Genomic DNA, 72,089 nt, shown 5'->3' with positions numbered 1-72,089 from the left:
CCAGACTGCGGCGGGAGGAGTGAGTGGGGTGTCCACCGGGGGTGTACCACGCTAGAAGGTGTGAGACTCGAGACGCGCTGACCCCTGCAGCAGGCACCAGCGGCGGGAACACCTTCACCAACATGGCGGCGTGACCCGGACTGGCAATACCCGGCAGTGAGCCCGCAAAAGGTACAGAGACGCCGCCGCAGGGGGGGAAACGTCGGCGCTACCCTCCCTGGCATCAGCGGAGACATACGTCCATCCCTACGGCAGGTGTGGGGGAATCCCGCCGATCGCACCCGCCACACGACCTACAGCGGGGGCGGGGCTCCGCGGCGGAGCGGATGCTTGTGAAGGGAGGGCTGGCCAGCCTGTCCAGAGCGCACCACAGGGAGCAATAACCTGCCGAGGCCAGAGTGGAGGCAACGCACCGCCGGCTCATACCCCCCCCTCGACCATCACAGCGGCCTGTCGGCTGGGCGGAACACGGCGAGACACAGAGGCAATGGGCTGGTGACATCCACGTCCTTGTCTGAGACGGTGGAGGAGCAGAGGGTCCTGCTAGGGGCGTGAGAAGGTGGGGGAGCCCCGCAGGTGAAGGAGGCAGGTGCAGCTTGTGCACACGCAGCAGGAGACACCTGGGTGAGACACGGACAGGGCAGTGTAACTGAGTAAAGACACCCCCCTCCCCCCCTAACGACATAGGCGGCTGGAATTGTGGTAACAACGGGCGGGCACACGAGCAGGCTGCAGCCACGGTGGTGAGGTGGAAGATACCGGCAGCGGAGTATCAACGGCGGGGGAGAGCACATGGATAGCATAGGAGGAATCGGAGCCCAAATGAACTAGATCCCTGACAATAAAACGCACGAGGTGCTCCCCCCCCCGAGGAAGACCGCACACGACTAGCGGCGGTAGTACTCCGCCGACGACCGGAGACACGGGGAAGTGGAGCCCGGCACACCAGTGGCAGACGGAGCGGAGGCACTACAGCGCCAGCCCCATACAACACGACCCGCAATTTTAATAGGGCAAGGGAGGGGTGAACGTGGGAGCAGGAACCTGGTGGACAAGCGGGACAGCACCAGAGATCAGTGTGACCGGGCAGAGGACCTTCGAGACTGCTCTGCTAGGGCGGGATACACACGGCCAAGGTCGGACACAGACCCACGCTGACCACCATGGGGAAAAAGGACCCGCCGCCCAAACCATTGCCAAAAGGCCCCATGGATAGCTTTGCTGCACCTCGACAGGCCAAGGGAAACCAAGACACAGCGGCGGATGGGCACATAGACACCGGGGCACTGCTCGCGGCAATCCAGGCCTCGAGAGCGGATATCCAAGAATCACAGGCGGCACTGGAAGTGAAAATCGGAGAGGTGGGATCTGAAGTCACCCTCCTGCGCCAGGATTTCAGGAACCTCTCGGCCAGAGTGACGGAGACGGAATCGCGAATCGGGGAGGCAGAGGATTCGATTACAACGATTCGGAGAGACATGGCAGAACTCCAAGCGTCCCACAGGCAGCTGCTGTGGAAGGTCGATGATGCCGAAAATAGGGCGCGTCGCAACAACCTGCGTTTTGTAGGATTTCGGGAAGGAATTGAAGGAAACAACATGGCGACATTCCTGCACACGTGGCTCAAAGAGACTTTCCCGGAGGCACAATTCTCGACATGCTTTGTCATTGAGAGAGCCCACCGAGCACTGCTGGCGAAACCCCCGGAGGGTGCGAGACCTAGGCCTGTGATAGCTCGTTTCCTCAACTTCGCAGATAGGGACCTGATTCTACGCGAGGCACGGAGGCTTGGTGTCATAAGGCTAGAGAACACACACATAATGATTTTCCCGGACTATAGCCAGGAGGTGCAGAAGCAGAGACGGTCCTTCGATTCAGTGAAAACCAAGCTCAGATCTATGAACATTACCTACATGCTTCTCTTCCCGGCTAAACTTAAAGTTATATACAAGGAAAAGTCTATCTTCTTCAACCACCCGGAGGAGGCTTGGCAATGGCTCGAAGAGAGACCGATACTCAACAGCAGGGAAGGGGCGGGGCGAGAGGCAATGGACAGAACTGTGCGGGAAAAGACACAATGGAATCTCCCAAAACCACAACGGCAAAAATCCAGGAGGGTGCACTCGCGTGCCACAGGAACTCCCTATCGAACACGCACAGCGACGGGAAGTAGGAGGGGGAGGTCGGAGTCGCCAGGAACCTCCGGCGCGGCAGACCTACTTGGGCAGGGGTCACACACACATGCCTGTTCGGAAGGGGATGGTGAGGATGAGGCTGAAACTAGAGACTCGGAACCGGAGGTCGATGTAAGAGACACGCATCAGAGCTCCATCCACCCCTTAGTAAATGTGATACGTGACATGGAACAAGACCACTCAGACAGATGCAGTGGGTCAGACACGGCGACACAAGACTCACACTCTTGAACACGGCTGAAGTGGACTAGATCAGAGGTCGGCCGGAACGCACAATAGCACGCAAGTTGTCACTACCCCCAGTTTTTGTTTTCCTTTATCACTGTCTTCCTATTCTTTTTTTTTTTTTTGGGAAGTTGTTCGCAGTTTGAAATTCTCTTTAAGTTTCAAAATACCTAAATAAAGGGCGGTTGTGGGTGGGCGACAGACCGACTCCTACTGAAAGCTCGGTCCTTGGCGGGGATGAGTCTGGATGGGGAAGGAGGTGGGGAGGGGGCGGGACCGCTGGGGGGAAACAGTTTCACAAGTTGGGGTTGGGGAGGGAGGCGGGGGGGACGACAGCCACAATCGGAGGGGTTGCAGTACAGCCATTGGTGTCCAGCACAGACTCAAACAGAACATGAACTCCACCCCACACCATGGCAGGTACACTGACGACACCGCAACAAGACAGCAGGGGGGTTTCGATCCTTACGTGGAATGTGAATGGCCTGGGTTCTAGGATAAAGAGGGGTCTAGTTAATGCATATATTAGGAGGGTGGCGCCGGACTTTGCCCTCTTGCAGGAGACGCACCTCAGGGGCGAAAAATGTGACTTCATAGCCAGAGGCAGGTATGCGGTCCTAGCCCATGCGGGGTACACACAAGATTCTAGGGGAGTTGCTATACTGGTAAACAAAGCATTCCCGTTTACAACAACACGTACTTGGAGCGACCCTCAAGGGACATATGCAGGAGTACAGGGAGTATGGAGGGGGCAAAGATACACAATACTCTCAGTCTACGCCCCACCGAAACTACAGGCACGCACATACAAGGCGATAGCTACGATCCTCATGAACACTGCCGACACCATACAAATAGTGGGAGGTGACTTCAATGACGTTATGTCGGAGGAGCTAGACCGCACGGGGCCAACACGTAGGGGAGGGGCGGAGACGACGCTATCACAACACATGGCCAACCTGGGTCTTACGGATGTATGGCGCTGGCGCCACCCCACACATAGGGAGTATTCCTTTTACTCCGGGGCACATAGAGTGTTCTCGAGACTGGACTATATCTTCATGGCCAGGCAATATCTCACCACTGGGGACAAGGCGGAGTATAAGGCACGGGGGATCTCGGACCACTCCCCATTGTACGCTAAGGTGGGGGCTGACAGAGGAAGGACAGGCTCAGACTGGCGACTGGCAGCGTGGGATCTCCAGAAGCCAGACGTGATACGAGGTCTCAGGGCGGACGTCAAAGTATACATAGCAGAAAATGAAGGCACGGTTGCTTCTGGAGTGACCTTTTGGGAGGCCATGAAAGCGGTTCTGAGAGACAGGGCACAGAGTAGGCTGCGGGAGGATCGTAGGGCACAACAGGCAGTAATAGTGGAACTGGAGGCCGAAATACTACGTTTAGAGGGAGAATACCAGACACACAAGGAGGACAGCACACTACGACTCTTGATAGACAAGCAGAGGGAATACAAAGAGATTGTCTCGAACGAGGCGCGGACGCAATCACTAGCCACCCTGCACCGGCTCTATGACGTGGGCGACAAATCGGGCAAGCTACTAGCGTGGCTGAGTAGGAAGGAGAGGGCAGCCAGATGGGTGGAACGGGTTAGGCGGACAGATGACGTCATGGTGTGCACCGAACAGGAGATAGCCGATACCTTTGCGGCGCACTATGAAAGCTTCTATGCGGCAAGGGACCTCGGGACGGTAGAGGACGCACTACAATACATGGAGGGAGTAGATCTGCCGGCTCTAGACACTGAATCCAGTTCGGCTCTGGAGACAGATATCTCGCTAGACGAGATCTCCGAGGCCATCAATAAGCTCAAAACAGGGAAAACGCCGGGGCCCAATGGATTCCCTGCGGAATTTTTTAAACGTACAGCGGATTTGCTGACGCGCCACCTGAAAGCCCTCTACACTGACTCCTATCGGGTAGGACGCCTCCCACCCGACCTTTCGTTGGCCACCATTGTACCGATTCACAAAAAGGGCAAACCCGCTGACGACTGTGCTTCGTATCGCCCCATTTCACTCCTTAACATGGAAGTGAAGATCTTGGCTACGGTACTGGCGACGCGCCTGAGGTCGGTGATTCCAGATCTCATCCACACAGATCAGTCAGGTTTCCTGCCAGACAGAGCGACTAAACTAAACCTGAGACGCACACATAATTGGTTGCAGGAAGTCAAGGACAGAACGGAACCCCACTGGTTTCTTTCCCTAGATGCAGAGAAAGCGTTCGACGCTGTGCACTGGCCATTCCTCTTGGCAACACTACAGCGGTTTGGCCTTGGCCCAAAATTTCAGGGGTGGATAGAGTTACTGTATACAGCTCCGACAGCGCGTGTGCGAGTCAATGGCAGAATGTCCAGAGAATTTAGGGTATTCAGAGGCACGAGACAGGGGTGCCCACTGTCCCCCTTACTATTCACGCTCACAATCGAGGTCCTGGCCTCCAGGATTAGACAAAACCCCGGTATCCACGGCTTCTCTGGGGAGACATCCTGGGAAACACAGGAAAAAATCTCGCTGTATGCAGACGACGTGCTGCTCTACATAACGGAACCGCAGGTTTCGGTCCCGGAGTTATTCAGGGTATTGGAGGGCTTTGGCGCAAGAGCGGGTCATACCATCAATTGGAACAAATCAATACTCTATGACCCGCAAGGAGCGGATAGGTGGGGGGCCCTACCTGACCAACTGCTCACCACTACAGAGGGGTTTCAATATCTGGGGGTCTATGTTACATTGGACAGGGCGCTCTCGTTCAACAGAAATGTGGAGCGAGTCATGGCCGAGGCGGTAGTGGACATGAATAGATGGAGACAACTGCCGCTCACCCTGTTAGGAAGGGCTGCGATGTACAAAATGATTACCCTCCCCAAGTTCCTTTATGCCCTCCAAAACGAATACTACCCGCTCCCGGCCGCCACGCTACCCAAGGTACACGCGGACCTGCGCTCCTTTCTGTGGCTGGGGAAACAACCGCGTATTGCACTTCAGACGCTCCAGCGACACCAATACAGTGGGGGGATTTCCCTGCCTAACCTAGAGGCGTACTATTGGGCGGAACACCTAACGCCAATAAACGAGTGGATCCATGCCCCGGCTGACCACCCGACGTACGCACTGGAACGGCTAAAGCTGTCGCCTCACAATGTATACCACTATCTCTACGGGGGTAGGATAAGGAGGTCGCTCCTACCGGCGACACAGCTCACACTATGGGCGTGGACGCGAGCGACAAAACGGATGGGGTGGAAGGGGAGACCAACTAGACAGACGCCGTTGTGGCACTGCCATTGGCTCACAGAACTCAAAAAGCTGAAAGGTTTCCAAAGATGGGACGACATAGGTATTTCACATATTGGCGATGTCATATATAGGGGGGAACTGAAGTCGTTCGACAGGCTACAAATGGACTATGGACTACACCGCTCTCAACTTTTCAAGCACACACAATTGGCGCATGCGTGGAGAGCCCAAAACATCTCTCTCACGGATTTGCCAGAATACGCCCCGCTAGAAGGTAGGCTTCTGCAGGAACAGATAACGCATCAGGCGGTCTCGCTCACATACAAGACACTGACTAACACTATGCTGGGGGACTTAACGAAACTTAGGAGACTATGGGAGGCGGACGTAGGCGAGATGGAGGATTTGGACTGGGAGATAGTCTTGATGCACCCACGCGAGGTGGCGATTAAGTCACGGTTGAGGCTCATTCAGCTACACGTGCTACACAGGACTTACTTTGATAGGGTACGTCTCCTCAAAACGGGAAAAATAACGGACCCCCGGTGTCTCAGATGTCAACAACACCCAGGTGACTTCTACCACACAATATGGTCGTGCGATAAAATACGCATATACTGGACACACATTTTTACGGAACTGGGGGAAGTCCTGGGGATAGAGTTAGAGCAGGACCCAAAACTGGCGTTGTTGGGCATGACGAACGAAGTAGACTTACCACGCTACCAACTCATATTTTTAGTACTGGCGCTAGTAGTGGCCAAGAGGGACATCGCAAAATATTGGGGGGCCGCGGAGACACCAGACATGGAGGAATGGAGAAGGGGCCTAGATCTCTACATGGCTGCAGAAAGGGTGACGTATAAGGCGAGGGGATGCCCTAAAAAGTTTCGGAGGGTCTGGGCGAAATGGAGACACTACCATGGTTTGGAGGGAGGACAGTGAGGTACGCCAGGTCAAACACGGGGGACCTACAAATGGGAGTGGGGATCTAATTTGGAACTGCAGAGCCATGAGCGGGGTGGTATGTACTACCGAGGAGAAATTTTTGAAAGAAAAGACTGGAAAGGTACTGTTCTGGGGGGAAGTGCTGGGATGGGGGAGGAGGTCGAGGGCGAATCTGTGACCATAGGGAAGTTGCACCGAATGTTGGGGGATACGAGGAACTGATGTGGCAATGAGCTTGTTGGGGTTTGTTATTCAGTCACAATGACTATAGTTGGGGGTTGGGGGGGAGGGTGTTTTTGTATGAAAAATGCAGGATATCGACTTGACATGGATGACCCGCACTGCTGCTGACTATTTAAGGTTCGGTTGATTGACTGCAGCTGCGCCGCCCGGCCTCCGGGATGTGGGCTGATGGGCCGTGTCTACAACTGTATTCTAGATTAGTACACGATTAATAGTGTGGGAATGCAGCCCACTGACGGAGAAAATATGTGTCTCGTACCTGCAACAAAAATAAAGTTTAAAAAAAAAAAAACCATGGGTCATTTAGAATCAAACAATGGAAATGTTTTACAATGAGGAACATGCATTGTTTTTGCTCCAAGGAAGCAGACTAAATTCAGCGTATAATTCCATAATCTAAAGGTGATGCTGGAACTTATTCTCAAATAAGAGGAAGTCTCACAGGTAGACATACCTTGGTGTATGATTTTCATACTTTTGCAGGTATATTTCTTTTCAGCAACTAGTTATTCAACCAAGCACAACAATTTATATCAGAGAGACACTTTAAAGGATTTGTTTAAAGGAAATTAGCATTCCCCCTTTTTGATTTTCCTCTTTTTGTTCTCACTTAAAGCATCCTTTTTACGTGTAGAGAAATATCTTCCCCTACATGATCTGAAAAAAATGGTGTTTGGGGCTCATTCTTCCTACACACATTAAGGGGCCGATTATGATCGCGGACAGACTTGCGTCCGTCCGCGATCACTGAGGAGGAGGGGACGTCTGCATGGACTGCTGAGTCCCCTCCTGTGAGATTAGGATGTGACCGCCACCCTGGCGGTCACATCCTCTATTTTTAACATTGCCGCGGGTGCAGCTTCAAGCTTCACCCGAGGCAATGTTAAAAATGCAGAGATTGCATTTGCATGCAGAAAGAGGCAGGCACCTCGCCGTGCCTGCCGCTTTCTGCATACAAATGCAGGGGGGTACCATAGGTACCCCCCATGTGCACCCCCCACCCCCCTTCACCTAGGGGGCCGCAACGGCCCCCGCAGTGAAGTTACACATGCTTTTCCACGGCGGAAAGGCCGCAGCGGAAAAGCATGTTTTACATCCCATCCTTATCTGCATGACGGTGTCTCTCAGACACCGTCACCAGATTAGAGCTTTTCCGCCGCGGTTGTAAACCAGCTGCGGCGGAAAAGCTGCGGACGGAAACCAGGACCCACCAGCCATCCTAATGTGGCGGTGGGTCTTTGGTCAGTCCGCTGCGGTTTTTCTGCATCCTCTGGGCCTGCGGTGGCTTCCGCCGGCCCCGAGGAGGCGGAAAAACCGCAATCCTAATGAGCCCCTAAGTGTTCTTTAGTAGATGTAAGTTTGGAAATGAGATCAGTGTTGAAATCTTGCAATTCTTTTTTTTTTTTGGGGGACCCCTGTGGTTATGGCATTTTAAGACTACAGCATCTGCATTTCCCTCTTGTATGATTCTCGTGATTGCACGTCAACCCCGGCGACTTTTACAACTTTGAATAAAGCTCCTGAAATAAATATAATTCTCTTAGCTACAGTTGACCAATGATGGACAGCTCACACTTATGGCTACATCTGTATGAGTTGCTGTCCTTCGCTGCAATAGACATAATAAAATCTCCACTTCCATATTGTATAACAATATCGTGAAAGTTTGCTTGAATTCATAAAAGCTAAAAGGTTTGGATAGCCTAAATATATAGTTATGCTTAGATCTTGGGTGAAAATGCATCATAAATCATCATGAGTATGAGGGACTATATTAAAGATGTGGGGTGTGTTGAATATAATATTAATTAGACTTTGTGACTTTGTGTATTTCACTTTATTTTTTCATTGCTAATTTCCATAATCCTAAGAAAACTTATTGTTCATACAAATGTATTAAAAGAACTCCACACCATACCGTTCTCTGGCAAGTCCGTCATCTAAAGAAAACAGAAGTAGACATTGCATGATTGGTGAATGTAAGTTAAGGAGGAGCAAACAACATTTGAATCTTGTAAAAATCATTATATGGTAGGCATGAAAAGGAATGTAGGTGTCCGGTTATCTATTTTCATACCCATATGATGGGCTGTTGAACAAGCAAAATTAATTATTATACAACAGACAAATGTATTTGTCAAAGATGATTTACAGAGTGCAAAGATGGCATATATAGTGTATAATTTGTGGGAAAAATGCAGATGCCTAGATATTCTCCTAGGAGCCTTCCCTACCAGACTCCTTGGTTGCCACATACCAAGGTTGCGTGGTACGGATTCCACCTCATGCCTCTTTCCTTCCCCACCCAGCATTTGCTATCTCTTTACTTCACTTTCCAAGTTCTTTTTATTCCTGTTTTCTTGTGTTGTCACAGTTGTCCTGTCATTCGCTTGTCATTCGCAAAAGCGATTATTTTTTTCCTTCCTCGAACCCTTGTTCTGGCTTTGATGATGGAAACAATTCCCCAAAATGAGTCATGGTGCATACCACCTGCAACCACTGGAACTTCATTTACTTTTTTCATCCTGAATCTCATTTCCTGCTGATAAGCTAGTTGATGCTAACATCCCGTCTCGGTATAGAGATTATCGAACTTTCTAGAACTGATTTGCACCAACCAAGGTGATACACTTTGAACTTTACGGTTCCTTATGCTACTCGCACTACTACTTCCAAAATGCTAAGGGGCGATCCGGTGGAGAGGCCAGCAGTTCGCGCCCATCTTTGCTTTCTACTTAAGGGCTTTTGCGAGCCTCCAAAGTCGACGGGCTTTTTGGGAAACGCATCTGCGTGCCGAGTAGGCAACGAAGCCCTTGACGGATCTACGGCGGCTTTCTTCACCACCCCTGAACTTTATCTCTACTGATGAGGGATATAAATCCCGAAACCCGGGCCATGTCTCGGGTCTATAGATTATCAAACTTTCTAGAACTGATTTTCACCAACCAAGGTGATACACTTTGAACTTTCCGGTTCCTTATGCTACTCGCACTACTACTTCCAGAATGCTGAGGGGCGATCCGGTGGAGAGGCCAGCAGTGTCACGCCCATCTTTGCTTTCGACTTAAGGATTTTGCGAGCCTCCAAAGCCGATGGGCTTTTTGGGAAACGCACCTGCTTGCTGAGCAGGCAACGAAGCCCTTGACGGATCTACGGCGGCTTTCTTCACCACCCCTGAACTTTATCTCTACTGATGAGGGATATAAATCCAGAAACCCGGGCCATGTCTCGGGTCTAGAGATTATCGAACTTTCTAGAACTGATTTGCACCAACCAAGGTGATACACTTTGAACTTTCTGGTTCCTTATGCTACTCGCACTACTACTTCCAGAATGCTGAGGGGCGATCCGGTGGAGAGGCCAGCAGTGTCGCGCCCATCAATGCATCCCGTGTATCACTCTCCGAACTGAAGACTTTGCCCTGTCTGAAAGCCTCAAATATTTCACATGCAGCGAAATGCTAGTTTAACCACACAAAGGTGGCATTCAGACTCGAACATAGAACAGGAGATATGCTTTGCACCGACAAATGGGGAAGGATATGGGAATGCTTTGCCTATTTTGAAAGATGAATGCCAACACGATTACCAACACTGACATGCAGTGATGCATAATTTCAAATACTATGTGAATAAACTCTGCCAGGCACCTCCCCAGTGTTTTTACAGCCCCCTTAAACATGTTTTGGATATATTTGGAACAACTATGAAGGTTTATAAGTAGTGATCATTGAAAGAGTAACTGTAACATTAGCAACAAATTGCGAGGATGTGATGGAAGGAGGCCAATAGCCCATGATATACATGTTTGTGTATCAAACCTCATACTGTTTGTTCCTGCTCAGTATATTTAGGTACATGTGGAATGCCCTTCTGGTTTAGTGCTGCTTTTAGTGCTGAGGACCTCTTTGTTCTTGCATACTTTGTATTCTATTTAAACCAGTGGTTTTTAGAGCCCTTGTCTTCCTATTCTGCACCTGTAAATTGTTCTCCAGAGGCTTGAGATCTGTCTACCCGTCTGTCTGTCTTCCCTTGCTGCATGCCGGAATATCATAGTAGGAAATATTAACTCCAATGGGACAATAATTTTGGAAACAATATTTATAACATGATGTTTATGCCAAACAACATTCCAACTATGACGTCGAGGTGCCACACGCCCCTCTTCTGCTCACTCATCTGAATTTTCCTTCTCCCATATTGGGATAATTCCCCTCCTCTGTGTTTATACCAAGGCTGAGCTCCATCTCTAGGGTTTCTGAGCGTAAACTGCCTACCCTCAAATCCCACATGAAGGATATGGGAAAGGCACAGGAGGACTTTCTAATTCTAAGAGGTTGGAGCAGAACAGAAAGACACAAACCAGCTGCTCAAGCAGCCCAGATGAGACAGGATGGCGAGAAAGCAAGGGAGTCTAAGAGAATTTAACAGAGGATCATCATTCCCATTGTTAAAATATTAAATAACCAACAAGCTGAAGAAATTAAGCTTTGATAAAATCATCTAAAAAAATTAGCTAAAAAGACCACAAAACATTAGGGGATATTCACAGCTGAGCATGAGAAAAAAAATAACATAAAACCCAGCAAATGCAATGAAAACCGTATTCAGAATGAAAAACGGATAATAAATCTGCTAGTTGGAAGACACCCTTTGTGGGAGAGAATGTCAACCATCACTGACTTGCAAGGGCAGAATGGGAGGAAGACATGTTCTCCTTTGCACACTTCTACTGAGTACACTAAATTAAATGCTTGGTGCTGGCACAGCATGAACACCGTTAAAAAGTATCCCAACCTTTAATTGGCTGACATTTGGGTGGTGGTACCAATGTAACTTGTCTATGTATGTCCTTTTTCTAGTAGGGGCTGCACATGACATGCAATTCATAGGACCATCAGCTGGAATAAGCTAGGTGGGAGGGACCGCTCGGATGATATTTCAGAACCCCTGGGGTAAAGCGGTGAGGGATTCCACTCTGTATTAGGAATTTCATCTATGCTTTGCCTTCCTTGTTCTCCTGCCTACAGAAATACCTCAACCACTGATCAAACACAAACATAGCCCCACAAAATAATATGTAAGAAGAACCGATGAAGAAAGCATAGAGAAAAGACTTACATTTTTCCTCAGCAAACTGTATCTTGGCCTTCTGAAACAAAACAGACACCAGCATTGTCATGTTTATTAATAGTATTGTTTACTTTCCAAACAGAATAAAAATTAAACATTTGTTTGAAAACGTTATTTATTTAGTATGCATTGTTTTCTTAATTTCCCTCATACCAATATTAGTTGTGTGCACAGGCTATAAAAATAAATAATAAATATAGATATGTGCTTTACAGCAAATACATTTATAAAAGTTCTTAGATACAAGTTCGATACAGAGGATATATGCATTATAGGAAAGACAACAAGATTTAAATTGTCATACAGCAAGAAATAAAAGTCAATGTTTGAGGTTAGGCTCAAAATTCTGCCACTTGCCACCTTTTTACCAGGAGAATATCCTTCCTTATTAATAGCTGAATCTGTGTGGATATATTAACATCAACAATAGCTCTGGGTGGCATACATGCCTCGCTCAATTTTCATCCTTGTGGTAGCCTTGAAATACCCAACATTAATGGACATAGCTTGCAAAAGGAATTGATGAAAACATGTATGAATATTTCCAAAACTAGGTTATCAAAACTGGATTGTTAAAACATCTCTTTTCTAGCCTCCTGTGGATGAGGTGCTGGATAACTGAGTATTGAACTTATTGAAGCATGCACCATGGACCTAACCAGATTGAGTTACTTCTTAGATCTAATTACCACCTTACCATCTAATCACCTCTACAAGATTAGCCACTAAGCACAGGCAAATCCAATGTATGCTTGTAATAGACAAAAGTAAGCATAAGGTGGCATAATTGTAACAGGCATGTGAGATTGTGAAATTGGAAATGACTAAAGGAACTAATTGTGACATGTGTATGTAGGAAATTGGTTTAGCCGTTGAGGGTGGAGAATTCCTACTCAAACTTCAACCACAATCCTTGTCAGAATGGAGTCACAAGCAAACTCCAAATTAACATGTGCTCAACTCTCTGGTAGCTTGGGAGAGAGCAGTCAGACATTGTTGGCTCAGATTGGACTGGTCACTGCTGCTCCCTTAAGAATTATTTTGGGGGCATTTTAGGACTCCTTGTTTGCATTTTTCTCCCCCATTTTCCTCTGGAGGGACCCCTGACCACCCTTACGGGAGTTCCCCTATGTCTTTTTTGGCACACTTGTACTGGCTCAGAGATATTCCCCCTCACCAAGCTTCCTGGGGTCAGTCAGCTTGCTGTCCAGTAAGTGCAGGCGCAACTCTGTAAAACTAAAATTGAGCAGGCGCTCCCTCAGAATCAAGTTGTATAGCCCCTTATAATTATTAACTTTGCTGACCCTCACCCAGTTCTTCCATGTCTTGCTGGTACGATTGAAGAAGTGCACCCATGATTGATTTTGGAGCTTGTGACTGTCCCCGAAATTCCGATGATATTTCTCAGAGGTCAGCCCAAAGTTGGCGACAAGCATGGCTTGGTCCTTATCTCCTAGTGTAAGGTGTGTCCCTTCCCACTGTAGGCATATGTTCCACAAATCAACCCCCACAGTGCTCCTCAGGTATCTTGTGTACCCTAAGGATCACCTCATAAGCAGAAAACAATTTATCTGTGCCAACTCCCACCAGATAATTGAACACCTGGTCTTTAGTGATGTGAACCTTGTTGTCTCCTTCAGACACTGTGCTTGTGCTGCCACCATTGCTGCTGGAATCTTGTTGCTTTGCCTTAAATTCCAGCTTTCTGAGACTACGCTCATAGGTCATTCTCCTTTCCTCCATGGCCAGTTTACTTTTCTCATGCACTAGTTCTTTCTCCATTTTTGGCTTGGCCATCAGCAGCCAAAATTTCCTCTTTGACTTCCTGTCTGCCAGTTCCTCTGGGGACAGGCCATGCAACGAAACACTGCTTTCTGCTCAGGCAGGGAGTTCCAATTCAGGAGATGAGTCTCCCCTGAAAGCTGCATCTCAGGGCTGGTATCCAGGCTCTGCTCCGTATCCTCCACATCATCCTGCTCATTTCCATCTTCTGCGCTGCCAGTAACTGAAGGACCTCCATCCAGACCGTCAGAGCTTTCTGAAGCTCCAACTTCTTGATGCCCTTCTTCATTTGCAGTTCCCTTTTCCTACAGAACTGTTTGAGCTCAACTACAATGCAACTTCCCGGCTTGCCAACTCGCACTCCATAACTGCAGGTATGGTCACATGTTCAGGCCCACTGCAATGAAACATGGGTCGGCTACAGGGACCCAGTTCAACCCACTGAGCAAAGGTACCGTAAATCCTGGTTGAGGAGCATTGCAAGGTCCTGCATCGAGGATGCATTGAGCAGCCAAGGAGATGACTTGTGCAGTGTTAGTTATGAGGAGCACAGAGGCTGTGATACAAGGTCCTGCCTCATGTTTGAGGGGGCCGTCGTCAAGGAGGCTTGCAATGTGAAGTCCTGAATCAAGATTGCGTTGTACACAAGCTGGTTCTGAAGAAGTTATGGGAATGGCGAAGCGGAGCTCTGAATCATCATTAAGGGTGCCGTCAATGAGGGATTTCGTATAAGAGGGCCTGTGCTGAGGATGTGTCATGCAACAGCAGTTCTGATGAGGCTGCAGGGGTCAGTGGCGTAACAAAACACATAGAGGGTATGCAAAGTACAGGGGGGCCACCCTCCGGACTCACATACAAGCTCTCAGGACAGAGTACAGTGCTGAGGGGACCCAGTGGAGATCGGGGACCAGCCGTACTGCGAGGGCCTTTGTTATGTCAATGCATCCACACCATTCATATGTCATATCACCCCAAACTGCTAATTTTCTCTATGGTTCCCATCAACTTCCACCCAGATCTCAGCTTGTTCAAGCCACCTTGCATGTCCCATCATCTCCCCAACCTATGCCCCATCGCCCCCAAGGGCCTAAAGTTTCACATCCCTCCCCTAAACCCCCAGCCATGACACATCAGTGCCCAAAGCCCTCCTGTCACTCTCAAAGCCATATCGTCCATCAGCTCATATACCCATGCATAACCTGCTGTCTCTAGAAAATTCTTCACCAAAAGTCTCCTGTATCCTATTGTCCCTCTAGAGTCACAGTACTAGAAAATAAATATTCCAGAAAATTACTCTAAACCCAAATGTCCACCATTGTTATAAAACTCACTGAAGTCACATTTTACCCAGATAAAGGTAAGGTTTCATCACCCCAAATTTCTTATGGCCTATTACCCACACACACATACTTCATCTGATCACCTGAACTCTACTACCTCTAAACTCCCTGCGAAAACCCTCACCAAACTCTGTCTGATGCCCCATCACCCCTTGCCCGCCTTATAGGTCATCACCTGCCAGCCCCTCCTATGGCCATCGCCCTCTTGGCTATGTCCCATGGCTCACCAGCCTCTCACAGGCCTGTTCTTTATCTGTTTATTAAGTTCTCTCTTCAGTCTCCCAAACTCAGAGGAACTGGGAGGGGCTGAGCTAGGGTCCCTGATCTTAAACGCGACTGGAGTGGCAGCTCTGCAGCAGAAGCCATTAATTCCCCATCCATCGCCTCCAGTTGAATCAGGAATCCTTAGAATGCATGGGAGGAAGGAAGGGCCAGCAGGCAGCTGGTCCCCATCCTTTCATTCTCCCCTGGCGCAAGCTCCCTGGCCCTTCATCCATCACTTCCTCATTAACCCTCCTTCTGAGCGTGGACTGTGGGGTCGTGGCACTGCTGGCAGGAGGAGAGCGGAGAGTGGATGGAGAGAGGCCCAACTGGGGGGGGGGGGGAGGAGGGGGCGTGCAAGCCACAGACTTCCAAGCTTCAGTATCCTTTCATCACACAGAGGTGCCGGCCGTGGCTAGCACTGGAAGCACTTGACGACCTGGCCAGCCTATCAAAAAGTGGCACTGTGGGGGTCCCCTCTCTTGAATGGACAGCTGAAACGAAGGGTCCTTCATGCATCTCGAAGTCCTGCCCCTCCCCACCAGATGAAGCGAGTAAGATTCTGCTGATGTGATCCTGATGCTCCCCAAAGTTGAGTCCTGTTAACCACTGGACGGCATCTGTTGCCCAACCTCAAGGCTTTGCTAGAGCCCCCCTCTAGATCCAAACTAAGTTACAAATTGGCACTTTAAAAAGTTAATTTTTATTCATCTCATAGTACCTCACCTTGTGTATCTCATATTTATTCACTTGATTTTTTTTTCATCTCGTGCTAAGTTTATTTACCTTGTAAGATTTTTATTCATCTTGTGATATTGCCCTCATGATATCGACCCCAAAAGGATTAACAGCTTAGTCGACCCTGTCAGGATTTGGAGTTGGAAGAATTTGCTGGGATGAGGAGAGGATGGAAGTTCTGCATGTGGACTGCATCCTTGAAGCTTAGAAAGGCTGGTGTGCACTTGCTGTGTGAGCCGGATCGACAGTCCCTTGGAAAATGAACATAAACATCTGGGAGGCTGCCAGAAAATCACTCAATAGTTGTAGAATAATTTCCAGGAGTAACGTGTAACTGATATTTTTTATTTGTCAAAAATAGTGCACCCTTCACCTTGAAATAAATTAAATTCTTTATATAAAAGGTAGGTGCTGGTATTTGAGTTTATACCCACCATGCACTGGAGTAGTGCTTTGCGCTGTACGCTGTCTCTCCAAAGTGACAATATAACTACAATAATTTTGGCCTGGTACATTAGGGTAGAGCTTTGGTGCAGCGAGAACCAGAGAGGGGTAGCATGCACGCTTTGCTGGGGCCTGCAGAGAGGGGCCTCTCCCCGCTATGTCCTGGGAAGAGGCCCCTCAGTCACATGGCAGTTTGGAAAATCCCACAGGCCAAAACTTCGACATCCCGAATTCCTGCAAGCCCTCTGCCCATAGGGACAGCAGACTGGGTGTTGTTTTGTGATGTTAGGAGGGGTCCCTTCATCCATTTGTGCTAACCTCGGTGGCGAAGGATGAGAGCCACTTCAGCTACAATGAAGCACATAATTGTCTGTATCCCAATCTGGCATCAGCCAATCAAAATGCAGCTCAATATAAGCATCCTTTAGATTGCCCATCTCTGCGCCTCTTCAGCCTGTAAAGTTTGGAATTGACAAAATAAAATAAGGATAGGGGGCTGGAGATGAGAAAGCACGAGTAGTTCCATGAGTGTAGAAAACTATTATCTGCTTACAAAACTCCTAATTTGCTTTCAAGAATGGCACACTTTGTGGATGGCTCATACTGCAGTGTATACAAATATCTCCATTTCATGAATACTTCTTATTGGATGGTATTAAACTCGTTCATCGCAAGGAAGCAAACTCAGTTTGTTTACAAACAGATCACAACAATATTGCAGCATGGTGCACAGCAGCTGGAAATACCCTGACACAAGCAAAATACATCATCCTTTTGTAGCTTTCTTCCCTAAGTCCCATTTCCTGAAATCCCTACAGTTAACCGCTTGCAAGCGTAAAATACCCCAACGCCTGGAAAGTATGGCACTTTCTATTCAAAGCTACACTTGCCTTTAAAGAATGCAGTATTCTTCCTCAAAAAGGCATAAGAGGGGTGCAGTTTTCTTTAAACCATTCCAACCTTCTCTTCAAAAGTACTGCACTCTCCTATAAACAGCACAGCACTTTCTTAAATCTGCTTTCCTTAGAAAACTGCTGTATTTCTCAACAAAGCCAAAGAACAGACAGGGAGGTGAGCAGCATATGGCACACTATATATATATATATATATATATATATATATATATATATATATATATATATATATATATATATATATATATATATATATATATATATATATATATATATATATATATATATATATATATATATATATATATATATATTTTTTTTTTGGTATAGTAAGAGAAAGTGGGAAAAATAAGGGAGAGAAAAAGACAGAAACAATACAGGCGGCAGTTCCGCAACATCACCCACTCAAGGGGCCTGTAAGAATCCAAAACCGAGGCTTCTGTGGTAACATATGACATCAACATGGGCAGGTCTCAAAGTCAGTGCTTGCCGATGAAGAGAGAAGAAATCAGAGTTAATCGTTCCACGGCTCAACGGCAGTTCTCCCCAAGGGGTGTCCTTTCCCATAGGCTAGTTTTGCTGCTAAAGCCTCCATGCTTCAAATAGCCTCCATCAACAGTGCTGTGCCGCAACAGGAGACAAACTAACGCCCTCAACGTATTCCCCACCCAACCCCCCTCCCCCCCTGGTGGTGGCACCGACATACTCTTTCAGTCTCAGTTCCTCAATCATACTAACAGGTTAAATCTGGAAAAGGTGACGGGCACGCAGGCGAGAAGGGCATACTGCAGATGGCAAACCCAGTGACAAGAAACAAACCAATGGTCCCCAACGAAACATAACATTTTTAAAATTGCCCAGGAAGATGTCCGCCATTCTCTCCATGCTGAATAATCTCCAGAGTCTAGCGTGCCATTGTGATATAGCCGGGGCAGTCGATTTCTTCCAAGCTGCAGCTAGTGTAAGTTTAGTGGCTCCAAGGTAGAGCCATATAATTTGTTTATCCGCCTTAGTTTGATGTTCCAACAGTGGGTCCCGAAAACCCAGGAGAACATAGGACAAAGAGTCCGGGATCGGATACCCTAGGATGTCCTTGATGTGGGACAGAATTTCGGCCCAGAACAGTCGGATGATCGGGCAGTCCCACCAAATGTGGCGGAAGTCTCCCAACAGACCACAGCCCCTTCAACATCGGTCCGAAGAAGCAGGAAATATGCAATGTAGTTTAGATGGGTAGAGGTACCAATCTAGCATGGTTTTAAGGTGGGCTTCACGTAAGTCCACAGAGTGATTGTGAGCTGCAATATCCCGCCAGAGACCTTTCCATTCCTCCCCTGCTATGTCTCGGCCCAGGAGGACCTCCCAGTGGTCCATGTAGCGAGGACGGGGAGAGACTGTCGTGGTCAGCAATAGTCCATATAGGAAGGAAATCGTCCCCTTCATCGTGGGGGCACAGAGGATGAAGGCCTAAAAGGGCAAGAGCAGTCTTGTAGCGGCCTCCCTCAGTCCCGTCGAGGTCGCCCAGTGGAGCAGCTGAGCGTGACAGAAGCGTTCCGTGGCCGGGAGACCATAGTCACGCATGCAGTTATGGAATGTGAGAGGTTCCACTCCATGGAACAAGTGCGTAAGGGCTCTGCATCCTCCCTCTCTCCATAACCGGAAGGGTCCCTCCTGCATCGCTTTCGGGAAGGCCGGATTAAAATGCAATGGAGTAAAGGGGGAAGGAAATGTCGTCCAGCGATCATCACCCATGATCGAGTCCCACACCTTCAGGACCGTGCCTGTGGGCGTGCTGTTGTAGGCGTTCTTAGGCCTATCCACCTTGGGATTCCAGGCCAGATCCCAGATCAATCTCCCGGCCACGCTCCTGTCCATGTGCAGCCAGTGCTTCTCCAAAAGCTGCTGCGACCACTCAACCAACACCCGCAGTTGCATGGCTTTGTAATACAAGTGCATGTCGGGGAGACCCACTCCTCCCTCCCTCCGAGGACATCGCAGAGGAGCAATGGAGAAGCGTGCCCGGCCCCCCTGCCAAATGAATTTCAGTAATAAGATTTTAAGGCGTCGGAAGAAATCCATCTCCATGGGGATAGGGAGGGCCTGAAAGAGATACAAAAACCTAGGAAGGACGACTATTTTGATTGTATGGATCCTACCAAGCCAAGAGAAATATTTCCGCTTCCAACGGTCCATTTCCGCTCGAACCGCCGCCAACATTGGTGGGAAGTTCGCTGCAAATAAAGATTGTATAGTAGGGGTCAGACGGACTCCCAGATACAATAGGGAGGTAGACGCCCATGCCAAAGGCGTGAGCGAACGCACTTGCTCCAGGTCTGCCGAAGAGTGAGTCAAGTTTAGAATATACGAATTATCAAAGTTAACCTTAAATCCGGCCACAGTTTCAAAGTCGGACAGCAAGGTTTGAATATTTGGTAGGGAATGAGCTGGCTCCCCTACCGACAGCAACACGTTGTCCGTAAAGAGGGAGATTTTGTGCTGTTCACCCATAAAGGGGAGTCCCTTTATCTGATCAAGGCAAAGAGGAGAGGGGAAAGGGGGCACCCCTGCCTCGTACCCCGGGAGTGAGCAAAGCTGGCGGAGCGATGTCCATTGATCACTACCTTAGAGCTAGGGCAGCTGTAGTTCCCCCGGATCATTGTGATAAACTGGTGCGAAAAGCCAAAGGCCTCCAGGGTGCGGAACATGAATCTCCAGTCAACCCGGTCAAAGGCTTTTTCCGCTTTTTCCGCATCAAGCCCCACTAGTACCGCCGGGATCCGAAACTGGGTGGCCATTTCTATTAGGTGAAATACCCGCCGCAAGTTGTCATGCGTGTGGTGACCTTTAATAAACCCGGACTGATCCGGGTGGATGATAGCCGGCATCAGATCCTGGAGCCTGCGTGCAATGATAGTGGAATATAGTTTAGCATCTATATTGAGGAGTGCTATCGGGCGATACGACGAGCATTTGGAGAGATCCTTATCCGGCTTGGGGATCATGGTTATCATGGCTTCTGCCATAGTACCCGATGTTTTCCCAGTGACTGCCATTTCATTGAAAAGCGACACCAAGAAATCGCACAGCTTGGCCGCAAAGGACTTATAAAACAGGGCAGTATAGCCGTCTGGACCCTGGCGCCTTATGGAGTTTCAAATCCCTGATTGCATTTAACACTTCCGATCTGGAGATGGGGGCAGCCAAAAGCTCATTCCACTCCTTAGAGACCTGTGGGATGGGGAGGTCAGCCAGGAACCGATCTTGAGCTGCTTGATCCAGAGAGCCGCCCTCATAGAGTGCCTCATAGAAGCGGCCTAAGATATCAGCCTTATCCGCATCTCTATGTCGCAGTGAACCAGAAGGATCTTGGATTCCACCAATGTAGTCCCTCTCTCTCTTATCCCGGAGCTGGCGGGCCAGGTGCCTTCCCACCTTATTCCCCTGTGAGTAGGAGAGACGCCTAAGCCGCAGGAGGGTAAATTCAGCATAGTTGTTGTAGTGGGCCTTCAATTTACTTCGCACCGCCGTCAACGATCTGAGAGTCGCTCTAGACGGGTTTGTTTTATGCGCCTGTTCCAAGACGGCAAGTTCCGCCTCTAAATCCTCCCTCTCCTTTCTCCTTAGCCTATTGAGGTTAGCATTGAGGCCCAAGCAGGTACCCGGCAAGGAGGCCTTGCACGCATCCCACGTATTGAAGAGCGAAGTATCCGCAACCGGATTGAGGGCCAGAAACTCCCCAACAGCCTTCCGTAACTCCTTACAGGACGCATCGTCCCGAATAAGCGCTGGTGGAAAGTACCATTTCCTCAAGCCATCACCCCCCGTCGACCAGTGGAGCCCGAGAACCAGCAAGCTATGATCTGATACGGAGGGCGGGAAAACGCTAGAATCACGGACATCTCCCCTGAGGGCTTGGCTCAAAAATATATGATCCAGACGAGAATAAGTATGATGACCATGGGAAAAGAAGGTATTATCCCTAGTTTGTGGATGCAGGAAACGCCAACTATCAATCAATCCAAGCTCCCCCACAAGACGCTGTGTTTCAGTTGAAAAGACCCCAGTGTCCGCTCTTTGGGCTCGGGAGCTATCTAAATCCTTGTCCCAAACCATGTTGAAATCCCCCATTAAGAGCAAATGCCCCTCCACAAAGTCCCCCACCCTATCCAACAAGTCCTGGAGAAAACCATTCTGCCCAGAGTTGGGAGCGAATACCACCACAAATGTGCATACTCTGCCGTATAGCACTCCCTTGACCATCAGCCAGTGCCCCTCTTTGTCACAACTAACCCCCATAGGCTGGAAGTGTAGGGACGCCCGAAACATAAGAGCCACCCCCCTGTGTTTGGTGGATGCCGAGGACCTATAGATGAGAGGGAAATGTCTGTGTCGGAGCCGAAGCTCATCTCTACGTGCCTTGGGTCTCTTGGAGACCCACGATATCCAGGTGATGGTCAGATAAATATTTCCAAATCTTCTGGCATTTCTGTGGGGAATTGAGGCCCTTTACATTCCACGTTCCAATACTAATTGGCATGATGAACCATCAGAACCCATTGCTGTGTACTCGCTCCAACAACATGACCATGCATCCACCCCTCCAGAGGCAGCCAGACCCCTCCCCGGTCCACACCCAGTACCCACCTCTCATCGCCCAGCCCATCCCCCCAGACCCCAGCTTCCCAAGCCAAGACCAAGAGTCCCTCGGGGCCCGGTCCCACTGCCTCCAGGGTAGATATGCAATTACAACACCAATCCGGCAAGCTTTCCCGCCTAGAATCCTGAGAGACAGAGTCCCATTCGCCTCACCTTCAGCAGAAAAAAAGCACACTACGCACACATTCTGGACGCCACCACCTCCCTGTCCAACTTAATCCGCACCCCACCAATCCCCCCCCTCAAATGCCGCCCCCTTACTTCCAGTCCCCCCCCAAAAGAACAAACCAAAACCCAAACAATGTACCTAGCAGGCCCAGTGAACAGTAGTTGGTAGAGTTCCTCCTGGGCCGGGAACTGGGCACAATTGTTGGGTCCCCTAAGGCCACGGTCTGGGGTGTCTTCTCAAAAAGTACAATCAAACCCACGGTACCTGAGTTCACGTGTCCCTCAGGCACCAACCAGCCAGCGGCTCAAGGATCAGGCCGCTCCGGAGCTCTGCTGTGAGGACGCCAAAGTCGCCGAGGCCACCGAAGCCACTGCATCCTCCCTCTCCCCCTCTCCCCCTCTCCTGTAGGCTCGCAGTACGTTCAGGCCGTCTACGATCCGTGTCCGGGCCCACTCTCTGCCAAGAGGAAGACCGTCTACGCCTCCTCGATGGCGAATCGCCAGCCTCCTGTGAAGGTGTCACGTCGTCCAGGCCCAGATGATCCTTCGCCACTTGAAGAGAACGTATTTGCGCTAGCCTGTTTTGCCACCTAAAGATGATGCGGAAGGGGTGACATCACGAGTAGGAAATGTTGCGTTCCCGAAGAAAGGTGGTCACTGGATGGAACTCCCGCCTCTTCTGGAGAGTTGATGCTGCCAGATCCTGGTAAAGCTGCGGGCTGTGCTCTCTGAATTGCAATTCTGGGATAGCCCGTGCTTTCCGCAGGATACGTTCCTTTAACTGGAAGTCATGCACACAGACTAGAATGTCCTGGGGCAGTCCCCCGCCCATCCTTGGCAGCCCAACCCTGTGAACTCTGTCCATTCTGATGTCCTGTACATCCTCCTCGTCCAGTATCTGCAAGAAGAGAGCTTGGACGTAGCCTCGTAGGTCCCCTGCTTCACCGTCCCATGGTACCGCACGAATGCGGATGTTGTTCCGGAGGGAACGGTTCTCCAGGTCCTCCGTATGAGTCTGGAGGTCCAAGATCTGCTCCGTGAGCCGAATGATATCCTGCTGAAGTTGGTGGACATCGTTCACCATGCTCAAGTCATGGTCTTCCAGGGTCGCCACCCGCTCTCCTATGCCCTCCACATCCCTCTGCACTTCCCGGAGATCCGACGCCAGTTGGGCGCGAAGTTCGGATATGTCCTCCTTAATGATTGCGAAGAGTTCTGTCATGAAGGCCTTGGTTGCAGGGGACTCATCATCCGATTGCTTGGCTGAAACGCTGGGCCCGGGGGACGGCGGTTGCTTAGAGTTTTTCGACGCGCCATCTTTGCCAGGTTTCCCTGTGCGCAGCGTAGAGGACATCGTGGCACCCCTTCACCAACAGGGAATCAGGACAGCAGACCACCCTCCAGCAGCCACCGGACCGTCAAAACAAATGCCCCTCCCATACAGGTGCCGCCAGGGCAGTGTTTCTCAGGCGTCAGGCTAGGCCTCCAACTGAGTGGCATGACCGGTGCCGCTGCGGGTCGCCGCCGCTGGTCAAAGTCAGGCTCAGATCCTCCCAAGAACACTCAGCTCACCACCTTGGCCAGGCGTCCATGCACTGCACCCTGACACTCGTAGCTCTGATCCACTACTACCAGCCAGGCTCAGCAGGCCACTTTAGCGTCACCGGGTGCGGACCAACAGAGGCAACCAGGCAGCGGGCCCCCAACAGCAAAGCAGACCGCGGTCTCCAGTCAGCTCTCTGGGGTAGGGCCACCCCTAAAGGCAGGCAGCAGTGGTCGCTAATGACTCTCAAGCCCCAGTCCAGGGGAGCGGGGCAGCAGGCTCCCCGACCACCACACACCAGTGCAATCCACACACCCCCGGGGCATAGGGCTCAGTGATTCACCCCGGCAGGCAAGCCGCAAGATCGCTGTCTCATGTAGGGCCCCACGCCGCGTCCGCCATCACGCGACCAGGCAGCACAGTCCAGGGGGGGTCCGGGCGGCAAGAATCAGCAAATCGAGGGTTCTCCAGATGGCAGCCAGCCTTCAACAAGCTCCCGACTCCCAGGTAGGTCTCAAGGCCAGGCAGGCCTCAGAGTCTCAGGGAAATCCGTCTCCAGGCCAGATAGCAAAGGCCCCAGAGCGACTCTAGAACCCAGCCCGGAATCAGGGCCCCAGAGAGCGATCCAGCGCCTCAGGGCGGGTCTTCGCAGCTGGCGGGGCAGCGGCAGACAAAGCCAGCAAGGAGCCAAACCGCACTCAGCCCCGCCTCTTTCCGCTCCGGATAGGCCTCAAAGCCCCGGCCTCCTGTAGCTCACCACCTCGCACCCGCTCAGCCGCCGGATTGGTGGTCACTCCTCCCGCAGGCAGCCTCCTCACATCTGGTGTCCGCTCCCTCCTAGCCCCAGCCGGGGTCCGTACGGGCACAGCAGCGGGTGCGGGCGTAGGCTCCACCTTGCCAGGCGCTCGCCCAGGGTGCGACTCGGCTGCCGGCCCGCGGGAAGGCCGTGTCTCCAACCTCCGCTTCCCAGGCATCGGGAGCAAAACCAAGGCCACCGGCAGGACGTCCGTGGCAGCGCGACCGCAGGTGACACTGCCGCGTGTGGAAACGGTGCCCCGAGAGGGTGCTACTCAATGCTAAGACTAGCGTGGCGCCGGAGGGACACTAGCACACGTCCTACTCTGTTGCCATCTTGGCCACGCCCCGGCACACTATATTTTTACTTCTATTGCTGGCCGGGCCCCACCATGATGCCCGCCCCTCCCTGGCTGATTCCAAACCAAATTCTCTGATTACCACCCCTCCACCCACTGAGACTTAATCCAACGGTCCTCGCCACCACCCACAGATATTGTCACTCCTGCTAGAAGGCTTGGCCTCGGACGCAGCGCAGACTCTGACTCACCTGACCTGAGGGCTGGGGCTGGTCAGCTGGGCCTGGCCTGCAGCCTCAGAGTTAGGCGTGAGCAGGCAGCAGAAGGCAGGGGCAGGGCAAGGTTAGCCAGGCAGGGGCCGGGGGGCTAATACATTCATTAAAATTATGGCCGCCAGTGACAGACTTCGGACAGTCCTGTGTAGGAGCGTGGTTGGGTCTTCTTGGGAGTTGGGATGTCAGACACTTCTCAGTCTCATGCCGTCAGGTGCACGTTTAATTGCGCGCACTCAATGCGCAAGTCAGGACAAATTCAAATCAGGGCATTGGTCACCAGCCCTGTCCCACCCTGAAGAACGCGCACACGCATCGCGGAAGCAACTGTGTGCCGCGTGCACCCAGTTTAATATAAAGAGCCTCAAAGAGAGGCCATGGCCGGGGCCGTGCACCGTTTATTAAGAAATTCAGATGCCCCGGCCGGGGACGGGCACCATTTATTAAGACCCTCAGGGGCCTCGGCCGGGGCCCAGGGGCCGCGGCGCGTGTTTAGCAGTTGTTGTTGCGCACCATTTAATGGTTATTAGCTTCTGAGGCCCGGCGGGGGCTCAAGCATGCATGAATGCCTTGCGCACCATTTAATTTATTAAAGGTGCAGTGCGCACTGCACACCACAACCATTCAATTCATGATGAAGTAAGTGAGGGGGCCCCTGGGCCACGGGCCCCCGGCAAAGCGGGGGCTGCGTGGGCCTGTGTTACGCCCCTGGCAGGGGGTGATATAAAGTCCTTGCAAAAGGAAAGTTCACTCAGTAGAGGTGAGGCATCCATTCTGCTTGCGGTTTTGCAGTCCAGCAGAAGAGATGTGTCATGTCCTCAGATGGACTGGCAGAGGACTTTCAGTCCCACCTCCAAGGGTCAAGGACTGGGACGGAACAACTTGGCAGGGTAGGACTGACAGTTGCAGAGTCCATCTGCATGTTACAAGATTCACTCTCATGGTCCTAGGTACAGGTTGCAGGTCTAGTCCTTCTCACTCAGGTAAGAGGGCAGCAGGTCAGCAGGGTAGCAGTCCATTAGGGCAGCAGGTAAACAGAGTGTCAGTCCTTTCGGCAGCACATCAGTCCTTCTTCCTGGCTGAGTCTTCCACATGTCTAGAATTGTACTGAATTGTTGTTGTCTGGATTCCAATATTTTTACTAGGGGGCTTCTTTGAAGTGGGAGAAATTTCTAGCAGATTCTATTTGAAGTGCTCAAGCTCCCTGTCTACCCTGTCCTGGATCCAGACTAACTACAAGGGGTATGCAGTCTTTATTTAAAGTCAGGGCACTGCCTATTCAGGAGTAAGTGTGACTGGGGCCTGCTCTGCCAGTGATGACCCATCCAGGCAGCGCTAAGCTCTCTATTTTCTGTGGCTGTCGAGGAGGAATACACAAAGACAACTGCCAACTGCACCTACTCATGTGACCCAGAGACAGGCGGCAGGCACTAAACGGCAAAGGTAGAAAAATGCAAACTTTATAAAAGCGGAATTTTTAAAATTGTAACTCAAAATTAGACTTTACTATAACAGAGGTTTTTTCATTACTATTTCATGAACTGCTTACCAGTCCCTATTTGGTTATTATCTTTATTAAATGTAATATAGTAACCCCAATGTTATCCTACGGAAGACATAGGCCTTGCAATAGTCAAAAACTAATGTAAGTGTTTTTCACTGTCAGAACATGTAAAGCTTATAAGTACATGTACAACTTTTTAAGTACACTGCACCCTGCCCTGGGAGCTATTAAGGACGACCTAGGGGTGACTTATACAATTACAAGGCAAGGTTTTAGCCTAGCAAAACGTTGATTTTGCCAGGTCAAACTGGCAGTTTAAAATTGCACACACAGGCTGCAATGGCAGGCCTGGGACACCTTTGTAAAGCTACTTAAGTCGGTGGCACAACAAGTGTTCTGGGCACACTACTAGTATTTAATTTACAGGTCCTGGCTACACTTAACAGTACTCCATTAGGGACATATAAGTAGAATAAAAATGCCAACTGAGGATAAGCCAATTTTATTGTGTTTTAATGAGTAAACACCTTTATTTTAGTACTGGTTAGCAATGATGAAGTGCACAAAGTGCAATAGCCACCAAAAATGAGTAAAAAAAAATTGGAGAAGTAAGGGAAAAAGCGTTGGGGACGAAAACCCTAAGACTGACAGGTCTATCAGTAGCCATCCACAATATGCTGTGTACCTGTACTGAATGCAATGGCACTTGCAACAGACAGCTAAAACTGCCAGCAGCCAAACACTAAAAAGGAGAGTTTCAAGCGTTTTGTTGAACTGGGTCTGGTTAGTCTAATATTTCTGTTAAACAGAGAAGGTGCTCCAGAATTGCCCCATCATCCACAAACAATAAATAATTCACCATGCAACGGTTTGCTGTTTGAAATGTTGATAGACTATGAGATTACCTGAGGAATACTAAGGAGTGTGAGTGGGGCACCATGGAGTGATCTGGTCAGACAGTATAACTGGAAGATTGTGTGTTATTCAGAAGAAACAGAACCTTATGGTTCAGTCATGCTGTTATAGGTAGTGAAGAAATGAGTTTGAGTCTATAATATGGTCTTTCATATGGAGAAGTTATACAGCACCACTTTGCATCTTTAGAAGCTGGAATATATGGCCCAATGAAAACACTTCAAACAGATAATTTGTGCAGAGAAATTAGTTCTTTTAATGTTATGAGTTAATGTATCCTTAGAGAAGTTCTATTTTAAACCAGTCAGTGCTTGTTTCCAAGTCAGAATGAATCTTCAAGAAATCTATAACACCAGGTGAGACTCCAGTTTAACAGAGACCTTTTTTGGGGCATTTGTGGCCTCACAATACTAGACCATATACTCAGCTTCAAGAGGTACCCATAAACCCATGAGGCCTGGGAGTAATTGCAAAACCTAAACAATTGCACTTGTACATATCATTCATAACAACAGTAAAGGATATACATGGTTGAATAACCACCTGCATCTAATACTATCACCATACATTCAAGTCGAAGACCGCCATAAGGATTATGATAGTTTTTCATCTAGGTCATTCAAAAGGGTAATAACAGGAACAATTGTGATCATATCATCCTGAAATTAAAAACATCTGTGATTCAAGAACCACAGAAAATATTAATTAAAAAAATGTGAATTTCTTAAGAACCAACATTGATTCTAAAAGGAAAGTCCATTGGCCTATGAAGGCTGCTTTTTGTTGACATTTGTTTGCTAAATACTTTGATGGTGTTTCAAGCCAGAAAGGTATTCATGTCTCATCAGGAATACATGAATAGCGGGAGCATCTGAAATAGAACATATAGATATATCTATCTGCAATGGTTCACCAAAAGCCACTGAATACACAGGTGAGTGCTGTGATCTTCATGAGGCCTGATGTGTAGAAACTGACCAAAAGGTCAATTCTCTCTCATGGACCTCGGATGAGGACTATCAAAGTGAAGGAGACTATTTTCGTCTGTGAGTTTTTCTGTATACCATTGTAGTTATTTTGTCACCTATGATCTTGGTGTTAAGATTGAGTAATGTGATTGTATCCCTATCAATTGTGTGGGTGAACTGCAAGCAGGGATCCCTTGTGTTGATCCATCTGTAAAACTCCTTACCAATGTCATGTCACCTCTTCAGAATATAAAGACATCACCAAAATACCAGTGCCATAATCTAATGTTCCACAGGCATTGATTAGTATTGCTGTAGATGTGATCCTGTTAAAATTGGTGAACATATAGGCAGGCCAGGCTTGGAACAAATGTGTTTCCCATTGAAGTGCACATTACTTTATGGTAGATGGTGTTGTCACTCAATTCTTCACAAACTGTATTGGTGTAATGGTGTCTATGACAGTGTCCTTGAGGATATTATCAATAACAAGGAGGGTCTGTTCCTATAGTAAAAAAGAATCTGAAGCCTCAATATCCATTGTCAATAATAGATCCAAACCGGAGTCAAAACTCAAGGTATCAAGAAAAGAGAGAACCTCTTTGGTTTCCTTCAGGAATGAAGGCATAATTTTCATCAAAGGCCAAAGAAACCGGTCACAAAATTGTGACAATCATTCCAAGACAGAATTAATCCCAAATATAAAGGGTAAGGCTGGTGGGGGAAATCTGTTTTTATGTAATTTGGGAAAGATTTAAAACAGTGCCATTGTGGGAATTAGAAAGAAGGCCATCAATTTGCAAGAACATCTTAAGTCCATCGTTGATTTGTCGTGTACTTCCTACTAATCCGTAGAACCTGTGCATTTGTTGGACACAACTTTGGTTGAGATGCCTAGACTTATTCCGGCCACCCCACAGGATATGTTGGCCCAGAGACTAGCTAGCTCACAGTGCCACCATAAGCCCCCCTAACTGTACCAAGGAGTGAATAGTTTCTGGCAACCGCTGAACATGAGAACCTTGTTCCTTCAGGGCTCGTGGAAACAGAGCCTAACCTTTTGCTCAGTCCTTCTGCTTACGTGTGCTTAGAGAAATATACAGAATACACAGTGGGACCTTTTCAATATATTTATTGATCCAACGTTTTTCTTGTAAAGAATACATGTGCTGCGATAATCAGTAGACAGAAAGCAGATAAATGTGACTACGAGCACCAAAAGAGTAAATAGGAGGGACAGCTTTGCCATGGTGCTAAAGCAGTCTATATATGCAGGCATATAAAAAAAGCAGTAATCAGGCGTACTCCTACTATGTAAAACCTACTAGTGTACCTAGAATGTGCATAGGTGTGAAGACAAGAATCCCCTCAAAGGACGATCCAACACCATTACCTAGCAGGAAAGAATGAAGGACCCCATCTTCATCACAAACTGGACACCCCTCACGAGATGTCAGAACGCTGCCTGGTGAAGTCTCAGCATGCAGGGACCCTCGGTGTCAGCTGAAGGGCCTCCTGTGCTAATTTATCGGGTTACTCATTATTTATAATATAAAGCAGTGTTGCGATGTACGTTGTAGATTAGCGATTTTATGAATATGTTGATAGCTCTGTCACCCCATGGATGAAGATAGAACAACATTTGTACAGTGCGTAACAAGGCCTTGTACATGATGCGCAAGGCATTGTGATAATGTTATACAAAACTAGATGTGTAAACAAGTAACAAAAATAAAATTGTAATCTATGCAAATGTTCATGGCAGCAATGTTATTGTGAAAAAGACGACAATATAAGAAATTAGCTGCTTCGCTCCATGGGCCTAACTCAGGAACATAACATAATGTATAATCAGGACAGTCAGCCAATTAACTGGTATATGTATATGTGTTAAAACAATGCTGGTAACTGAGCAAGATGACATTGACAAAGGCACATAGCTGAAACATGTCTATTTCTTTTTGTCTGTTCTTAATAAAAAATAAATTTTGTATACCCCACAAGTGCAGATCACCTTTGTTTTGAATCAAAAAATATATATATATTACCTATTGGTGGTCGCCAGTAGATTCTTCTAGTTAGGACATAGTTTCCATAGAAAAAGAGATTTTCGACTTGCCTATATCTTTGGCGTGGTTTGACGAATCTTCACTAAATGTTCCCCAAAAAATGCCCAGGTGATTCGAGTTGTGCGTGGAAACTTTCTGGGCGATCCATTAAGCCGGGGGTCAAAAAAGTGTGCTTCCCATGTTAATTCACATAATGATTTTGAACACTACTACAGCCCGAACTGCTGGACGGAATTACACCAAATTGGGCTGAAAGCTAGATCTTAGTCAAGAAAGAATGCTTTTTGTATTTGGTGTAAATCTGCTCAGTAGTTTTTGAGTTTAAAAAAAACAAAACATTTATACATATAGGGATGCGGATCCTCTGAGGATCCCACACCTCATTTTGATATCTGATTGGCTGGCAACACTTTAATCAGGAAGTTTTGGCAGCCATCCTGGGACTCAACTTCAGCTGCTTCCCCCTAAAAAAGTTTATTAAAACGTTTTTTAAAAATAGTAGGGGGCAGGGTAAGAATACCATGACCGCTGGCCTTCATTCTGGGGTCTTTAAAAAAAGTCACAAAAAATCACAAAGGATCTGTGACTCCGGTGAAGATTAAAAAAAAATACAAGTGAGGGCTCCTGTGCTTGTTTTGAAAAGAGCCCCTGGGTGGAACAGGTCCCGGGGCATTTTTTTAAACAATGCACTCTCCTAAGGCTCTTGGAGCCCTGGGATTACCACATCCCTGGACTTTATTTATAAAAATGGAAGGGGGCTGTGAGGACCCCTCTCTTGAGTTTCTGAGAAGCCCGGAGTTCCAACACCTTCCCAGGGCTTTATGCTTAATAATTGAGGGGGCCATATGGACCCCCTCCTTGGCTCCCTAGAAGCCCCTCGGATGACCACCTCCCTGGGGCAATAAAATAAACATTTGGCATGGGCCAGATGGACACAACAAGCCCTGGGGACCAATACCTTGGAGCCATTAATGGACCTTTGGACCTCCACCCCTTAAAGCCGGCTCCCTATACCCTGGGGTGCCCACCCTGGGACATAGATGTTTGCTCTTATTTGGCTGGAGTTTTGACAGCTCCCACCAAGTAAGAGCAGACATGAACTCTGCTCTCAGCAAGTGGTCCTGTTTGATGGCTGAGGAGCTTTTGTCTTTTTACCTGCCTTCAGTCAAGCGGGCAGTGAAACAGATGAAACTATTGCTCTCGCACACATGGAGCTGAGTTTAGAAGATCCCTGTGTGTATAAGCAATTGCGTCTCCCGTTGGAGGCGGGAAGCCAGCAATGACTGCTGGGGCATTCAGGCTCCCCAAGCAGTCCCCAGTGCTACGGAGCTGCTCAGTCACAGGCTCTTAAGTTCACTACACCAACGAGCTCTATAGAGTTGATAAGATGCCCAAAAACAACACACCACCCCACCAATCACAACACGCCTCCCAGTAGGGGCCTGCACCCATCCTACCTCCCGATGCAGCCCCTGCCATTTGCAAAGCTGCTACGGGCTAATTGTTGCAAATAAGCCTAATTGGGGCCATTTCCCAAAACAAAAGGGTCCTCACTTATGTAAACAATGCAGATAAAAAAGCTTGTAGGGGAAACGCTATCTTTGCCTAGTTTGTGGTTATTACACCAATAGAGCTCTTCATTATCTCCTAAGCATTCTCGTCATTTAAACCACTGCATTGGAACAAGAATGGGGGGCCATTTACATCATAAAAAAGCAGCTTGAGGCTGGGCAAACTGGAGCAATGGCCTAGCTTGTGGCATTCAGCGTGCAGCCCGTTTTCACCTAATTAGAGGCCTGGGTAATTAGAATTGGAAGACACATTACTCAGTTATGGGGCATTTGTAGGGTATTGATTATATGTGTTGAGTGAGGGAGCTAAACAAACTAGTCAGATGAAAGCTTTAATAATGACAAAAGATTCCACTCTCCAAAGAGAAGATGTGAACAGCAATGAAATGATGTTTGTCCCTATTAAAACAACTAAAACTGTACAATCAAGAAGTTCAGAGATCAAAATATTGACGACGTCTATGTGAATATGCCACAGATCGAGTCCTCCCCCAGTTCAACAAAACCTGCTCAGCAGCCAAGAATAGACTGGACCTGGATAAACATAAAACACAAAGAGTGGTGGATGAGAGGGCAAAGAAGGGCAATAAGCCAAACATGGGAAGGCAACACTATTATTAATAGTGGACGCAAGTTATCTGAATCCTGTTCAATAAAACAGGATTATATTTGCTTTAAATGCCATTGCCTTAAGTCCCTGTAATATAATTGTTGCATAGGCCTCAGCATCTAACAACGCAATTAGACAATAATGGAATGGAATTGGATGCTTTTTTGTAAATTGGATGTAGGATTTACCTTTTCAAGATTGCGGGCCCTCAGCAGATTAAAACAGCTCGCGTACAGAGGGGTCATCAATTCAGCCCAAAAATCTATGTCTGCTTAAAAGAGTGAGCCAAGCAAACTTTTACGGCCAGGCGCCCCATTTGTTCTGAAGAACGTAATGGTTTTGCAGACCGTTGCTCTGTAGAATACCTTAGAGCAGTGTTCCATGTGCTCATTCTTCAGATTCTGCCAAGTCTATTTACATTTACAGGTTTCCTACTAACTGAACATGTTCGACCCATTATTCCACAGATACACCAATCCCTCCGGTAGTAGATTGTTCATTTAAAGTATTTTTGTACAGCCATAATTTGTTCTGATTGTCACAGGTTAATAGTGAATGTACGTGGAGCCATTCTGATTCTGCTTATTTGGCTTTTGTCTTCCACAGAAGAGCACAGTAAGCTTTTCTTGTTTTGTTGAACTGCTACTGTGCAGTATGATTTGTTTTATCTGTACTATCTCTTCTGGACGCTGCAATTAAGGCTGATTTACTTTTCTTTAGCTGTACCATTGGTGGATTGTTGGATCCGGATTTCGTATTCGCTAGTGGGCTCGAATTCCTTTTTCCTCCTGAATTACTGTAGAGTGAGTCTGTTGACATAACTTGGGGGCATATTATCAAGACAGGCGATGAAATTATCGCCTTTTTATCGGCAGAAAACTGACGCTAAAACTGCGATAATGGGCTTGATAAAATGTCCTATGGAATTCCAATTGAAGCCAATGTTAGATGTGAAGGACATCTAACATGGGCTTCAATTGGAATTCCATTGAACATATTATCAAGCCCATTATTGCCATTTTAGCGGCAGTTTTCTGCCGCTAAAACAGCGATAATTTTATCGCCTGTTTTGATAATATGCCCCTTGGTCTTGTTGCAGCTGGGAAGTCCAGGTGTTTAGTTGATTCAGTGTTTGTTTCCATCTGATTAATTGATCCATGCAGACCTTGCTCCACTTTAATCTCCTTAATAGTGTATTTTTTTCTCACCTGCGGCGGTGCCAAGAATGCTTCATTGACCAGTAATTGGATGCTCCAGTTGAAATTGTATTACAGCTGGAAAGTGATCACTTTCAGAGTGTTCCAACACTGCAAAGGCTTTACATAACTCCAACAAAAAAGTGCTCACAAAAGAGTAATCCAAGGTGGTAATGACCCTGCATGTAAACAGGAATTTACATGTGGTGCCACTAAATATTTCAAGAGTTTTTAAAGAGGAGAGTTTATATGTTTGTAGCCAGTTGGTTATTTCATCTGCTAAGTAGCCACTGCTACTTGATGAGATATCTGCCAGGTTGTCCAAGTTGTGTGTATTAATGCCCCCTGTTTTTATTACTCCTTGTGACGGAAACCTGCAAGTTAAACATATGAGCACCTCAGAAAAGGCAGGCACAGTGGCTTTTCTGCCACAATTCTGTCTGTTTAGCTGTACGTTAAGTAGCAGGATCAATTTCACCCATTTGTGGAAGTGACACACCTTAATTATAACTGCTTGATGCAATGGGCACCTTGTCAACTACAGCTGTGTCAAACGTTATACTTGTGACTATATAGATTGAAAGGCCACTTGATGGGTGTCCAGAATACTTGCTTTTAATGGCCAGTTGGTGTAATCCATAAAATCTTGCAATCTGTAATGGGAACATTTCCAAAGATTCTTACAGGCAGAGTATGTCTGCATCTTTGATGAATGAAAGGTCTTCAACCAACTACATTCTAGGAAATTCTTGTTAACTTGAGTTTGAGGGGTGTTACCTCCTTGTATTTCCCATTATTGGCTGCAGTAGGAGCAGGTATATATCCTATAGGATATCGTTAAAGTAATACAGCCCCATCCCAGTTCTGAATTGTGGTTGATTGAGTTCGTACGGTATGATTTGCTTAATTGCTTATTTGAACTTATGGGAATCTGAAGATTATTGCTTAGGTTTGGGTCTGATGCCCCGTTTGCTCCCTATCAGATGCTTGCGGTTGCTTTGTATGTCCTAATGCTATTTAAAATGTGAGGGTACTTTTCTGGCTCGATAGTTCTTATTTCAATACCCCACTTTGCAAAGACAGCTTTTAAGGTCTCGCCTTCACAGCACGCATGTGCTCCATAGGAAAGACACCTGTAGCCATTGATTGCCTTTTTCAGGCTAAAACGTGCACGCGTTCCATTGCCTTTAATGGCAAAGCGTGCACGTGTGGCGATTTCCTTGTGGGAGCGAGTGCCGCTATATGGTAGCCATTATCCCTCTCGCAAGGGAATCGCGCAGCCCCCCTCCTCCCCTTGCTGCTGCGTGAGTCACATGCGCTCCTCCGCCTGCTGCCTGCAGCGCTTGTGCTTGCTGTCCAGAAGGTCGCTGCAGTGTCCTGGGCAGAAGCTGAGCGGAGTCAGCATGAGGGAGCTCTCCAAGGTTTGAAAGAGTTTGGTGCTGTGAACTCAGAACCCTGCTCTTGTGGGGAGCTATCCTCCGGCTCGGAATACGTTCAGGTTAGGAGAAAATTGTTTCAGGTCCTGCAGGGAGCTGTCCAAGTGCTGACAGACCTCGGCAGTGTGGGCTCTGAATGTTGTGGCCTGCAGTAAGCTGTCTGCAGGTGCGGAACAAATTACTGTCCAGAGAAAGTGTTTTCGTGCCAGCTAGGATGTTGTCCAGACGCTGACATAATCCCCAGTCCTGTGGAAATCGCTCTTTGCCCTGTGGGGTGCTGTCTGCTGTCCGATACTGACACAATTGCTGTATCCTAAGTTCACAGTCAAAGCTTTGTGCTCCGTAGGAATCTGACTGAGCTTTCTTCGGATAATTTGATAGTGTTGGATTGCCCAGAGAGGTGTTCAATGGTTGAAGCTGTTTGTGCAAGAAGACTCTGGTGTAGTTTCTACCCAAGTTTTTGTTTGTGTCTAACAGGTTCAGTCCATATTGTAGAATGTCCAAGGGGCTAAGCTGGCATGATCGCCAGTTAATTGCACCCTATTTGTATCTTTATTATCCCAGAGGGGCTTCAGATGTTTGTTCTGCCCTTTCTGTAATACGGATTGGAACAGCGCAAACTATGCTCCAGCATGATTATCATCAGGCATTCCCACATTTGCTTGGGGGCATGTCCCCGTGCAAATTAGAGAACCCTTTGCCCTTGCACCAATGCCATTTTACAAACTAGGGTACAGAGAAAAGAAGCTTTCAGGAAGCGCCCTGATTATGCACCACATATAGGTGGTGCAGAGTCAGTCACTCACTGCACCCACCTGCTTAGGAATGAGGCTACAGATGAGGATGTAATATGGCTCTGATATAGCTCTAACAGACGGCTCTTCAGGGTACAGCATGGATGTTGTCCTTGGGCTGACACAGCTTTTCCAGTAGGCTCCGCGGTCGCTGGCGTGATGTCTCCTGAAGGGTTTGGCAGGTGCTGAAGCTGCTCTCCCAGCAGTCATTGCTGGGTGTTGTACTGGTGCTCTTTGTAATCTGCTATGGTTCTCATAGACGGCTGGGCAGGGAACTGCTTGGTTGTTGTCTGGCTGCTAACATGGCTCTTGCCGTGCCAGAAGCTGTTTTGTTATTGCTGACTTGGCACCTTCAGCATTGTCCCCGTATTTTTTACACAGACATGACTGCGTTCCCAATGTGTTGATTATGACTACTTACTGTCACATGAAGCACTCCATAGGATGGCGCAACTGATTTATCAAGATGGAGGATGGGTTCAGTTAGCATGAATCCCAATTGTTCTTCCTTTATGAAGTTGAGCTCTGTGAGCATCATGTATACCTCTCCACGATCAGTCTACATTCTTGTTGCAACAGAGCCTCCTAAGCTTTCTTTGGGTGTATGAAACCACTAAGACTGGACCAGTGTCCCCGCACTGCTTAGGACAAAGTTCTTCCATCACACAGCATTTCCAAGGCTTCTCAATCAAACCTTCTCGTTGCTAGTGTCCCAGACTTTCTTAACCACTTAGTTAATCTAAACTGAACTATTTTTATTGTGTAGTTAAATATGGGTTATGAGTTTGTGTTACCCTATCCTCTTCACTACTGCATGAACAATAAACTGTAATCGACCTACATCAGTGCTTTTCTTATAACTAGTGACTATTTGTACCTGACCTTCATTACAAAACATCAGCCTGTCTCAGCTAAGAAACTGTGTGTCCTTTTCATCCTTTATAATACTTTACTGCATGAGACCCAGGAGAGTGTGTCAGCTGATCTGTTGTATCTGCACTGAAGGAGGGAGGATGTAGGTTACAGAAAAAGCAGAGAGTGAATGAGTATTTACTCGCTGATTCTAGTGCCTCCATCAGAGCTCATTAGTACAGTTCCAAGAGGGAGGTTTTATGCAGGGGCGCCGTCAGAAGAGCTCACATTATCAGGTGTGCTCAGCTCTGGTCCCATGTTTCCATTGTGACGTCATTTCCCATTTCCAATGGCCCTGCCTGACAACCTGCCTGTGTCTTAGTAGGTCTGGTGAGTACCTGAGAGTGCCCCTTTGTTAGGTCATCTGGTGGCCACATTGAAGCCTAATAGTGACTTAGAATGGTCCCAAGGCAGGAAACGTCACATTGTCTGTGGATTCTGAGGCACTGACTTTAAGGTCTGGCTCATGCGCAGACCCTGCTTCAGTCAGACATGGCTGTCTACTCCCTTTTCAGTTGTGGAGAGAGTAGGATGTCATAATATGAGGACCACAAGCAGCATACGCGTCTTAATGAGAGCCAGGTGCTTCGCCATACCAATAAGTTGGAGCAATGTAACACTTGTTATTTAAATCACACAGAAACAGCAAAAATGTGGTTGGAAATGCTCTAAAAATATATTACCGCATAGTCTAATTTTTAGGTCGAGTCTAGTGCAGTGCGCATGCGCTGCTCTAGAAAAGGGCCTCTTAGAATCACTCCAGACTTCCAAGAGACTTCTCCATGTTGGTCGGACTCCTCCAACACATTTCATTGGCCTTTGCATGTGGCCTTAAAAAATGAAAGCACGCAACAGGTTAAAGGCGGGTGTATGTCCCTCTTGTTCTGTAAACGTTCACTCCCATGGCCTGTGGGTCTTGTGAGCAAACCGAGCGAGCAGCGGCTCGCAGTGTGCCAGCTGCATTCTTGGATCATGTTACTAATTAACCTAGCCTTCACTATCGCGTCCATGCTTGATTTCAGTTCCTTTCAGTTGCTCATGTGTGTCTTTGGGAAGGAAAACAATTAATGTGCTTGTAAGACCTTTGAAGCATGTTGAAACTCAATGTTAACTAACATTTATTAAACAGCTAAATACCCGTTCGCCAATCAGAAAAGGAAGTGCAGATTAACTAACAAAAAGAAGGGAGGCTTTGATGCAGGCAGAGGTTTTCCCAGCTCTTGAGAGATTAGCAATTGAATTGGAACATTACCACTACAAAAACACATGTTAAAAAGTATACAGGCGCTCTAAGATTCGTCTTCGGGGACAATTTTGCATCGTGACCCATGCCAGCACCTCACAGTTGTGTGTGTCCATGGCCACGACTTACGATTCCTCTGCTCAGGTTAAGAAATGTTCATGGCACGGTGAGGTCCTGGCAGGCACACACACGCACACACACACACACGTGTGTGCGTGTGCAGATTTAACCACCCCATTCCTACCACCCACAAGCGCGCCTAGCAGCTGAACGCCGGGCTTCTGTTTGAGTCGAAAACGACCAAAGAAAAAGGGCTGGCATGCCCTGCTAAATAAGAGGAAAGAGGTCTTGCTCCATGCCCTCACCCCTCTTGCCTCCCGCCCTCCACAAACACACGCAGACTGAAGCACGTGTGCATCCTTCTTCCTGGACTCTAAAACGACATTCATTGGCTGGGATCTGGAAGCAGTGTTTACAAACAGGAATTCCATGCATTGTAAATCAATCGGCACCAGGGGGCGGCACTTTCATGCCCCCCACCGTGGCCAATTGACATTCAGCACGTTCGCGACACCTCACCCCCAAAAATCAACAGCAGCATTTGGCCATTTCCCAACAGCCAAAGGCCATTCCGTAAAGGGATTAGTCTGTTGTTTGCAGCCTAAAGACCACAGGGTTCAAGGACCCATCTTCGGCCTTTGACCTTGTGAATCGCACTAAACTGTGGCACATTCTTGCTGATTTGGGTCTTGATCGTGCGCTTGTTAATCTTTTAGCCGACCTCCACTCAGACCTCCAGGCCTCAGTCAGGGTTGACTCAGGGGGGCGTCGTACCAGTCGTTTCAAGTCCAAAAGAGGGGTGAGACAGGGGTGCATTTTGGCACCCCTGCTCTTCACAGTTTATATTAACGCCCTCGAATCTGAATTAAAGACTGCTACGCCGGACATACCGCGTATAGGGGAGACAAGTGTTCCTGTACTCCTGTACGCGGATAACGCGGTGCTTCTGTCCCGCACAGGCTTGGGTCTTCAAACTTTATTGGATGCTTTTGGCCTTTTCATGACGTCTTTAGACCTTAAGATAAATGCCAAAAAATCACAAGTTATGAAGGTGGGTAAAGGCTCACGCTGCAAGAAAGTCAAAACTTTCTATTGCAGCAAGGCAGAAATGCAAAGAGTTTCAACATTCCCTTATCTAGGAGTTATGTTTGAAGATAAAGGGAGCTGGGGCCCTCAAATAAGAAATAGAAATAGTGCCCTAGTAAGAACATCTTCTGCCATCCTGAGTTTCAGCAGAAGGCTGGGGGCTAGGCCAGTCCCAGCCCTCATGACCATCTACAACGCCAAGTGCGTGTCTGTTGCAACTTATGGTTGTTCCTTATGGGGAAATGGCTCGGTAGACTGTCTTCAGGCTTCTGAAAATAAATTTCTTAGATCAGTCTTGTCTGTACCCCAGTCAACACCATCTTATTCTGTCCATTCTGAATTGGGGGCCGATTTTATAACAGACAAAATTCGAGTGGCTCCTCTAATCATGTGGCTTAAAATTTGGCTTAATAACAAACTATCTTTAAATCAGGCCATTTTGAGGGACTGTCTCCTACTCGACAACGCCCACAAAATTAAGTGGTTAACTTATGTTAAAAATGGTTTTAGCGCTCTGGGATGACCTAACCTCTTTTCCTCACCGGAGTTGATATCCCGGGCCGACATTGTTAGATCCAAAAGAGATATGCTCTTGAGGCTGTCGCTAATAAGAGAGGAAAAGGAACTAACAAAACCCTTGGTTAGAGCACACCTTTTGGTTGCAAACCCACCCGGCCCTGAATTCTACCTCACTCTGGTTAACCGCCCTTTTCATAGGTTTTTATTAACTCGTTTCCGCATGAACATGATTCACCTGATATTAGGACAGTACACAACCTGGTGTAAACCTGATGAATTTATTCCTTGTTCTTGTGATAGCTTCTCTATCCAAGACACTATGCATTTTACCATGTTTTGTGGGCATTTTTTAGCAGAAAGGAGGAAGTATCTTGTGCCAATCTTAAAAAAGGTATGGTTTCTGCAAGTTAGACCAGCACTTCTTTATTTGCAGTTGTTAAAAGACCCTAGCACTGTCTTTCACGTAGCCAATTACTTGGTGTGTGCGGTGCGCACCAAGAAAGGACTCATGGTGAAAGAGAGATTGGACACATTGTCATGAAGTATTGCACCCTGCACTTTAGTGGTCAAACACTATGATTAATGTATATCAGGATTAAGGGGATGGCGGAACGATATATTTTTAACTTTTTATGACATAGTTTTTACACAGTGATGATTTTTAAAATTTCTTGTATCTTTGTTTTTAGTTAAATCATGATATGTGGTTTTTACTTCTAAAGTTGTATATTTTTAACCATTGTATAATGTGTGTTTTTTAATCATGATTGTATGTTTCTTTTTGTACCGTGCCTTTTTTTTGATATTCATTTATCGAAATAAAGATTTTGACTGACTGACTGACTGACTGACCTCCGGCAGTTTGTTAACCATGTTCTGCAAGGGATGACCCCTCAACAGTGGGGCACACCAATGAATACTGTATGTGAACAAAGGACTGACCAGCTGAGATGGCTCTGAGTAACCACCAGAGAGTCAAGCATTGGCATAGCCAATAGGTCTCACCTTTGGGACCTTGTAAGTGTTTAGCCATGCAACAGTTGATGTTATTGCACCAAGGATATTGTGTTGCATAACTAAATACTTATAAGGTCCCAAAGGCGAGACCTATTGGTTATGCCAATGCTTGTTTGCTGAGTACTCGGGCTGTATTTATCGGGGATTTTCCACGTAATAATCGTAGATTCTGTATCTGAAAAAAGGGAAGTCCTGTTAATTGAATTCTTATAATGTCTTCAATCTGATAGTGACTTAAGGTGGGGAAATGCCGCAGGAGGCGTGAGATGTTCGCCCTGCTCAGTACATCACTGCGGCCTACATTTATGTATGTCACAGGGACTCTTTACCTCACTTCTGGGGTAAACCCATCCCTGCAATCTCATTCTTGTGTCACACAATAGCAGGGTCTACTCAGTGATCTCAAAGCCCAACCTAGTAGAAATATTAAGGGACTGTGACTGTGCCACATGCCTTTATTATGGCACAGTGAGGCACAGTCATCTGGAAAACAATCTGTTGAATATCTTATATATGACACACAACTGCATGAACCACTAAACGAGCTCATCATGTATAATCCCAGTTTGCAAGGGTTTCTGGCATGCCATTTAGTGCTATTTTGGAGAGAAAAGGCTTGAGTTATTCTGTGCTGGGGTGCTCGTGAGCATTATGATTTGGGGATAGGGTATGGGTACTCTGCATGCTCAGCGGTTGGAGTCCAGAGATTCTAGATGTTTCGTTCTCTCAGTGCTTACACACCTGCCTTCGTAGGGTAGTAGGTGAAGCTTCAGATTGTTTGACCTACAAAACTCTGTGTTTCCTCCCAGAAGCCGTGGCCTCAAGGTGTCACTTCTTCAAAGGAACATCCCCCTTGTAATGTGGTGAGGAAAGACATTACTGATCCAAAATTTAAGCCTCTTGAGTAGCTGGTTGTCTTTGACCAAGCTCATAAATTACCTCAGCTGAGGTCGCCAGTAGGCATTTGAGAGGGACATCAGCTCTTCTCTGGCATATCGTACCTTTAGGGAGGATGGCTCTGAGACTGCCAAGGCCACTGAGGGCCTAAGAGCTACTGCAGTGCCAGTGGAGCTCCATACTAATCCAAATGCTGAGTTCAGGAGCTGGATCTTCCATAGTGACTTTCAAGTCATTTGATGTAAAAGTCAATGATGCCAAGCCACAGCCAGGAGCAATAGGTGGAAGGGAGTTTGCACCAAGAGAGGGGATTAAGACATTTGTGACAGGTGATTGAAAAAACATAATTCATCTTTTTATTTTTCCTCATATGACCACTTACTCCCCTTCATTTTATTATACCCATACTTTCTAAGGAGTCTATTTTCAAAAATGTAATATTTCTGTCAAAGTTCTTATGCACTCTATGTACAGTTAATGTCTTTTCGACTTTTAAACTATTTTAAATTGATAAATGGGGAGTATATGGATTCTATATTTATATAAAATGTAAGTATTGGGCTACACACTTTAGAGTAGCAGGTTATAATTATTACATAAATAAATTGCTAGTAGTACTGATTAAAAAAGGCAAGAATTTCTTAGATGAGAAAGAGCTCTTATTATTGTGGCATGTGAGCAATAAGGCCAGACTATCTCCAGTAATGTTTTTTTCAACAACAGAGGCCAGTGTGCCAGGGCCACCCATAGGAATGGATTCTCTGGAACTACCAAGTGACAACAAGCATTGGCAGAGCCAGGAAACCTGGGTTTAATGGGCTTATGTATAAAGCGTTAGTACATAGATAGGAGGAAGCCAGTAGCAGTGGACAGTGTGGGCTGTAGTTCTAAAGTAGGCCCTCATGCAGAACATTTCAAGCGATACATCCAAACAGTCAATAGCATTGTGTGAGAGATTTATATTCCAATGTGCTGAGCCAAGATGTGATAAAGAAATTTTCAAGCCAATGGCTAAAAGACGCTGGTCAAAGAATTTCTATGGTCGAAAGTAGCCAACTAAAACCCCACCCTCCGCATATTGTTAACAATAGGTCTCTTTGACACCTACATTATCACAATCCAGACTTGAAAAGTATACAGTCCAAAAACACTACAAACATGTGTACAACAGATGTTTATAAGTAAAAAGGTTGTAGTAGACAGGCAGAAGATTACTGTAGTCCTCAGTGCAAGAAATTACAGTCTTATTTTGACGCATAAAGGAATTAAAATGTAGGCAACAAAATGTAATCTCACCATGGTGCGAACATCATTTTGGAGGCTTTCTAAGCGCTCATTGTCCTCATAGCTGAAAGAAGAAGAGTGAGAAAATATTTAGAAAAAAAAGCTGTATTTTCGCAGCTAAATAAGGCAAAGGGGACAGATCACAGTAAACCCTAAGGACAGAAGATAGAAAGACTAAGAACTATGTGAGCAGGAGCTTAGCGAAGGAGACAATAGAAGAGTGAGAAAGCAGAGTGCTCATTTACAGCAGAGTGTATAAAATAAATATGGTTTAACATAATTAACACACTTTCAGAAGCATGCAGTAATACTGTATCCGGTCAAGAATTATAGGGAATATTTTCCGCCTTCAAAAGTCTTTTGAGATTCAAAGCAAAATAAATGTGGAAAACGAGGTATCTGTTGAGAATTTTTCAGCAAAAAAAATGAAAATGCTAAATTCATGGGTAATTTTATGCAGCAAATTGAAAGTCTTAATCGTAGAGGGAGGTGAGTCCATCAGCTTAACCAATGAGACCATTAGAGCTGCCACCGTGCAGGTAAGAGCGGTGGGGCCAGGTTGGGGGGGATCCGACGGACGGCCACAAGGGAAATTAAATAAATAATTAATTTCCCTACATCGTGGTCTGTCGAACCCCCCCTCCCACTCTCCCCCCCTACCCCACAGCTCTTAGCTGCATGGGCCACGGCTGCAATAGAGGCAGATGGATCTGAGTCCAAGGGGCATATTTATCAATGAGTTGCATCACTCTTCCGCCAAGCAAGAGGTTGCAACGGCAACACAACAACAAGTAAGTCAGATTTATCAAGCCTCGCAAGGCCACCTTGCATGGCCCTGCATGGCTTGATATATCTAGAGTACTGCAACACAGCGCAAATCACTGTGTTGTGTTACTCTGCCCCAGGGAGCTGTTCTAAGGGTAGAGTGTGGGTTTTCCCATGCATCTACCCATGGATTTTGATGCAATTCCAGATTTTCCATTACTGGTAGACCTGTGAATGTGTCAAAATTCTACGCCTCTCCAGGTGAGGAGAAATATCTTTATTTCTCCTTGTTTTTTCCTCTTTCTATGGGCACTGCATTTTGCAGCACCCATAGAAAGAGGAAAATGACTCAGAGGATTGTTTTCGTAGATTAAGGTGTCCCTTCCTGCACAATAACACTCCTGTCTGCAGCACAGCACCCATGCACCATTGTGCACCTGAAAGGTGTGCCCCTTATAACGTTAAATATGGTGCATTCCTGCCCTTTTACCCTTTCCCTTTCATGCAGCACAGCAAGGTGGCTTACTCCATTATACTGCGTGAACGCTTGATAAACGTGACTCTAAGTGTTTAGCAAAGGAGACATTGACAATAGAGGAAGACCTTTGAGGGTAAAGACAGTTGAGTGTGGAGCTCAGCAAAGGAGATTGCCACATGCAGAGGAAAGAGGGTGAGAAGAGAGGGACAAGGCTACATTACAGGAAACATGAACTAAAAACTAGGGTTTGGCATTGGAGAGCCCTGTGTAGAGAGGTTGGATATGGCTGTATATATCTATGTTGGAGCAGGATCATTAGTACCTTGGCCCAGGTGTTTGGAGGGACTTAAGGCACTCTGATAATCCAACGTGGAGCCTTGATGCTTTTGCCTCAGTAGCATTAGGACCTATAGCCCCCTAGCTGTCCCACGAAGTGGGATGACAGTAGGTAGCATATTTAATAAACGTTCCTGCATTATAGGGCAGCAAGCAACGTTGCTGTGCTGCATTGCATGAAAGGGAGTGAGCAGAAATGCTCCATATTTGCTGAGATATGGGGCATTTCTGTTCTCTACTTGCGCTGCACACTGGTAGCAGCCTAGAGCCATTGTAGGCACCTTTGCACCACAGGCTGCCTGTGTTACAGGTAGGATTGTTTTCGTGCAGTAAGGGACACCTTCCTGCACCTATAAATTCTGTAGAAACATTTTCCTCTTTCTACATGCACTGCAGAATGAAGAACACAGAACATGTGGAAATAGGAAATAACGAAGGAACAATAAAGATATTTCTCCTTGCTATGCCTAACTTGGGAAGGCATGGCATTTTTGCAAATCTGGGAATACCCCAAAATACATGGGTGGCTACATGGGAACGCTATTGCTCCACCCTTGAAAGGCCTGCCACAGTGAAATGCAATGTAACTCAGCACAGGCAGCTGCCTTGTGTGGCCTTTCTTTGCAAAGGCCACGCATATCAGGGCTTGTGTAACATTGTAAGTATTAATGAAGCCTTTGCGTTGTCCTTGTGTCACCATATGCGACTCAAGAAAAACACAATATGTGCGTAGGAGTTTAGCTGAGTGTATTCTTGAGGAGAGCTGGCGGAGAGAGTTAGATGTGAGGGCCTAATGGCATACGTAAGAAGAGAAGGAGGGAAGAGAAGGAGGGGAGATGTGGGCTCAAGCAGAGGAGAGTGAGGGAAGAAGGACATAGAATGAAGCTTGTATTCAGCACTTGAGAACTCAGCGTTGTAGAATTTTAATTATATATGAATATTATTTGTCTTGGTTCACTGCACTAAAAAATTATAAACATATTTCGAAGAAGAGCATTTTTTTATTTTTAGCTGAGGGATTGTAACATTGTCCTGCTGTGAGGTCACAAAATCTACCCCTAAAAAGTGGCCTTGTAAGAGTATTATCGACCCTAATGCAAGCCATATTAGGCCCGATTCACTTCTGGTACACTCCTGCAACACTGTCATTACCTTATTGGCCACTGGCTAAGTCCTAAAAAGAAAGACAAAATAGATGAGTACCTTCAAGAGCATTTCTTCAAGGCAGAACATTTCCAAGAAATTATTTTAATATGGGTCACGTTGGTCCCAATGCATATTTATATCTATGATTCCCTTGCTGGTCTGGTAAGACTGTGTAATTTAATTTCAAATTCTCCAAGAAACTCTGGCAAAAAGGTCTCTGCTAGTGCAAAGTAATGAATCCCAATCTTTGTGTTGATTATTTGTGGTTGGTAACATTTTAAAGTTCTATTATGAATGGTGATTTGCAAAGTTGTCTTAATTATGTTATTATTTGTCATTCACTTTAACATGTTCTAGTCTTTCTATAGTCAATGACAATATAATAAAATACAACTGCTGAATGGAAGCCCAGCTTCATGAATTTGAATAATTATATTGTAAACACTAATGTTTCATTGAGTAAAGTATCAAATAGGTTGCAAACAGCATTTATATTATTTTGGAAATCAACAAATGCAAAGCAGAAGCAAAAAAGGACTAGATGACAAAAGTATTGCTGTAATAAAGGTTGCATAATCAATCCAATAGAATTACATATCATACTGCAAACACATTATATAAAATGTGCTCTGTGTATAGGGTTGTTCATACTTCTTGTTTTACCAACTAGAATGCTAAAATAAATTCCTTGTCCGGCTGGACAAAAGACATAACACTTATCAGGTGTATGATTATTGGTTCTGCATACTATTTTGTCCACAAGTAGGGACCACTGTCTTGTATAATAGCATATTTACAAAGGCAAAGCATATATGTACAAAAGACTGATCAGTTTATGGAAGTCATCAAAACTGTAGAGGGAACATTCTCTACCCGGTGTATTGAGGCAGTGAAATAATTAACATGATAACCAGGGGCAGACTTGTACTGTTTATGCTACTTTTGATTTTAGTTGCCAGTTTTAGGAGGAGCACCCGGACTTTGCCTTGCCTCCCACAATGTATCATCAACCCACATTTGCTACATTTGAGCAATCCTCTACTTATTTACTGAATTGCAGCCTATTCATACCTTGTGTGTGCCACACCAATCACGCCCCCACCAGTACAGTTTAGGGATCATGAGAGACCATATCAGAGTAATACTAGTTGTGTTCCCTCAGGCATGATGTAAGATGCATAAACCAGCCTTTTTGTTTACACAAGGCTTTCCTTATCCAACCTGTGTGTGTACAATGTACAACTCACCAGTCACTCTATCTCTATCTAGCAGTCACATGATAGACTTTAGGAGACAGGGACATTAGGCTTGCTACCTGTGTCACACTGGTAGAGTCCCTTCAGGAACAACGTAAGAAGCATAACAGTTCCACTAATCATCTAGTTCCCATGAAGTATACTTACTTGCAATTTCTTGAACAGATAAGCCGCTCTCCAGCTAGAAATGGAAAGTGAACATTATTTTAATGATTATTCTCTATGCGCAATAGAAGCTGTATTGAAATTCCCACAAATTACTTCCCTGATCCTTGTCATCTATCCGTGCCTTCAGGAAAACGTTTTCCATCCCTCAAGACACAGCTGTCAGCCCCTCTCATCATCTTTATCAGTGTTTTTCAATATATTTGGGAGAGTTTGGGTGAGCCCCTAACACAGTTAGACCCAGGTGTCACTGCCCTGCTAAAATGTAATAGCTCTGCCCTTGCACGGATGGGTGACATGCCATCTTACACATACAGTTGCAGTGGAGAGGCACAGTGACTAATTCCATGCAACTAAGGGGACTTTGGTGCCTCTGTGAAAGTGGACATTGAGCTTAAATGGCACGTACCAAAAAATCCATGTACTTCTTCTTCAATGGCCTGCAAAAAAAGAGAGAAAGACTTGACTAGTGTAATATAATGAATACACCAAATAAAGGTTCAAGTAGGTTCTTTAATTAAGAGCATCTCAACCAAAACCTCGTACAATCCAAGACCAGCTGCAACTGATTCTGAAACTACAGCATCACACACCACAAGTTTAAAATCCCACTACATTCTACATTCTTTCCCTTGTATCTAGCATCTTGACAAGGACACAAATTAATGCTACATACCACAACTAGTACCAGCTTCTTCATGAGATGTTTAATGCATGAGCTGTTTAATGGGTTGTATGACGTTACCACACCATCCGTTGCAACGCATGCGTTTTCCACACTAGCGTTACAATGGGAATGCCGTTGCCACGCATATGGTTTACCACGAAAATTCCTTTACCGCGCATACCTTTAAAACGATTTTCGTTGTATAACTACGCATGATAATGGCATTTTCATGGTAAACCAACTGCAGGGCTGATTATTTCTTTAAAATCTATAAATATGTTTTTAATAAATCATAACCTAATAAATTAGTATAATAAAAAAATATACTCACAGTGTCTTTTGACGGAATTCTCCTTCTTCTAACACTGTTTTAATTGGTTCTTTTTCTATTTTTTTGACAATGCAGTACGTAGATGCACGTACATAATTAAGTCGTTAGGGAGGCTCTCATTAAGGACAAGAAGCACAGAAGAGCGTTTTTTTAGGTAAGAGTTTTTTTTTAAACCCACTCATTTTTTGGGGGGGAGACCTCCACAACCCCCCACAGACTCCCAAACCCCCTTTTTTATTTTGACCTTTAACTCACATTCCTTTACTACGTATCTAGTAGTAAAGGAATGCGTGGTAAAGGTTATCCGTGGTAACCACGCATGCGTTGTAAAGTATGCGTGGTTAGTGTATTCGTGGAAACGATCGCGTTGTAGTGGCTGTTTCCCGTTTAATGCATACGCTGTATACAGTTTGTGTGCTTTTTCAATGTTTGCATGGAAGAATAGTTTTGATTTTCTGAAAGTTTTTTTAGACTAAAACTCTTTGCAAGAATATATTACTAAAATGATAGCAAATCTCTAATTTTAAGCTATTGAAGACTAGCCAATTTTTAAAATTGTTAATTGGCCAAGAGGTAACTAGTGTCTTAGGGGCCCATTAGGATGACGGGCAGACTTTGTCCCCCCGCCATCCCATCTTAGATAGTGACCGCCCGCCATAAGGGCGGGGGTCCCGTGGGGGAAATTAGGATGCACCCGCCACAGTGGTTGGCGCATCCAGCATTCCTGACATTGTGGCGGGAGGTGCACTCAGCATCGCCCGCCACAATGCCAGGAAGGCATGCTGTGCACTTCCATGCACAACATGGCAGGCACCGCGGGGATCCTGCCATATTGCGCATGGAACTGCAGGGGGGTACCAAAGGTACCCCCATGTGCACCCCCCGGAGTCCCTGGGGGCCCACAACGGGCTCCCAAAGCAGACTCCGCATGCCTTTCCGTGGTGGCAATGCCGCCACGGAAAGGCATTGGAAAATGCCCATTGTAAAATGACTGGTGGTGTCTGATAGACACCGCCACCATATAGAACGTTTGCACACTGCCTTCCTTAATGCAAATCACATGCACAGGTGCGATGCATTGGCACAATCCTAAACGGTGTTCCTTCATTCGCATGAGGCACATTGTCTATGAGTCACAAAAGGGTGGCACACAGTCAGTGCAACTCCGAGAGTGCCTGGGGGGGGGGATTATAAGGGTGGAATGGAAGTTTCATGGATCCTGCAGGTCTGGTGTCATCAGCACTGTGAAAGGCTGACCGGCTGCTTCAATCACCGGGCCCCTCTTTCAATAAAACTAGATTGCGGCTGCCTTGGGGGCAGCGCATTATCAGTAATCGGGCACACTCTCCATGTTTGTACTTGGTGCCCCTTGTTAAAGATACACTGCTGTGCGAACAGAGACAGTGTGAGCTCACTGTAATATGGTCCCAGATGAATACGAACAGAATACAATGAATTCTAGCTGGTACTGGAAACCCTGGGTGCCAAGTTGTGTAACGATCAGAGAATCACAAAGATCCCAGCAAGGACTGTTTTGGTAAATTTTATTCAAATCATTCCAGTTTTATCCTTAATTCAGCCAGGATTACCTAGCAAGTGGTTTTGGGAAAAGACTACACACCCAAAAGATTGGGCAATTATGTTGCATGTTCACAATAGGATGACAACTGCGTGCGCGTGGGTTATGATTGGCACCTCATTAGTCCTCTACTCATGTGCCGCTTTTATGAGCAGAAAGTAGAGTTTGTGGGGGCACAACGAGCATACAATTGTAGATGGTATAACTGTAAAGAATATATTTTTACCTCTCGGTTCTGAGTGAGATGAAAGATAATTCAGGCTTCTCTCTAGATATCTATTTGATGTAAATGTAGAATTCTACATTTGTTTTCCATCACTTTGGAATGTCTGCAGGTAGCACACGATAACAGCACCAAATCATCCTTACAGATAGGGAGATGGTTTCTCGGCCTCTTACCAGACATTTTGCCAGACCATCAATGACGAGTCTAAATAGTAATATCAATTAAGCATCTATGGGACTCTGTACATCATGCTCAAAGCCCTTTTTAGGGCCAGCAGAGGGTGAAGCGATAGTCACTTCTTCTTTGGTCCATGCCCTGACAGAAGGCATATCTGTGAGCTGAGAGTGGGCCAAGGCCTATACTGTATCTAGTCCATGATGTTAGAAGAGGCCTATCCTCAGCCTTCCAGCAGACCATGGCCTTTGCTATGATCGCTCCATGCAGTGACAGCAGACATATCCCTACCCTCTCAGCAGACCATGGCTTCTGCTATGTCCACTTCAGGCTCTGACAGGCTTCTGCTATGTCCACTTCAAGCTCTGACAGGATACATATCCCCAGCCTCTCAGCAGACCATGGATTCTGCTATGTCCACTTCAGGCTCTGACAGGCTTCTGCTATGTCCACTTCAAGCTCTGACAGGATACATACCCCCAGCCTCTCAGCAGACCATGGCTTCTGCTATGTCCACTTCAAGCTGTGACAGGAGACATATGCCCACTCTCTCGGCAGGCCATGGCTTCTGCTATCTTCACTTCATGCTCCGACAAGAGACATATCCCAGCCTCTCAGCAGACCATGGCTTCTGGTATGTCCACTTCAAGCTGTGACAGGAGACATATACTCACCCTCTCAGCAGGCCATGGCTTCAGCTATCTTCACTTCATGCTCTGACAGGAGACATATCCCCAGCCTCTCAGCAGACCATGGCTTCTGCTATGTCCACTTCATGCACAGACAGCAGACATATTCCCATGCTCTCAGCAGATCATGGCTTCTGCGATGTCCACTTCAAGCACGGACATCAGACACATGATTATTTTTCTCTCTTCCCCAACACACCCATCAACAAAATCACTAGCATCATTTGTAGATCACTTGCTCTGCTCATTCGGGGTAACCTTGCCCCTCTCTCTCTCTATCTATCTACTTATATGTAGTGGGCACTTGTAAAGCACAAACATCTACTTTCAATGAAGGTTTCTTGGCGCTCTGAAGAATGAGTAGAAAACAATCTGAATCTTCAGCGGGTTTGCTGTGGAAGGGTTTCTGGGACTAGTTATCAAACAGACACGTTTTCAAGCATCTGCGAAATGCCAACAACTTGTTTCTTCTTCAGCAAGAGGCGCTGGCCCTTCAATAATTTCAAATCACACAGTGATAGAGCTGCTCCTGCTCAAGTGTTCCAAAGGAGCGAGGTATCCTTCTGACACCAATAAGAAGTTTGGGTCCTGCAGTTGCCAGCAGCAACATATTTTGGTTTTAAAACAAGTTATTTTTTTCATTGTTGACTGAATAAAATTTAGTGACATTAAATAACAAACTCTTATCATTTCGCAAACATTACTCACCCTTGGTTTTCGCTGGCTTTTGGAACTGCAACAGAAACACAAATGAATTCATTTTTAAGAAAAAAAGTTCATTCAAATTCTCAGCATGCCCACACAGGAGATAGCCAATTAGCATGCAGAATATGTCTGGACTCTGGAGGAAATAGACTAGATCATGGACAATGTTAAGTTCATTTTTGTGTTCCTTGTATAATGTGCATTAACTACATATTTAGTCGGGAACACATCACTATAGAATAGCCACATTAAATAATGGTACGCATGATTAAAAAGGGCGTATTAAAAGTAAAATAAAAACTTGGCCTAGAGTAGTCATAACGTTCATCCTACAGCTGTAACAAGTAATTTAGAACAACATGAAATGTAGAATCTGGAAGAGCCCATATTGTTTAGGAACCCCTGTTGTCTGTTCATGATGCTTTTTGATAATTACACTTAAATAACAATTACTTTTTTCCAATTTAAGACTAGTGGCCTGATATACAATACCATTTTACCCTTACAAATCCTGTGAGTCGCAAAATCACAGGGCTTGAAACTGCAAAAAAAAAATGTTAATATACAAACTCCCTTTTTTCGATCTGGAAAAACCTTTATTGGTTGTGAAAGTGATTTTGTGACTCATTCTGAATTGCATTTAGGAAGGGGCATGACTGGGTTGCCCACTGCTATTTGTGGTTTACAATGAAATTTATAAACTGCAGAGGCAAAGCACTGAACAGTTACTGACAACTTCAAAGGAGGTGAAATGGATATGAAAGTGGAGGCTGTGCCCATATGACAGACTCATCTTTGGGAATTGTCAAGGGCAGCTTTGGGGATGGGAGGCAGTGATAAAGGGGACCCTAATCTCTTCCCAAATGCAAAGCATTGTTTTTATAGCAACACTGGTTTCCTTAAGGGACCCATTGTGCTTCATTTCATGTTTGGGACTGTCAAGGCATGAATGTGAGTCTTCTGTTCTTTACAAACCACCATACCTCACCAATCACAGGCAAGCCGTCATAGTAGCCTACCTAATTAGTATTAATCAAACAGGTCATTCTGCAATCCCTTGTGACTGAATATTTTACAACATGATTTGTTAGTACACACCTCACAAAATGTAGAGCAGGCCGGAAAACTTCATTGCACAAGTAGCACCTACAATTTGGGATCTGCATTTTTGTACCTCAGGCCCTTAGTCCATACCATCAACATGCTTCATATAAATAATATTAATACGTTAAAAGAAAACTGTATGTGAATACATTAACGCATTAAGCCCCATTCACAAACTGCATTTTGCAGTCTAGTCTATAGGTGGAATGGTTCTGGGGCGTAAATAGTCAATCGTTTACTGCCATTATATGCGCTGCCTGTTATTAGGATCGAAAGTCTGGAAGTGTAAGATCTCCGTTGTATGGATTGCACTTAAGAGTGGTGAGGACAATTCTCCTTTGTTTGCCGCACCACAGCAGGGAGAAGATGACACTCTCCAACTCAGTGAATACGGACTCATGGAGTGGGTAGTAGGTGTTCTGCAAAGTGTACAGGAGCTTTGGCAGTGTGATCATTTTAAAACTAGCCGTTCTAACCATCAATGTGAGAGGGAGCACATACCACCCCTCCACCTCATCTTTGAAGGTGTTAATCACTCTTTCAAAATTCCTAACAACAAAGTCTCACGGTGTGGTGTCACGTAGCTGTCCAGGTACTGAAATCTATCAGTCACTACCTGCAGCTCCTGAGGGAGATCAGTGTGACCCAGAGGCGTATAAGGATGGCAGAGTATAGTTGTATTCCAATGTATACGGTAGCCTGAATGGTCCTCACAGGATTCAAAGGCAGAGAGGTCAGTGGTATGGTCACCAGAGTACCAGTGAGATTTTTTTTTTGACCTGTACTGTCCATCTCTGAGGTTTTAAAACCTCGGATTCCATGCTGGGAGTGAACCATGGCCGTCAACAGTTCGATTGTAAGGGCGAACAACATGGATGACAGAGAACATCCCTGTTGAGTGCCATGCTGTATAGGGAAGACCGAGGAGAGAACCCCATTCACTCGGACTACTGCTGTGAGGGTTTGCTACAGCAAAGGAAATCCAGTGCTGAAAATGGGAGCCTAAGCTAAAGATACCAAGTGTCTGAGGATGAAAGGGCCAATGTATGGCATCAAATGCTTTTTCTGCGTCTAGTGTCAGAAAAACATGTGTATGTGTCCTTTAGGTCACTGCCAACTTCTTTTTATGCAGGCGCTGAAAATTGAATAGCATGGACCGGGCAGTCATGAATCCGGTTTGCCCTGATGTATAAGCGGGACAAAGACCATCAGAAGCTGTGCAGCATGGACTGTAATCAACATTGTTCCCTCAATGTTCAGCAAAGATATAGGGCAGTATGAATTACAGTCAGTTTCAGGCTTAACCGGTTTGTGAATCACAATGATTGTTGCTCATTGGAGGTCCAGAGGCAGCACACCCCAATTTCGCAACTCCCTTAGGAGATTAAGCATATGGGGGGACAAGAGGCCTGAATATTGTTTAAAGAACTCCACCTGTAATCCGTTAGGTCACGGCATTTGACTTGACCTCATTTTGGCAATTGATCCCGCAACTTACTCCCGAGCAATATCCTTGTCCAGTTCTGCCCAATCCTCAGTGGTCAGCATGGGCAGATCCACTCCAGCCGGATAATCTGCCAGCCTGAGGATGGGCCTTGTAAAATGAGGCTTAGTAGTCAGCAAAGGCATCCGCTATGGCCATTTTGGATGAAAGGAGGGCACCGGTCTCGGCCACAATACTGTTGATTCAGCGGGAGGCTGCCTCCTGCCTACTGATTCAAGCTGGAAAACACACACAAATGATGGACGGAAAATAGAAATCAAACATTCACCCCTAGTCAAGAGATCTGGATTAAATCCATCATTCCTTTGCTCACCATGCCACCCCAGTTCAGACCCAGTCATATGCAATTCAGTCTTGACCCTGCTCCTCATGGGAACAGTCCAGCCTGAACTGCCAACCCAGGTCCTCCCGGGACCAGAAACAAGCATTGTGGGACCGGTTTCAAGGTATCAACCCTCTTCAGCCAGGCTAGCTTGAATCCAGTGACTCAGTTAGCCCAGGACCCCTGTCTGAGCATACCCAGCGTACGTAGGGCAAGAAATCAAAAGACAAATGATAGATGATGGATTTTTTGCCCTAAGTGGGAAGGGTATGTCCAGACATAGTTCCTATTCTCTCAGTGTCACTGGATTTGAACTAGCCTAGCTGGTGAGGGGTAATACCTCGAAATTGGTCCCAGGATGCTTGTTTCCAATCCAGAGAGAACCTGACCTGGCCGTTGGGTCTGGACTGTTCCCATATGGAGCAAGGTCAAGACTAATTTGCATATTGGCTGGATTCAAACTGGGGTGGGGTGGTGAGCAAACAAACAATGGTTATCTATCATTTGTTCTTTTGTTGCCCTTAGTGGGAAGGGTATGCCCAGATTTGGGTCCAAGGCTCACTGTGTCACTGGATTCAGTGTAACTTGGTAAATGAGGAGTGATACCCTCAAACCTACCCCAGGGTTCTTGCTACTGGTCCAGGGAGGACCTGGTCTGGAAGTTTGGGCTGGATTGTTCCCATGAGGAGCAGGGTCAAGACTGATTTGCATATAGCTGGGTACAAACTGTGGTGATATGGTGAGCAAAAAACGATGAATTAGACCCAGATCTGTGACTGGGTGTGAATGTTTGATTTGTTCAGCATTACATCCATCACTATTTCTTTTTGCTTTTAGTAAGCCAGGCTAGCAATGTGTTTGCCTTATCACCAGCATTAAAGATGTGGTGCTGTGTTGCCAACAATTGCCTAAGGGCTTCACCCATAGCCAGGTCTTGATACATGTGAGGGAGCAACTCTAGGGAGTGCAAAGAATTGGGGTCAGTGCAGGCCCCGGGGGAATTCATAAGGGCTACAATCTGGTGTTCCAGGCTCTCTATCTCCGCCACCTCTTTGTTTTTCTTCTGAGACAGGGCATTCTGTGCCCAGTCCCGTAACACTGCTTTGTAGTCCTCCCATAGGACCATCGCAGAATTGACCGATTCCTGATTCTGCAGGAAACATAACTCTGAGTCTTTTCTAATGTTGTTTGCAATTTCCACTTCACTCAAGTCACAAGCATTCAATCTCCAACTTGTTTCTCGCGGGCGGCCCATACCCTCAATCATAAATTATGTATTGTTTATCCAGATGTGATATTAAGGGTCCACAACATGGTGGAAGGTCATAGGGCAACCATTCAGAGAGTCTTAAATTTGCTACACATGTGGGAACAATAGGCAGATAAGTGGTTAAACTTCAACTATTTGGCATCAAATAAAAAGCTTGCACCAAAAGTGTTATAATAATCACTCATTGAAACTCTTTCTTCACAATTGCAACTGTACAGTGTGGCTTGAAAGATATAATAAAAACATTGGAAATTAGATTAGGCACTTACCCCTTTGGCTTAATATATATCTCAACTGAAAAAGAACACAATTCCTGTTAGTTGCAGAATGACATCTTCTTTGTTGCAACAGCTATTGTTAGTGTGGTGAGGCAATATTTTTGTTCCTGCTAAAAGTTAGGTGCATGTTTTTTGTCTTATACATTTTGGAGGAAGCAGAAATCATTTCTGACACAGCTCGCACAACACTGTTTTGGAGGAACAATTACACATCTCCTGCATAAATGAACAAACATAGGCAGAAGACAAGGAATTAGCAAGAATACTCTCTGCAGAATAAGTAAATGGAAGGTGAAAACAAAATAATCTCTGAAGCTAAAAAGTGAGTGTTTTCAGGTGTGAAATGTCTATGCAAGAAGTTTTTTATTCTTTTGCAAAAAATGAAATAAACCAGATCTTTGCTGTGTGTAGATTGCTCTTTACAGTAGATGTATTCCCTTTTTACACAACACTTCACTTAAGGACAGAAGTACTTTAGGGCTGATTCCGATGTTGGACGGACTCAGGTCCATCCGACATCGGTCAGGAGCCATAACCAACCGACCTGCTGGGCTCGGTTACAGCCCGGCAAGTACGATGCGACCAAACCCTGTTTGGTCGCACTCGTATACTTCACAATGGGAGCATGAATTCCGAGCAGAATGCATGCCTCCATTGTGAAATTCAGGGGTGCAGTTCATCCCTGCACCCTGTTGCCGGCACCCCAAGGTGCCTGCCACGGGGTGCAGGGATCAACGGAGGGGCAACATAGGTGACTACCTTTTTGTGCTGGACACACCGGCACAAAAAGGCAGTGAAAAACTGCCTTTGTACTCCCTTGGTCGTAAAGAGGCAACCGGGGGAGTACTGAAGGATTTCCTGATGATAGACGGGCTCTCTGAGCCCGTTGTAACCCATCCGGAAATCCGAGTCGGATTCTATTCCAACCAAGCCCATCAGAATGGCTTGGTCGAAAAGGAATCGGGCCGACACATTCCGATTCAGTCGGAAGGGCTCCGAACATGGTTCGGAGCCCTTCCGACCAGAATCGGAATCGACCCCTAGTAAGAATTGATTTATAGAATACGGTCGGAAAATATGCACAGAATTTGTAGACCGACCTATGCACTAGGGGTGCAGTGGAAATATAAGGAGCCTTAGTGAGTCAAATAACACTGTCCCTAATGAATATTCATTAGACAGCTCATGATTCTCAGTTTACTAAGATTGGCTACAATTACAGTGATGGTGTTCTTCCAGAAATTGCTTCTCACAACGATTATTTTTAAAGCATTCTGACTTCCTTGAAAGAAACAGGGCTGCTTTCCAAAATATTTTCTGTGAGTTGGTCCCTTGTTCCACTTACTTCTGTCCCCCAAATTTTGTATTCAGACTCACAAAGGGAAGGAGCTCCAAAGATGACCCCCTCCCTTTTACAACTAAGTTATCACCCCTGTTTTGGAGTCAATAACTTATGAATGATATACAACCAGATTACATTGGTTTGGAAGGGATGCTCAAAAAGACCTCTTCCACCCAGTGATTCATAAACCAATTCTGAACTCATTTTAAAAACTGGTAAAACTTTTCTGAAAATTATTTGAGCAAATAGATAAAAACTTTTTTGCTGTTGCAAAACCACACATTTTGTGAATTTGAGGATTTACCACTGTTCAAAAGCTTTGTACATCTTGCCCTGTACACGTCTATTACTTATTAACCCTGTTCAGATGAAAAACAATCTAATGCAACCCATTTTTAATCACAAACCAGTCTTCTTTTTACAGCACTCGATGTTATGATGTCCTCGCTGATCTGCACTCCCACTTTGCACACAGTAGAAACAAAAAGATTTAGATAAGAATTCACCTGCTGCATTATGTCCATCTTCATTCTATTCAGATGTTCCAGCTGGAGTATTCAAAAAGTGAGAACAGAACTTTATAAAAATGTGTTGAATATGGTTGGACTTCACACACACACACACACAAATGCATGCATGTATACACATAAACACACAAACGTGCGCTCATAATTAGTATTCATATACCAGCCATCCAAATCAAGATGAACAGAGGCCAGCTCCATTGCTGGAATAGGCCCTGCTGAGGATGTGATCCATAGGTCATGCCATAGCCCTCGCCATATATCTACTGGACCAGACCTCACCTCATTATCGCTCTTCTCAGACCACAACTTATTTCAATACATCACCCTAGGAAAGTCAAATTCAAACTGAGGACAACAACATTTTAAGAGTCCACTGTCCAACTCGAATATGCAATGTGTTCCCTAAGAGTATACTTATATATTTCCTCACCATGAAGAGCTCCCAGTACATATTCAGCAAAGGCTCATGCTGTTCACTTTACAAAGAATCATAACAACTGTTTTGATGCCCTTTAAAGTGTGATTAATATTACATCTGTGCAAAATATAGGACCTAGTGAATGCCTGTCTACAAGAGATGTGTGTACAGCTTGAACTTTCAAACAAAAAAAGCCACATTAGGTCATGTCATAAGGAATCAAGGGGCTGGCCATATGCTTCCTATCATTGCCAAATTTCATGTTTAGGTGTATGTTTCCTGTTCTCTTAGCAAGCCTCATCATGTAGGAAGTGTGGGACTGCTGTTTGATACCCGTTCTGGTATGGTAGGTTAAAATTCTTTTTCCACAGTGAGAACTCCAGAATATTTATAAGAGCCTTGTCATACACTTTTAATAAAACATTTTCAATATCTTTTGAGCTACAACCTGTTTATTTAGGAAAACATTCCCCACACATTGTCACATCTCTATTATGTAACAATGTAGGCATTAGGAGAGCAATTAGGTCTTGCTCTTCTATATACAATGTACACATAGGGAGTCTGAGCACAGTATGCACAGTGGCTCTGTCCAGCAGACAATAGAAGCACAAAACAGAGCTTTATCATGTTTCGGGGGATCTTTTCCCTCCAACCTTGAGAGATCTCCGTCACTCTGCCCAGCAAACCTTCATTTAACATATGGAATGTTTGACAAGAGAAAACTTAAGGTTTAGTTGTACTCTGTGATCTATGGAAGTGGGGGAGGTATGAAACCCAGAGAAATCGCAGAGATACCTGTACCAGATCCCACAAAACCACAACAAATTTACAAAGACTCACCCTGTGGTCCAAATACCAGATTTCTTCCTGCAGCATGCCGATCTGTAGGTGTGGAGAATGGAGAAATGCTAGACATAAACAGCGGTAGCACCAATCTAGAGTTACAGAGGTATGGTATCCAAAGTAAGTCCAGGAGGTCCAGATCCATACCAGATTTTGAGGATCACCATTGACTATATATATATCCATATCTATCTATCTATCTATCTATCTATCTATCTATCTATCTATCTATCTATCTATCTATCTATCTATCTATCTATCTATCTATCTATCTATCTATCTATCTATCTATCTATCTATATACATATATATATACATATATATACACATGTACACATACACACACACACACACACACACACACACACACCCACACACACACACACACACATATATATATATATATATATATATATATATATATATATATATATATATATATATATATATATTGTCGAACCAAAGTTCCGGTAATTCACCAGTCACGTTTGCGAGTAGGTCGGGGTAGGGCTCCCGGTCACCCATCTTTATCCATCACAACATTCCATTCTCTCGAACAGACGTACCCGACTCTCAAAGGTTGCTGTGCACGCAATTTTATTCAGCAGCAGGAAAACAATGCGTTTCGCTTTACAGCTTGATCACGTTTACGAATTGATGACAAACAAATGTCCTTTTACTCTTTCAATTAACAAAAGAAATAACGGACTAACACCCATATATGTGAAAAATAGGTACTTTGTGAGGTGGACATTTTTGAATGGTCAAACATATTATATACAGCTCGTAATTCATTCATGTAGTTACACAAATATTGAATTGTAATCAAATTTCAAGGTTTTGGCGGTATGTATAATGTGTTATCAGGGTACTCAACAAAAATCAATGATTGCAGCTTGCACATTTACGGCTGGAAGTTAACAGCGAGTCGCAGCATCAAGACAGCTATGCCCAAGTGGGCATAAGTAATACTTATTTACGGCTGGAATTTAACAGCGAGTCGCAACATCAAAACAGCTATGCCCGAGTGGGCATAAACAATACAACCACCGTGGATATCTATGCAACTTGTACTCATATCCATTGTAAGTTTTGCTAGTACACTCACAGTACCAAATATTTACAACTCGCTTAAAGCGGCATAACAATACACCATGCATGTATGATAAATTCCATGTCATATCAATGCAGTTTAATCCAAGTGGATTGTATACATAGGATGCATATTATTTTAGCCACATTGTGAAAAAAGATAAACGGTCCCGCCCTAGTGGGCAAATGGTACCCATGTCCTTTGATTTTAGATTTCTGTTTTTTGTTTTTTGTGGATTTGCTGAAAATCATAGCCCCAGTGGGCAAATTCACAATGCAACTTGAACCCCTATCCATTATGAGTTTAGCTGATACCCTGAGTATACCAAATATTTACAACTTGCCCAAAACGGCACAAAATATATACATTGCATGTGCGATAGAATGCATGCCATATCAAAACAATTTAGTCCAAGTGGATGCATATTGTTTTAGCCATATTGTAAGAACAGATGAACGGTCCAGCCCAAGTGGGCAATTAATACCCATGTCCGAAACGAAAATGCTGAAATTAGAAGAAGAAATTACAGCAAAAAAACAACGAAAATTCCTAAGGGACTATAAAGACTATCAGTCAGGTCGCACTCCAACTTTCCAATGTAAATACGACCATTTATTCGACAAATCTCTCTCAGCGAAAGTTGTCAACTCTGACACTCAGATCCTAACAGAAGTCGTGGAAAGTGATGCCTCAGAAGGAAGTCTCCCTGATATTTCCCCGGCACAACTCAATTCAGCGATCTCAGAAGATCAACAGAAAAAGAGGAACAATTTTTTATTGCAATTCCAGGTCCTGAATCAGGGACGGTGGATACGCAACAAGATCTAGGAAGCCCAAGAGGAAGAGGCAGAGGAAACCGGGGAAGACCATGAGGAACAAACAAGCAAAAGCCAGGCAAAAACGCAGAAAAATCACCCATGGGAGTTATGACACGGGGCAGCAAGGCAAAAATATGACGGTAATTAATCTTTCTAAAAGACCTTTAACTGTACATGAAAATTTAGTATTGGCGTTGGGGTTATCTTTCTGTCCTTCTTCAAATCTAAACTATGCTCAAACCAGGATAGACTTATTTTATTTCTCAAGACAATTAAAACTAAAAAAATGGTTTGAGACACAAGTGTCGACTTTACCCACTAAAATCCCAGTAATTTAAATTCAGTTGATGTTGAACTCTTGGAGGTGATTTCTTCAGGGGTTATTGAAAATATTGATTCATTGGATGAGGCTACCAATATGAATCCGGGAAGTGACTTTAGGCCAAAATCAAGGTTTGTTCCCCACATTGCTTGCGAAGCGGTGGAAGTATTTGAGAAAGGGGTACTCAATGACATTAAAAAACTACGAACAAAACGAGTACCGAACAATGTAAAAAATCTTTCCCTTGCACAGAAACAGGCAATTGACAATCTGAAGGCAGACAGTCAGATTGTTATCCGCAATGCAGACAAAGGGGGAAACGTTGTCGTATTGGACAAAGATAAATATTTGGCTGAAGGACTGAGACAGGTAGGAGATATTTCTTGCTATCAGCCTTGTGCATTGTCAGATATGAGAACTGTCAAGAGTATCTTCAATGATCTATTGCTAGACTGTAAAGACAGAGGGCTATTGGAATGGGAGGAATACAAATTTATGCGCTGCGAACATCCTAAAACTCCTATCCTATATCTCCTCCCAAAACTTCACAAAAATGCGGTGGACCCACCAGGGAGGCCTATTGTGTCTTCAATGGGCTCCCTCTTGGAGAACACATCCCAATACATCGACCATTACCTAAGGCCCTTTGTCATCTCCCTTCCATCATACCTAAAAGATACCACCCATTTTCTCAAAACAATTGAGGGCATATATTGGGAATCGTCTTATACATTGGTTACCCTCTATGTCAGTAGCCTATATACATGCATAAGGCATGATCTTGGCTTAAAAGCTGTGGAACATTTTCTGAAATCCAGAGCCATTTCATATCTTGAACACTCGAAAATGCTAGTCAAATTAATCGACTTTCTTTTCTAAAATTCTTCAAACAGAGATTTAGATGATGGACTATTTCACAACATCAGGCAGTCTGTGAATTTGATCGTGCTGAATTTATTTACATACTGCCTTATTCATACCAACAGGTCAAAAACATAGAGGACAACAGAGAAATAAAAAATATCTGAGGAGTGCCTTTTCCGCAATTACATAATACAGAATTATGAAACAGATAACTGCAACTTGTGCCAAAGTTCTATGTAGCTATGTGCCATGTGAACCTTGGAAACAATGAGTGGGCCCCCTTTGAACAAAGTCAACATTAACACTGGTGATCTGGAAATGATGCTCATGTGATTGACAAAGATACCAAGAAATGAAAAGACAGATCAGAGGAGGGTAAAGAAGAACTATAAAAGGTAAAAGGAGTGACAATGCAGGCAGACAATGCCCAGCCTTCTCCTTTTCGAAACAAAATGTATTGATATAAATGGACCACCCTCCCACTCATTGTGGCAATGAGAGGTTTAGATAGTAATTTGAGGTAGGGCAGTTGATAAGTAGGACAGAGGAGTTTTGGTGTATGGATTGGATTTAGATTATTTCCGTATATCTGTAAGGCATATTGAAGTTGTGGAGCTGGCTGCACAGGTAGCAGGCTATGAATTTGTTCTGAAATTGGTGGGGCTATGTTTAGTTAGGTGAATAGCCACATTAGAGGAGGGTCTGATAATCATGTATGTGTCGCTACAGATCAGGCACTTCAGGGTGACAACCATCAGGAATAGAGGGGGGAAATAATTCATGAGTCTCAACAGACTACTGGTAGATGACGGAGAAAGTGAGCTGATAGGCCAGACACGTGATTCAATTGGGAAGAGGGCTGATGCGTCTATTGGTAAAGAGGCTGTGGAGGAGCAAGGTTGGGATATGGCAATAGTTGAATTTATATATAAGATGCTGAGGGGATTTAGGTTCGAGTTATGACAGGCTAAGGGAAGAAGGGGAAGAACTTTATCTGGACAGCAAGAGCACCATAGAAGACCATAGCAGAAATAGTGCTGTGTGGAATAGATGCACAAGTGAAATATCAAAAAAGACCACCTAAGGAGCTGTGCTATATATAAGAGATGTGCCTGACGGAAATTCAGGGAGGATGGAAAATGTATTGAATATTTTTACAAAGAGAAGCCCGGTGTAAATACTGATCGCCTGAAACGTATGTTTTAATGGCAAAGCAGCAAATGCAGAAATATACCTCACTTCCCCAGAGTGTCATGTATAGCATCCCTCACTTTCAAGCATCCTCCTTTCTTCATCCGGAGTGTACAGCTTTGGTTTTTGCTTTAAAAAAAGGAGGCAAAAGAGTTATTAAACACTGCACAACACTGAAGATTGCAACTAATTGGTGAGCTGAAAATATAAGAAACTGACACTCTACAGCCCCAGTTACTGTTGGGGCAGAAAATATGCTCAATTTGCTGTACCCCGCATATATTCTGAGTCCAGAGGGATCAGAATTTATCAGGTGAGATAAATAGCACCCAATTGCGATTTGTGCATGAAAATGGGGCATAACATGCAGATTTCTGTGCTACCTGCACCAAAATCCTCACATTCCATTATCTATCTGGTTAAAATTACAGGGGTAGGTTGCTAACTGCTGAACCTGTAAAGTTACTGGACTTATTGGAATTAGATGGGGCATACATGTGAGCTTGCAAGCTCTACATCCCTCTGCATTTTCTCAGGGGACCTTTGAAAAGAAAGGACAAATCAGAAAAACTCAGGTGCTGAGGTTGGCAGTAATAATAATAACCATACCAAAAATAATAAAATAATGATAATAACAATAGTAATAATCATAATAGAAGGAAGACGTACAAGAAGAAGAAGAAAAAATGTTAACTCTTACTAAAACCCGACTTAGTGGTGTGATCGGTAGTCAGTCTTGCAGCCTCTCCCAGTCACCTAGTCCTCCACAATTGATGTTGGGCAAACCCAGGAGGCACTGCATCGCCAAGAAATAGCCTGACCTTTGAGAACCTTTTTTGGAATAACACTTTAGTCTCCAATCACTTCAACTGTCATAATCGCCTTTGCTTTCAAATACCAGCTAGAAACTTGGGTTCAGCCACGACATGGCATTGAGAGAGGCCACTTACAGGGACTAAACTATTTATCTAGCACCCCTCAAACTTCCCTGAACAATAATGTAATGGACTTACAGACAAAAATATGCAAACTGATTATCACCACTCCTGCCTCCTGTCTTGATTTCAACTATTCCTCATTTGAAGATATATCTTAAATGTTCCTCCCTGAACATTAACCCTCTCTATTGCCTAATAGTTCTCTCTAACAAACAGAGCATTGATGAATCCATCATCCTCTTAGAACCCTTTCTCCCAGCTTGTTCTTTTCACTGTATGCTGATTTCAACCTGGCCAACAACTGTCATGCCCAAGATCCATCGTTTGTTGGCCTCCTAAATGACCTCTGGGGTACTCGGACACTCTTTACCTGATTGCAAGAAACTTCAAGGCCCACTCATGATAATGACTCAAAAGCTATTATCACCTGTTGTTATAACTCTTCCACCTCGAATACAAATGTATCTGCATCATTTGCATGAACCCAGATTTTGTATCCGTTACAAAGTATAAGTCCTCCTTTCAATCTATTTCATTCTGCCCCTCTTCCTCCTACCCATAAGCATATAATGCAGTCAGCAGTGATCTTGTCCCCCATTCTTCATAGTCCTTGCATACTGCCACTCCCTCCACACTCTGCACCTGGCCATGGACCACCTCTCCAATCCACACTATGAAAACTAAAATCCATACCACTTTCCCCCATCCAAGATTGATGGGAATCGAGCACCACTGAGTTTCTATTCAACTACAAATATTCCCTCTCCTTCCTCCCCTCTGACCGTGAACGTGCTGTATGCAAAAGGGCATCAACATGATTAAAACTGGATAAGGGAGATGAGAGACATTAATTGTTAAATAATATAACCAAAAGACCAAAAGCAGCAGACATGGTCAAGCACAACGGATCTTAAAGTTCTTTGAAGTTAAGGTGGTGCAGTCACTTCCAACACCCGCTGCTGTAGGATGTGCTATTTACCAAAATGCAAAGAAACAAAATGGAAGGTGCACTCAAATAAAGTCAGTAACAAAAGTAATTTATAATTATCTTCTTCCTTATACAAAGGGTATTCATGAAGCAAAGGCACAGCCAACGCGTTTTGTTCCCATTTGCCTTAAGGAACTTCGTCAGGGCGAGTTAATATCCCTAAGGGGCAGTATTCGTAAGTCAACCAAAATGAGCCGGAAGTGACAGCGTGCTCACTAGGTCATGGTTCGTAACCTTGAAAGGGAAAATGCAGCCCTAGTGTGGAAGGTCACGAGTAGTTCCAATTGGTGCGGTAAGTTCAGAATGTTGCAAATACTATTATAAGCCCCAAGTAGGAAACAATCCAAGAAGGACAGATCGTGGCATCTTAGTTCTCGTTCTAAGACGACAGCCCGATGTAAATAGTCCAAGAATAGACGCCTCTTTCGCTGACGGTACTTGGAGCCGAGACCCTATCACAGGTGCGCCATCGCTTCTTCAACTTCTGACTTGGGTCATTACCTGACCCTTAGCGTTTTATTCTACGTTAACGGGACACATACTATGAACTTCTGTTACACTTGGACTATTTACATCGGGCTATTGTCTTAGAACGAGAACTAAGACGCCACGATCCGTCCTTCTTGGATTGTTTCCTACTTGGGGCTTATAATAGTATTTGCAACATTCTGAACTTACCGCACCAACTGGAACTACTCGTGACCTTCCCCACTAGGGCTGCATTTTCCCTTTCAAGGTTACGAACCATGACCTAGTGAGCACGCTGTCACTTCCGGCACATTTTCGGTTGACTTATGAATACTGCCCCTTAGGAATATTACCTTGCCCTGACGAAGTTCCTTAAGGCAAATGGGAACGAAACGCGTCGGCTGTGCCTTTGCTTCATGAATACCCTTTGAATAAAGAAGAAGATAATTATAAATTATTTGTTAAATGTTCAAGGCAAAACATTGTACACCGAAAAGGGAAAAGTAATGTAATGTCCCAGGGCTCGGTTGGTAGGAACCTAGGTGTGATTTCAAGCTGACCACAAACAGCAGGGTTGTCTCACTGGTCAGCTTATGTACTGTTAGCCTATTCTATGACCATGAGGTGTGCCCTCAAAGAAAGTATAGGCTCGCTGTCCATGCCCTATGTAAGTCAGATAAAGTAGTGGTGGCAACAAACTGAGTTTTGTGAATCATTAGTATGACAAGGCCTTTTTCTCTGCCTCTACACATACTCTCATGTAAGGTTCTGCTGTTGGGTTATGTGAACCCCATATTTTGTGCTGGTATTCCATTTGTGTGTTGAGTGCACATGTATGCAGTGAGTATGTAGCATATGGTATGAAGACTCTGTGTAGTGTCAGTCTGAGTGCTGGTTCTTGTGAGGTCTAATTTGATAGCACCTGGTTTAGCCTGGTGCAAGATTGAGCACGAATACCTCTTCCCCAGACAGTGAAAGTGTATTGTCTGTGGTCCTGTCACTGGAAGATGGAGTATCAGACACAGAACGGAAGGAGGGTTGAGAAAAAGAATCCCTTAGAAATTCAATCAGTTCCTTGTTAGCCAAAGGCTACAGATTACTTCTCCCTGAGTACTGCTATGTGGTGGATGGCATAGGTCTGTCGTAGGCTCCAGTTTCTGCTTTCAAGATAATGAGGTTTCTTGGCCAGGCCTGCCATTTTGTCTGTCACTGATTACTGCTTCAGGAAGGCTGATGACTTTAGGGCAAAAATATAACACTTCATTTTGTCCTTATATAAGATGCATCTGCTTGAATCCAGAATACCTTTTACCTGCTTTAACCAATAATCATACTTTTAATGAAAATGAATTGGCATAGCGCCAAGAAACCTATCTAGGAGAATGCTGCACTTTATAAATGCCATAGCTGTAGGAATCATCACCTTGAACAAAGGATGTGTCTTAGGAGCTGCAAAAAATTACTTTTGAAAGAGAACCAACTAACATCAGTTCTGAAACTGCAGACAATAGATCCACATCCCTTGACCGAAAAATGTACATAAAAGTATAATGATATCCACTCCACTGTGTTCCAGTTCTAAGGTCTTCTTAACCGAGGGAGAATGTTCTCAGCAGTGTACATGGACTGCTGTGTGACCAGCGCTGGCGTATGCATGACAGCCAATCTCCTGAGATGAGATCACCAGAAGTTTGCACTTTCTGCTTCAATAGCTGAGGCTCTGCCTAAACTTAGAAGCCCATTCGCCTGTTGAGAGAGGGAATGAGTGTGCCTCACCCTGCAGGAAGAGGGATCCTTTAGGAGAGAGGCTGAGTGTGTTCCAGTGTGAGGAACAACTACGGACAGTGAACTGCTACAAGGGAGCAAATTCATGAGCAGGAGTGCAAACCCGAGTCCAGCAGCCTCCCTGAGCTATTCTTGCCATGAACTGCACTAAGATTTTGAAGTTGCCAAGCAACATGTAATTGGTATCCTCCTGTGTGCCCGGGAGACTGACGCTTATGACAATGTCAGAGATTCTTTCTCATCAAAGAAGTAAGAGCCTTATCAGCCAGGAGACTGCAACAGTCATGCACCAACCTACTGACAACCGGCACAGAGGCTGCAAACGTTATCCAAGGATACCTTATCCAAGAATACGACCATCTACACTTTGAGTATTTTGAGTGAACTGCACCTGTGCCCAGTCAGTGCCTAGCCGATAAACACCACTAGGAAACTGCTTTAGTGGGGCAAGGGTTACCAAAAGGGTGTATTGCCTCACTGAATTTTAGAAACAGGATTTCAAGGCTCTGTCTGTTGTTTGACTGTTGTTTCCTGAGCGCTTGTGCTCCACATTACCTCACTCACAAAGCTTTGACCACTTGTCCTTGCTGCCCTGGGAGGCTTTGCAAAAAACACCTGTGGTAACTAACTTTTTAGATTACCAGAATTATAAATAGAAATAGATTAATCCCTCTGTTTCCCAAAGGCTCCATATATGGACCCTCCCTTCCCCAAAAAGGGTGTCAGGGGCACGCTGGAAGTTGGAAATACTGAATACTGTGAATATCAGGACGCACGGGAATCAAAAAGGGGGTGTAACTCCAATGCAGTAGTAAAGCTTTGGAACAAAAAGAAGAGTAAGAAACCTACTGGTATCTGATAGGTGGAAACAGAATATCTGAACATTTCTTTAATGGGACCCTACATTTTCCGCTGTGATATGACGACAATAGTAATTCCCGTGACAGATTCTACTCTAACACACTACTGCAAGATAGGATTTAGAAATCGTTCCAGAAAACAGATGAGTTTCCATTACCTCCCAACACGCCCCATTTCCTGAGCAGTTTAGAGTATGAAACTGCTCAGCCAATCAGATATATTCGGATAATATATAATTCTGATTGTGTGGTTGAATTTCAAAGTGATATACAGTCGGACAGAAAGGCGTTGTTCAAAAATGTAACTGTTTCCTCTCAGTACTGAGGTACATTACAAGAATTGTTTTTTAAATCCATTTATTGAAAACAATAATTTCCTACAAAACACTTGCTGACATTTGTGAAGTGATTGCACCACAGACTAAAAGTAAAAGCAGACCAAAGAGTGAATGCACTTACACTGAATAAATAACTCACGTGTCCAAAAAATACCCAAAATAATGTGCTGATATATATGCTAAAGTACCCTCAGTTATTGAGCTGTCAGGGTATTGCAACTCACTGAGGAGTTCAGTGACCATATACCAAGCCATGAGAGAACGAGCCATTATAAGCTTAAGATAGTGCAGTGAAAATATATTGTGCAGAACACACATGACAGCCTTGGTAGAAATCGACTGTTGCTCTTTCGTCAGATTTCTTTTTGTGAAGTTGTTAGACTGGAAAGTAGCCATGGGGTTCTTCTCAGGAGAGTGAGCTCCTCACACTAGCTTCATATGTGCATCTCTTAGCTAAAGAAGACATAAATGCTACATAGACCATGTGTTGAGTCAACCCTTGGTGTCTATGTAATGAGGACTCTGATTGCTTGTGCAGCAATAAGGAAGGTAGGTGGATCTGGCTTTAAATAATTACTAATAATGTGATAAACATTTCCTCTGAGGTCTTATCCGACATAACAACATTTACCTGGGCAAAAGCTTTCTGCAGAGGATTCCTCTTTGATGGGCTTGGGCAACCCTGCATGTTCTTTCCGTCCTTCAGATGGTCCCTGTATTTAGTGAAATGTGTAGAACAAACATGCAGATCATGTGCATTATTATTAGATAGGAATGTCATCAAATCCACACATAACTCTTCACTGTTTACTTGTTTGGTTGTGTAAATGGTCAACATTATAACCCACAGCGTTGAGGTCCTTGTGTTTCCTTTAGTGCGTGGTAATGCTACCACTTGGAAGACATTGCAAAATTTCAGGATTGGGAGACCAAGCAATGCTTCTAGAGTGGGAGAATTTACAAGGTATTCAGGGTGCTAGAATTCACAAGGCTTCCAGGGGGAGAGAACCAGTAAAGATTTTAAATTAAGAGAATTTGAAAGGTTTTAGATTGGGAGATGTTATAAAGTTTAAGATTTAAAGAATGTGCAAGGCTTTCTGACTAAGAGAGTCTATGAGGTTTTCTGAATGGCAGCTCTTGTAAGGCTTCCAGAATGGTAGAAATTTGCAGGTTTTTGGATTGGGTGAATTTGCTAAACTTTCAGAAAGGGAGAACTTGTGAGGCTTTTAGATTGGCAGAACTTGTAATGCTGTCCAGATCGTGAACATTTAAAAGGATTCAGATTGTGAGAACTTAAAAGGATTCAGATTGGGAGAACTTGCAAGACTTTCAAATTGAGAGAACTCGCAAGGCTTTCACATTGGGAGTGTTTGCAAGGTTTTCCAACTGGCACAGCAAATATGGCTCCTAAATTGAAAGGATATCATTAGGTCCATCAACTGAGCCATTGTTTGATTAGTAGGAAGTTGAACAGTTTCATAGTGTGCAGTGACCATTTATTTAAAGTTTGAACTGATCCTGTGATGTAATCTTTTGTGCCAACCTACTTGGAGCTTCCTTGGTTCATTTTTTAAGTGGCAATGGCTCAGGTGTGTCACTGGCTGCCACATTGGAATATAGGTGTAGAGAAACAGGTTAATAATTGTAGGGACTTCAAGGCTATGTGCAGTGATTTCCCTCAGCTATGTTCCCTCCATCAAATGCAGACCATGAGAAACTTCCATCTGATATGAAAAAGGAATGTTTATCTTTAATTGGAAGAAGTGTGACACAGGAAGAAGGGTGAGGCTACTAGCATTATGGGCACAAGATTGCTAATTCTCCAAACCAGAGTGTAGACCGTGTGTCTGCCTAGTTCTCAAAGGGTCAAGACAAGTAATATGAACTGGGTAAATTATGATTAAGGCTCCAAGGTTTCCGTTTTTACTGATTTCTACCGATAAATATAGACACACCCTTCTATATTTCTGTCTATTTCAATTTTAAATGCAAATTGTCTCAAATGACTGTATTGTACTGTAAATGGCTAAACCCCACTGGCTATTCAAGTACATGTAAACATTTGTTGATTAAATAAATGTGTACATATACCCATTGCAGATTCATTTTTTACACTAAGCGCAAAATAAATATGGATAAATACAAAATTGAAATGTGAAAAACAAAATTACCATATAATCAGGAGCAAATTCTATTACTTAGCAGAACTTGCATTCATGAATACAAGCCACTCCAACTACCCCAATTAACCCAAGCATCTTCTAACATTAAACTACAACACACTGCTCCATTCACTGAACTTGCAAGCAATCACAAGTGCACATCTCCTTGAAGATATTACATTCTAACATTTTATATAGCCTTCCTGAACATAGAACATTGACATTCCACGTCACTTCAAATCTCGATGAGAATTGCCCAATCACACCTTCCTCATAACGAACATGAAGGCACAAACGAGAAATAACAACTTCCATCATTATGACATCTTCCCTCTTCATCATGCTCATAATATGAAGATATCCGTGCCAGACTAATTTGCTTGTGCTAAGCAAAAAGATCTTGTTCTGTTTCCCACACAGTGAGTTTGATGAGATTGTCATTCACTTGGTGTAGCTAAGTATCAAGTCCAAGAACATTCATTGGTTTAGGGTTTTTTAAGGACTATGAGTTTTTGGAGAACCAGAGATGGTAGCTCTTACGATTCAGCTATCACACCCATACCTACCTACCCACAGTATTTGCTCATGTCTTTGCACACAGTCCACACAAATATGACTTCCCCACCGTACCTTTTTCTTGCTGATTCAAGTGGTGGCATATGATTGTGTTTGTGTTAGATTCTTAGGGCCGATTTTATGAGGTTTTGACATAGGGCAGGGCCGCAAGAAATCTTGCAAATCTGCCCTATATCAAAACAAAAGAGCAAGAATGCACTGTATCTATGAGATATGGTGCATTCCTGTCCTTTTCCCCAGTGCTGGCTCACAATGGGCTGCC

This window comes from Lissotriton vulgaris, chromosome 3_1 (assembly GCF_964263255.1).
Source record: "Lissotriton vulgaris chromosome 3_1, aLisVul1.2, whole genome shotgun sequence".
NCBI lineage: Eukaryota > Metazoa > Chordata > Amphibia > Caudata > Salamandridae > Lissotriton > Lissotriton vulgaris.
The sequence above is the reverse complement of the archived record's forward strand: the minus strand, read 5'-3'. Positions refer to the sequence as shown.